The sequence below is a fragment of the Actinia tenebrosa genome, unplaced genomic scaffold (assembly GCF_029948245.1).
Source record: "Actinia tenebrosa isolate PJP-AT-01 unplaced genomic scaffold, QUT_ActTen_1.0 PGA_scaffold5__44_contigs__length_20552954, whole genome shotgun sequence".
Classification (NCBI taxonomy): domain Eukaryota; kingdom Metazoa; phylum Cnidaria; class Anthozoa; order Actiniaria; family Actiniidae; genus Actinia; species Actinia tenebrosa.
Window position 1 is genome coordinate 18,052,910 of NW_028292582.1, and position 57,764 is coordinate 18,110,673.

At 37.1% G+C, this 57,764-nt stretch overlaps 5 protein-coding genes and 1 long non-coding RNA gene across 7 annotated transcripts; 3 read left to right on the plus strand and 3 right to left on the minus strand.

Moving 5' to 3' along the window:
- Positions 1 to 422: 422 nt before the first annotated feature.
- LOC148906778 (uncharacterized) lies at positions 423 to 19,507 on the minus strand. Its single transcript, XM_089037568.1, has 19 exons — positions 19,266 to 19,507; positions 16,195 to 16,375; positions 15,474 to 15,820; positions 14,191 to 14,699; positions 13,052 to 13,235; positions 12,781 to 12,888; positions 11,525 to 11,613; positions 10,992 to 11,138; positions 10,034 to 10,145; positions 9,523 to 9,659; positions 8,946 to 9,061; positions 7,704 to 7,984; positions 6,856 to 7,155; positions 5,460 to 5,590; positions 4,566 to 4,773; positions 4,060 to 4,221; positions 3,240 to 3,308; positions 2,533 to 2,700; positions 423 to 1,978 (listed from the first exon to the last, which is right to left on the minus strand). Exons 1-19 carry the CDS (start codon positions 19,419 to 19,421, stop codon positions 1,769 to 1,771), a joined length of 3,615 nt encoding a protein of 1,204 aa, XP_088893694.1. The 5' UTR covers positions 19,422 to 19,507; the 3' UTR covers positions 423 to 1,768.
- A 3,156-nt stretch (positions 19,508 to 22,663) lies between these two features.
- On the minus strand, positions 22,664 to 23,293 carry LOC148906779 (uncharacterized). Its single transcript, XM_089038124.1, has one exon. It carries the CDS (start codon positions 23,291 to 23,293, stop codon positions 22,664 to 22,666), a length of 630 nt encoding a protein of 209 aa, XP_088894250.1.
- A 62-nt stretch (positions 23,294 to 23,355) lies between these two features.
- Positions 23,356 to 36,989, plus strand: LOC148906780 (uncharacterized). The gene is made up of 2 exons (XM_089037567.1): positions 23,356 to 23,488; positions 31,617 to 36,989. Exon 2 carries the CDS (start codon positions 31,617 to 31,619, stop codon positions 35,526 to 35,528), a length of 3,912 nt encoding a protein of 1,303 aa, XP_088893693.1. The 5' UTR covers positions 23,356 to 23,488; the 3' UTR covers positions 35,529 to 36,989.
- LOC148906781 (uncharacterized) lies at positions 23,789 to 28,372 on the plus strand. Of its 2 annotated transcripts, none has more exons than XM_089037584.1 (4): positions 23,789 to 23,850; positions 24,320 to 24,669; positions 25,009 to 25,706; positions 26,244 to 28,372. In XM_089037584.1, exons 3-4 carry the CDS (start codon positions 25,613 to 25,615, stop codon positions 26,516 to 26,518), a joined length of 369 nt encoding a protein of 122 aa, XP_088893710.1. In that variant the 5' UTR covers positions 23,789 to 23,850; positions 24,320 to 24,669; positions 25,009 to 25,612; the 3' UTR covers positions 26,519 to 28,372. Both variants share the same exon structure in this region, with proteins under 2 accessions (XP_088893710.1, XP_088893711.1).
- Positions 36,990 to 41,417: 4,428 nt separating the features above from the next.
- On the plus strand, positions 41,418 to 44,637 carry LOC148906782 (uncharacterized). Its single transcript, XM_089037570.1, has 2 exons — positions 41,418 to 41,545; positions 42,104 to 44,637. The coding sequence occupies exon 2, from the start codon at positions 42,115 to 42,117 to the stop codon at positions 43,906 to 43,908; it is 1,794 nt and encodes a 597-aa protein (XP_088893696.1). The 5' UTR covers positions 41,418 to 41,545; positions 42,104 to 42,114; the 3' UTR covers positions 43,909 to 44,637.
- Positions 44,638 to 47,347: 2,710 nt separating this feature from the next.
- On the minus strand, positions 47,348 to 49,635 carry LOC148906783 (uncharacterized). The gene is made up of 2 exons (XR_016121272.1): positions 49,487 to 49,635; positions 47,348 to 48,151 (listed from the first exon to the last, which is right to left on the minus strand). It is a non-coding gene; the product is annotated as an uncharacterized LOC148906783 (long non-coding RNA).
- Between the last annotated feature and the right edge of the window lie 8,129 nt (positions 49,636 to 57,764).

The window sequence follows — 57,764 nt, forward strand, 5'->3', positions numbered from 1 at the left end:
AAACTGGACTAAACTGAAATATACGAATGAAAACAGTACATAAAATAAAGCTAGGTACAAAACAAAACTAAGTAAAAGACAAGAAATAAAACAAGACAAGACAAGACAAGACAAGACAAGACAAGACAAGACAAGACAAGACAAGACAAGACAAGACAAGACAAGAAAAACCACAACCAAGGCAATTTTTTCTCTCGAAGATATTAGTTCTTTGAGCTACCCTGTAAATTCGAATATAAATAAAGTTCATGTATGTGTGTGTGTGTTGCAACAAATTTATAACGAAAGAAAGCGGTCCAGGATGACTAATGCCCAACCAATCCTTCTTTAAACCTGATGTCACCCTCTGGAATACAAAAGATCTTTTTTAGATCACCGTTCGAAACAGCTCAACTATCATTAAAGAAAATTAAAACTACGCCTTTTTCAAGAATACATATTTTTTAATGTATAAACAAATTTTTAGTTCATTTTTTTCAGCAAAATGTGACGTTCAGCTGAGTCAAATTTCACTTGTTCGAGAGTGACCTGCACATATTCCTCGGGCATACGTATATATATTTGCATTAGTAATATCAGCGTGGGTTATACAACTTACAACTGTGCGTACTGATAGATATGATTTGTAGTCAATGGTTAGCTATTAAATACTTTGAACATTGGATTTGATGCCTAATGTAGACAAAAATTACGACTGGAAAACATACCGTATTGAAATGTCGGGCTTTGAAGTTTTCAAAGATGCGATATATCGTTATTACGTATATCCTCTACTGAATAAGGCCTGTTTTTTTCTTTCTTCTTTTAATGGCAAACCATTGCATATATACAAAGTTCCTCTGTGCTGTCTACTTAAATAAACGATATAACAATCTTAGTAACAATTGTGGCGTAGGCTTACTTCTAGATTGGGAACCCTTAGCTCTTTACCTACAGCTGGGCTTCCTGTGCACATATTACAAGTTTAGTTTAGTTTTGTTGCTGCCAGTAGTTTCTTGGTGTTGTATAAACAGCTATAAACAGCTATATATGTGAAAAAATGCCATTTCGTGAAGGCTAAGAAAAGTCGAGTTTGACTTATTCCATGTGAAAACATTCACATATTTGGATGCTTTGTCGAACCTCGTTCTAGGAGTCCGCGCTCCTTTTGGTCTCCGCTAAGTAGCGAAGGGCTATTTTATCGACTTGCCGTTTTATTCGCCAAATATGGCAGTTGTATTCGCCCAAAGCACTTCGTTAGGCCGCGCAAACCAAAAGGAACACGAGATTTGGTAACGAGAACAATACCAGACATTTGATTTTGCGGGTGCACTTATGTAACCTAGTCCGGAGGGATCCCTACGGTACCATGGACTGTGCTCACAATTAGACGCCATTACGGTTTTTTTATACTCAAATGCAGGTTTACCTTCAGGAGCAGAAGACGACCGGGTCTACTCCTCCTGAAAATTTAAAGGTTTATGTCAAACTTTACCTCCTTTTTCCTGACTTGTCAAGCTGAGTAAAAATGTTCCAAATTTCATTAATCCGGCGCCTAAATCAGCTTATTAAGTATTTTATGTACCAGAAAAAGCGCTGAAAATCTTCAAAAGTATAAAGAAAAATCTTCGAAACTCGCAAAACAAAGAAAAGACTCTTTTAAGCAGTGGCAATCATTCTTTTGTTATCAAAAAATCATGTTAAAAGCACATTGGATTTGACGCCGTAAAAAAATAAATCAGATGTCTATCGTGAATAACTCTTATTGGGATACCAGTGTCTGAAGACATTATTTAAATACATTATGAAGGAACAGAGATTCTTCTTCGAATTCATCAGGAGCGTCGTCTTCCAATGTAATCTCAAGCTTCTGAACCACAGCATTCAACATGTTTTGTAGCTGTTCTTGGGCCAGCTGCATTTCCTTTAGTCTCGCCTTGACAGTTTTTACACTCTTCCCAATAACCTCATTCTGTTCCTCTAGTTTTTGGATTGGCGACTGAAATATAAAACGAAAATTAATTGAAGAAGTTGGGAGACTAGAAATGCGATATTTTTGGTTTGCACGTTACGTCATAACCGCCATGTTGGTGGTATAAAGATTCCTCATAAAATGTTCTTAATTATTTCCACCAACATGGCTGACAAGTCTTTGGCTTTTGACTGCCTTGGAAATAGTTACAAACCATCAATCAGCGCCAAGGTAAAGAAAATGTACTATCAGTTTTCTACCTCGTTTGTCCTTATTTTGAGACTGAAGCGAGATGACGTTTTACCCCCGACTCTATACCATAATAGTTTTCAAAATTCTTTCATATTAAAATTTTTGATGCCTTAGAGAATACGGGAACAATAGTTATAATTAAAGAACAAAAGCAGTGTGAAAAGTATTATGGTCTAAAGACGGGGGTAAAACGTCATCTCGCTTAAGGCTTGTTGCATATTACATTGCTTATTCAATTGACTCATTACGGCCCCCTTTTCCGCTTCTTAGAAAATAGGTGGCTCTTAAATCCCATTCCCCCTGCATTTGTTTTGACCCAGAACACCAACCTTTTCGAGTTCAAGGGCTTCTCTCATTTCCTGTGGTGTTAATGGCGGCTGACTCAAAAATCTCAAAAATCCTTTATTTTGGTTCGGGAAAAAACTCTCTTTGCGTTCGAGAAGCCTTTTACGCATCTTACGAGGAAACGCTTTCTCGACATCAAGAGCTAAATCAACCTAGAGAAAATAAATTGGAACATCAGGGCGAGAGGAAGAGGAGGGGTCTTAATAGTGTATAGTAATCAGTCCAGAATATTATCGATATTATTCATACTTTCTTTTCCAAAATGGCGTAACCCGGACAGCTAGTTTAGTAAATTTAAGACCAACATTTTGACTATTTTCTGCATGTCGGACCACGTGACCTGCCGTTCCCTTGAAAGGAAGTCCTTCATTTGTTAACGCTTGAGGATCAACGTTAAGAAAAATCTCAAGACTTGTTGAGTGTTTTGCCTTCACTTATTCTTTCCGAGCAAAACCACAATGTAGGGCTTAAAATGACCACCCGCAAAATATTGGTGATAATCGATAACAATTCCTCTAGCAAAAACAAATATTTCTTTAAATAGCGTAACGTACTATTATTACCAGAATTCTTTGCACCCTCATTAGCACCAACTGAATTGGAAAGCAAATTCGCGAAGCATCATGGTAACTGCATATTGTTGTATAGTATTTGACAACTGTTCATGGAGTAAAGCTTTGCCAGTCCTTACCAACATTGCTTGACGTTTAAGTGTAGCCTGGTCCTGTACGCCTTTGATGTCGTCTACGGCCAAACCAATCTATTATATATATTTAATAAAGGTACTTTGATGAATACAGTTTAATAAGAAAACTAGTTGTAAAAGACAATAGAGAGTTTTAGATTTACGTTCACGGCAAACGTGAAACGTCAGTTGACCAGTAAAAAATTCTTTCAAATTACTGAAAAAGAATCGCAAAAAAGTCCTAGTAGAAAAACAAATTATTTTTCAGAAGTATTTGAGCTTGGTGAGAAGGTTTGTAAAAGGTAAAGTAAAATACAGGAAAACTTTGAAAACGCGGTCACGTTTGCCGTTTGCGGGGAGAAAAAAAATTCAATCTAAAACTCTCTAATGTTTCGATGTCATCCCGAGATGACCGCGAAACGTTGTCTTTTACAACTAGTTTTCTTATTAAACTATTATATATAATGTTGAAAATATTTTAGCATAGGTATTTCACGAGTTTTGGAATATAAATAAATCACTACTAATAAATAAATAATGCTCGACTTGACGACTAACGCCAAGCAATCTCGTCTCTAGAGCCTGCGTTCACCGTGGTCAGCAGTGATCAAAAACTAAGTGCTGACCAAGATTAACGCAGACATTGAAAAAGAGAATAACTTTACATCATTTATCATTCACGGCTAATAAAAAAGCTACGCTCTGAAAAGGTTTACGTTTTTTAAAGTGTGACATTTACACACATTTTTTCACTGGCTCATAAAGAGAAAAATAAAGAATTTTTTTCTACAACATGAATAATTTTACGCATGCGCATTGTACTTACCAGCAGGTTCATCAGAATAAGAGTCATAACAATGAGGAAGATGACAAATAAAGCCCAGCTCAATGTAGGCACACCAGGCCCAAAGAGATCGTCGAATTCAAATTCACCAATCATCATGACTCCTGTCTTGACCAAAGACCGACCGACACCCTGAAATGAGTCCTAGAAAAAAAATGTTCAGTTACATTGAGATTTCTGAAAATGACGCTTTGCCTTGTGTGTGTGTGTTTTTTTTAAAGTAACTATTAAAAATCGTTTCCATTTAAAAAAATAAGAATGTCAAAATCATCTAGTCTTTTCAAATCATTTGTACTAATTTAATTTGTTCAAAAGTAGAAGACGCCGACTAACCATTTGGTACTGAATGATATACCCACTATATAGTGGTGGAAATGGGAAATGCTAATCAAATTACAAGGTCGAATCCTCATTTCTGATTGGTTGACCTTGAGTTCGTTCTGAGCATTTCCTTACGTTAAACATGTTAATCTTCTTTAGACACTTACAGTGTTAGAAAACAGCATGAAGAACGAAAGAGCAAAGGCGACGATGAACAGGAAAAAAATCAAGGAGAATTTGGTGAATGTGTAAAAGATGTCAGTGAACATGACAATGTAGATGCCAAGTTTGGGGAACTTCCTGATGAACAGAAGAAGGCTCGTCCAAGAACTGAAGACGGACACAGCTCCAACGCTTTGATGCCACTCACTGCACCTGAAACGACGAAAAACTAAAATATATAATCTTTTAAAAACATCTGAAGATTTTTAAAATGTACTGCCTCATTGCAATAGACCTCTATAGTACACTACGTAGGCTACTCCAAGGAAAATTCTGGTGTACTGATTACAAGGGACTAGGGTGTAATCTATTCTCCGCCGTAGGGCATGCGATTCTTGCTTTGATCACTAAAAACACGTCAAGAGCGAGCGCGCGCAAGTTGATGACGCACGGAAGAAGGGTAAGGTAAGGGTAAGGTAAAGGTACTGCATCTGGTAACTAAAAATAGCCAAATCGGGAATATACATGGCGCGCGCGTTATTAAGAAGTTTCCCTCCCTTATTTATGCTCTCTTGATAAGAAACAATCCAAATCCCAAACGAAAAGCAAAGGAATTTTATTGTTCTTTCATCTAACCACAAGCAGCCCAAGATGGTATCATTGGCGAGCGCAGGTAATGGTGCAAAACCTCTATAGCGATTCCTGTGGTATGGCGATGTAAAGCCTGAGGGTAATCCAGTCTGCTAGTACGACGCCTGCTCCGTAGTTAGACCAGTCTCTCTTACAAACGGGAATCACGGGAATCCTGTGGTGTGGTGATGTACAGTATACGCAGGAACCCCACCCTGACATTTTCATTATATAAACTTATTACTTCGTGCATGCTTATGCCTGCTTACTTTGAAAGTCCAAAGGAATCTGAGCCTTTGAATTCAGTTGCAACGTATACAATAGACGAAACGTATGTACACCATTCCAAGAGATTCTCCCAGGCTAGATAATGTTGGAGTTGATAAAACATCTGGAACAACTACAAATACAGAAAAACCGTAAACAACGTTTAGTATAAACAAACTTTCGGACTGTTGCAAATCGTGATATTTGATTGAAGTCTTTCAAGGATTCCAGACAATTTTTGGTGTGAAAAATGCAATCTGTTTCTGTACAGTAGTGTGTAGTCTCCTTTGCAGTCTTTCTTCGCGTCGGTCCGAAACTGAGGAAAGCGTGTCGGACCGATGTGTGTGGTGTGGTGAGATATAGAAAGTTGTGTTGTGGTATGCTGTGGTCTGGTGTGATATGGTACGATGTATGTGTGGTCTGGTGTGATATGGTGTTTTTGATGTGGTATTCCGTGATATGGTATGATATAGTGAGGAGAGTGTGTTGTAGTGTAATGTTGTGGTGTGGTGTGGTAATGAGTTGTAATAGAAATATGAAGTTAAGATTTCGAGTTGATAAAAATGATAGCAACGATGATAAGATATGATTAATGAAAACTATTGTGGAATATATATTTTAGTAGTTTGGAATGTGTGTTGAAATATAGTATGTGTAGTATAAATAAATGGATAAATAAACAAACAAAGAAACAAAGAAACAAATAAATAAATAAATAAATAGATAAATAAATAAATAAATAAGTAAATAAATAATTAAGTAAGTAAGTAAGTAAATGAAAAAATAAATAAGTAAAGAAAGAAAGAAAGAAAGAAAGAAAGAAAGAAAGAAAGAAAGAAAGAAAGAAAGAAAGAAAGAAAGAAAGAAAGAAAGAAACAAACAAACAAACAAAGAAAGAATTAAGTGATATGTTAAGATATGTCGTGAGTTGGGTGTCGTGTGGTTGGACATGGTGAATTGGGTGTGTGTATATTGTGTTATGCTGGTGGGGTATATTTGAGGTAGTATGGAATGTGTGGTGTGGTATGGTGTGTCGTGTGGTGTGGCGTGTTGGTTGTGATATGGAATGGTATGATGTGGTAAGGTGGGTGTTGTATGGTGTGACATGGTGACGTGAGTGGGTGTATATTGTGCTATGCTGGTGGGATATATTTAAGGTAGTATGGAATGTGTGGTGTGATATGGTGTGTCGTGTGGTGTGGCGTGTTGGTTGTGATATGGAATGGTGTGATGTGGTAAGGTGGGTGTTGTATGGTCTGACATGGTGACGTTTGTGTGTGTATATTGTGCTATGCGGGTGGGATATATTTGAGGTAGTATGGAATGTGTGGTGTGATATGGTGTGTCCTGTGGTGTGTTAAGATGTGATATGGTAAGGAGTTGGTACTAGATTTTTACCTCCATTAGTATATGCCAACTTGCAAGAACCACGATGACTACGGATCCAACTTCGACAAAAAAAATGTAGGTTTTTGTTTTAATGTTGACCGCTGGACACGTCTTTCCTATGGTGTCATTACCAACTGTCTTGGCTGGATTTTCAGTCGTTATAACCGAGTAACCAGTAAGAAAGAACAAGAACGCAACATAAATTAACAACTTAAGGTAGTAAACAAAGCGACCGTATTTACGCCATTTGTTATGCAAGAGAAACGAAACCAAGGGGTGGCTGGCCAGTGTTTCACGTTTTCTTTTGATCTGGAAACAACAAGACAAAATATTTAGAAATCAATTACTGAGTTATCTTTCTGACCATCAATCTTGACCGACCACCTCTTAAGACTGAACATCTCCTGACTGACTACCTCTCCTGACTGACCACTTCTCTAAACCGACCACCTCACCTGACTGGCCATCTCTCTGCTCTCTTGACTGGCCACCTCTCTTCTCTCTTGACTTATCACCTCTCTATCTTGACCGACAATCTCCTGACTGACTACCTCTCCTGACTGACCACTTCTCTAAACCGACCACCTCACCTGACTGGCCATCTCTCTGCTCTCTTGACTGGCCACTTCTCTTCTCTCTTGACTTACCACCTCTGTTGACTGACCACCTATCTTGACCGACCATCTCCTGACTGACTACTTCTACAGACTGACCACCTGTCTTTACTAACCACCTTTTATCACTGACAACCTGTTGGACAATGACCACCTTTCCTAATAGGTTATTTACTGAAAACCAAATCAGCACACTCACTTACTTGTGTAAACAATATTGAGATGAGAACCATACTGACTTACCATAATCATGAGGGGATGGCTGCTTTTCTTTTCTAGTTGTTTAGTTGCCTCTTCTTTCATCGTTTCATCATCGATCATTTGGAAGCCAAACTCGGACTTCTCTAGTTGAACACTAGCTAAACTGCTCGTATCAGATCCCATGCTACTGCCGCCAGTGGTCGCGAACCAATCAGCGTACACATCCTCTAGGAATTCGTAATTCAAATCAACTTGATAGTCATGGTGATAGACTGGTAGGCCGTTGTCTGTTACACACTGGTTAAGGACAATCTCTGCAACATCTGGTTGTAAGAAAAATATGAAGTTAATATCTTGTGTTGATAGATAATGATTATTATTTCAATAGAATGATTAATGATAACGAGTAACGTCGCATCCGCTAAGAAGAGCTGTCGAGAATGGCCAAAAAAAACCCAATAATTTTCATAGTCGCCTCAATTCTATTGTTTTGTTTCTAAAGTTTCTCTTTCTATTGTATTCATCCAATAGACGATTTGCACTAACTGGTCACGTGACCCTGCCTCCCTAAAAACGAGCAGTTGTGTGAAAACGAACTTTAAAAAATGAAAAGAGAAGCGCAATAAAAGTAAGATGGCGAAGTGTCAGCTCGTGATGTTGACTATAGGATAAATGGCATTAAATATGACATGGAGTATTTATAAGGATTTGTATGGGAAAATGTGCTGGATGGCAAAGCTTTCCTGTTTCGCTTGTCATAAGCTAAAACTCCGCCACCCTACTAATATCGAGGTGCTCTTTTAATTTCTGTTCTTCATTTTAGCGCAGCTGCTCGTTTTGAGGTAAGTAGGGTCACGTGACCTGTTAGTTTAAGCCGTCTATTGGGTTCAGTGGATCTTCTTAGAGCTGCGGCATAACCATGGCAGATATGGGGGCGATGAAATTGATAATGGTGATGATAATGGTGATGATAAATTCCAAATGGATTCTATAGAATAAGAGCTGCTTTCCACAAATCTCCATTGATGATAATGATAGTGATGCTACTACTGCCGGTAATGATTGCTACTGCTGGCGATGATGATGATAGTATACTGTTGATGCTGATGATACTGATGCTGATGATGTTGATGCTGATGATGTTGATGCTGATGATGTTGATGCTGATGATGCTGCTGCCTGATGATGATGGTGATGATGATCACGATAATGATGATGATGGTGATACATAGAAGATGAAGCTGTTTAACAAAGAGTAAAAACTTAATAACAATGCAGCCTCACCAGGTAACTTCAAAATCAGTTTTCTCATAGGAGTAGTAACTTTTCCTTGTTCTAGAGTCTTGTTCCTCATGGCTTCCAACCAGTTTTTGGCTTTAACAATAGCAGCTGCCACTTCCCTGGAATCGAGTGCAAACACATCAACACTGGAAACACGGAGAGGGGAGGGGCTTGAGGTCTATAGCCTCAAAAAAATGTTGCTACTATAACAAACCCTACATTCGCAAGTCTAAGCCCCCTCGACTTTTAGTCATATATTAGTTTATTATTATTTTTTATTATAAGATATTAATTTCGAGGGTCGTCCGAGATCCTTCTATTAGACTGAATCAATCCTTGAGTACTAGTTTGGCTAGTGGCATGCATGAGTTGAAGAGCCATTTATACGAGCGTGTCTAACTTAAAATACAGAAATACTGCAACTTTAGCACGATATAGAATCTCAACTATTCACGCAAAACATACAGGGCAACAATGTTGCGTGACAGGATGTAAGATTTTGCAAGATAACAAGAAGCATCGACAAATGTAACCGGTAGTAATGTGTTATTTAAAGTATGAATAAGAAATATCCACTCACTTGTGTCCATGATCGATGGCCATGTCCAGGCAGTTTCTTCCTGTGTGATCAGTCATTGCGATGTCCGCGTTGCGTGACAAGAGTAGCACCACCATCTCCATGTGACCTGCACGGGCAGCCAAATGGAGAGGAGTAGTCTGTTGAAGCGTTAAGAAGAAAGTTTTAAGCTTGGTCTCCATAAAATCAATCAACTCTATTACATTACAAATCCCTTGTGATCGTCTCGATAAACCCGAGCTCTATCCGAAGGATCCGGGACAAAGTGCCAAATACATTTATGTGTTGGACTACACAAAAGGTTTCTGATTGGAATTGCTGGGTTTCAATCAGCCAATAAAAGTCTTTGAATCTCATTATCTGCTCCAAATGATGGTCAAACACTGACCACCATGTGCTGTCAGCCAGAAAGAATTGTATTGAAAATTTGTGATTCAACTGAAAAACATTCCGCATGAGACAGGAAATGACGTCAGGTGAAACCCAACAATTTTAAAAAGAACATGTGTTATACCCTGGTTTTGTCTTTAGGGTCGACAGGAGAATCGTAATCCAAGAGAATCGCTGCTGTTTTTACATGTCCTTTGTCTGCAGCACAATCCAAGGGCGTCCAGAGATATGAATTTCTGAGGAGAGATGGAATTCAATGTGATCAAATGGTTTTTTAAGAGAGTCAGCAGTTTGATAAAGGTACTTTTAGGAATACAATTTAATAAGAATACTAGTTGTAAAATACAACGTTCGAGATGACAGCGAAACGTTGTCTTTCACAACTAGTATTCTTATTAAAAAGTCAGCAGTTTCTCTCTTTAATGACAAATATAGTGCAGCGTCATTGGCAAGTAACTACAATACATCTGTTTCGCATTCGATGCATACCGCTAGTTTTTAAAGACCACAGACTCATTTACACAGGCTTAGCCTCGCTTAGAATGACTGACTCGGTGTGAATGACGACTGACTTAAGTATTTACTGAATGAGAAAAGGGACTATTATTGCCAAAAGTCTTTACACATTGACGTTTTTTTATACAAAGATTTTTCATACAAAGATGCAGCATTGAATCATGAGAACACGACCCCCCCCCCCCCCCCTCGTCTCTTTTGAAACGTTTTGGAGTGCTAGGGGGGTAGGGGACAGGACAACCTAACCACACCTCAACATTGATTTGGGGGGGGGGGGGTTTAGTAATGTTAAAGTGGATTTTTGGGACGGGAATAATTATTGTTAAATATCCTCAGTGAGTTAACACATTTTGGCAGAGATTGTAGTTTCAGTTTTCCTCTCAAGCAGTTTATCAAGTGGGTCAGCGGTTTATCCATTTAATTAGTTGATTGACATATTAAGTATGACGTTAATTGCAATTTTCTAATTTGATTTTTCCTCTTTCGCAGTTGATCAAGCGTATCAGCTGCGGTTTATCCATTTCATTATTTGATTGAAAAAAAGTTTGACTTTTCTATAATTTTACCTGGCGTCGACAGGAGATCCATTCTCTAGAAGTTCACGAACACACTTCCAGTGTCCTTCCATGGCAGCCAAATGTAGTGGGGTGTTGGACGACTCGTCCTCATCGTTGATGATAGACGAATCTCTCTTTAGCAAAGCAATGACCGTCCTGGAAGCATAGGAATCAAGTTACGACAGGTAAATAGGTAAACGTACGACTAGAGCTACAATTCTTTCGCGTGAGAGGTTTTTTCAACGGCTTAAATTCATTTGATTAACGCTCATAGTTAGTGAGTCAGTCAGACCGACAGTCATCTAGACAGACTGACAGTCAGACCGACCGACCGTCATACCCTAGACAGACCGACAGTTAGATAGACAGACCAACAGTCAGACAGACAGTAAGTCCTTATCAAGTAGATAAGTCAATGCTGTTATCAATAAAATCAATTCACTAGATAAGATTTATCCGTCGGATAGCGGTAACCAGCAATCGTACAACCGGCGCAGGCCGACATTCAAGATTTATCAGACTGTCATGTCACAACAACATACCTTGTCCTGCCATATTTAGCTGCAAGATGTAACGGTGTGTACTCCTCCTCGTTAATTGGATCAATCTTTGCTCCATTATTCAGTAACAACTATTCGAAGAAGAAAAAAAGAGAAAGGAATGAGTACTAAGAAAATTGATTCATGCTGTAACTTCGAGGCTCCGTTCTCTCTTCAAGAAATTCTTCGAGAATTTTCGGATTGCATTTTGCGTCTCAAAATACCGTATTTAGCGTTGTGAACAAAGTAACCAAGAACCATGCAATTCATTTGAACCACACCAGTGGCGGATCTAGGGGTGGGTTTTGGAGGTTGCAACCCCCCATATGAGAGCCATCGTGATTTATTATTATCATCATCATCATCATCATCATCATTATTATTATTATTCATGACAACACCAACAGCATCGCGAGTTTTATTAAAACAGGAGTGTGGGACTATACGCCGTGTGTGGGACCTGAAACAACCATGCTCGCCTGCAGCAAATAATCATTATCATAAGACCTACTTCCGTTTGGGAACCCTGTGCTACTTTCCCGCCAAACAAGTACCTCAATCAATGCTACAACCCCCACTTTGAAAAAATCCTGGATCCGCCCCTGCACACCTCTCTGTAACCAATTGTGACATAACATTTTCGATAACGAAAATTAGCATATACCAACTTGTGTACTTCCTAAGAACGCGCGCTCATTGGTTAATTGCAGGTGAATATTGTACGATATTCACCTCTGAATCTCGGAATATTGAGTCGGCAACAAAACGGCATCTGCCGGCAATCGTTTTGCTACAATTTCCGATGAGGAAATTGAAAAAAATGAAAGTAAATGCCATTACTATCAATACTAAAAAGGCAACGAAGTATGGCCTAAAAGTTTTGCTAAAAGTTTTGTTTTTATTGAATTATTATATATAAAAATAAGTTACTCTGTACACAAGTTGGTATATGCTAAAACAATTATTCGCCTCAGGTTCAGTGAATATGGACAATATTTACCTCGCCGCTCGAAGACTCGCGTCTCGGTAAATATTTCCCGATATTCACTTCGCCTTCGGCGAATAATTGCTAACTATAAAAAATTACTACTTTGAAGTTGGTACTCGGGCTTTGTTTGGGAGAGATCATTAGAAAAAAGGCTGTTACGTTTTAAATTTGGATGGCTTATTTTTTGTTGGGCTTCAAGTTAGGGTAGGGGGACTTATTTTTGGAGGCTTACGGTAATCAAGCATATCAGTATAATAACTAGATAGTCTACCTCTGCGACTACGACAAAACCTTTCTGTGCAGCAACATGCAGTGGTGTGTTTCCATAGATATCACTCTCGTTGATGAGACTATTTGATGTTGACTGATTCAGTAATTCCTGTAGGTAAACCAGATGTAGAATATTATAAAATAACTGTTAGAAATGTCGCGTTCTGATTGGTTGAGAGCGCGTGCTTTATGAATCGCACGCACGCGCAAGCGTTTTTCTCTAGTGCAAGTTACGACAAAATGTCACGTTGTCACGCAATACTGACTCTTACCTTTAACGTTTCTACACAATTCTCCTCAGCAGCCATAAATATCGCAGTTTTGTTGTGAATGTTTTTCGCATTCAGATTGGCTCCTCGTTTCAGGAGCCCAGTCACAACCAATGTATGTCCTTCACAAGCAGCTGACAGTAAAGGAGTAAAGTTGTTCTTGTCACAACTCTCGATATTTGCACCTCTGTTGGAATAAAGTAAAAGTTAGTTGGGAAATTAAAGTTGTTCTTGTCACAACTCTCGATATTTAAACCTCTGTTAAAATAAAGTAAAAGTTAGTTAGGAAATGAGTTAAAATCAAACAATCAAACTTAGTTGCGATGATGCATCACGTCGGTCGTGTCCAATCTAGGTTAAAGGATAGTTAACTATAATGAAAGCAGAGAGATCATAAGGGAATTCAAGAGAAAACCTTAAAGCAAACAAGGAGATAATAAAGAAAGATGTCCAAACTATTGAAAATTAATGAAAGATGTAACGAAAAATGCATTTATATCTCTCGCTAAAAGGTGGCTTTTGGCTGTAAAAAATAAGCTGAGGACCAAGTTTCGATTTATGAAGCGAGGTGGATATTAGCTATTCCAAGATTGCGGAAAAATTCTGGGTCAAGTTTTCATTTCAGTGCATTGTGATGCTGTTTTAGGGAACGAAACATGCGCCACCTTGGGAATATGTCCTCTAAAACAGTCCCACAACGCCCTGAAATGCCAACATAAACCATTTTCTTAAACCTTACAAAGGCTAATATTCTTCGTTTGCAATAGACGTCATAGCCGCCATGTTGAAAGAATTTGACAAAAGATTTTTCAGTGAATTCTTTTGTTATATCTTCCAACATGGCGGACACCCCTTTTGTTATTGTGCTTTCTTGGGATTGATTACAAACCAAGAATAGTGACTGATGCTGCCGTTTAGACGGTACCAGACGAATTTTAAAACGGTGGTCAAATAAGTTGTAAGTTTAAGGGTTCCGTTCACACGGGACTGAGCTATCCGAACAAAAATTCGTTGCATAGCCGTGCACATTTGGAACAGTTAAAGGGACGTTAAAACGATATGTACAGGTCAAATTTTTGATCGGTTTAAAATTCGCCCAGTACCGTGTAAACGCAGCCTAGATCTCTTCTTCTTGTACTTACTTATCAATCAAAAAATGAACGAACGAATGCCTGTTAAAGGCAGCTGCTCGATGTAATGGTGTTTCGTGATTAGCATTTCTGGCTTCAATGTTTGCTCCATGCTGAATTAGAAGCTTTGCAATATGGATCTCACCACTAATAGCAGCCAAATGAAGAGGTTGTGTGTTGTTATTACGCACGTCTCGTACATTAGCTCCTTTGTTAATGAGTAGTTCTACTATGTCCAAGAAGCTACCGTCTGTTGCCACATGCAAGGCACACTCCTTCTCAGAGTTCCTATCCGCCAACATGGCGCTTACATATTCTTCCCCGTGCTGTTTTTCTCCCATCGCCAGAAGAAGTTGAACAACATTTAAGTGTCCTTCAGAGCAGGCGAAGTGGAGGGGCGTGGAATTCTCGTAATCTTTGGCTCTGATGTCGGCTCCATTGTCTATGAGAGCTTTGACGATTAATTCGGCTCCAACGGTGGCCGCTGCATGCAGAGGGGTACCACTGCTACTGTCGCGTTCCTGGGTGATACCAAACGCGATTATAAAGAAGAAAAAGAAGAAAATGGACGACTTGCATTGAAGGTCAAGTGACCCTATCTCCTTAAAACAAGCAGTTGTGACCATTTCTCCCAATGTTAACATAATAACCTGAAACTACGCCCTCTTACTAATGTCGAGGTGCTCTTTTCATTTCAATGTCCATTTTGGCTGAACTGCTTGTTTAAGGAAGGTTGGGTCATGTGATGACCTGCTAGTGCATGTTGTCCATAGAGAGAAAGAAGCAGGATGGAAGGAAAGAAAAAAAGGAACAAACAAGAAGGAAAGAAAGAAGAAACAATGAAGGAAGGAATGACTAAAGAAGGAAAGAAGGGAGAAAGAAACAACAGAACAAAAAACGAAAGAAAGAAAAAACAGAGGAAAGATAGAGGGAGACAAAAAGAGAGAATGGAAGAAAGAAAGGAAGGAAGGAAGGAAGGTAGGAAGGAAGAAAATAAGATGTAAATTCCTACAGTGTAGGTACTCAACCCCATCACAGTGCTTAAATAAACATGTAATGGTTTTGTATCATGCAATACACTAAAAACAATAATGGCTGCCACTTCATTATTATAATTACGAATTACATTAAAATTATAGATAAGAATGATATCAACTAAGTTAAAAAGTTTGCTTGCATGCTCTTTATGATAGCGGTGTTAATTTTTAAGGATGTAGTTTTTATTTCTGCTAATCAATGGCTGCCATTATTGCATTCAGTCTATAGTTTTATGCTTATATTGTTCATGTACTTACATCGACTCCTACACCACTGTGTTGCAATAGCTTTTTTGCACCTGCAACATTATTCTTGTTGGCTGCATAATGCAGTGGTGTTTGCCCATAACTATCTCTATTGTTAATATCACAATCGAGAGACAGTAGATAGTCTATTATGGACTCTCCATCATCACCTGATAGACTTATCGCATCCTCTGAAAAGGCACGCGTGGGTCTTAGTTCATTTTCAGATAGAAGGTTATCTACGTTATCTTCTACGCTTGCACTAATGGCTGATTGGTGTCTTGCTTTGGACGTGACAGAGTGGAACCTGGCTGCATAATGCAATGGTATTGCACCATCTAGACCCTCTATGTTGATATCTAAAGTAGACACAAAATAAGAGGGCTTGTCAACAAAATTCATGAAGAAAAAAGTGTCAATCAAAGTTTACACAAGGTGGTTATGGTTGTCATGGTGATAGCAGTGATAATGATGATGATGTTTATGATAATGATGATAGCATGTAGTAGTGATTAAGATTATGGTGGTGGTTGTAATAATGATGGTGGAGGTAGCAATGACAATAATAGTATGTGGAATGATGATAATGATGTGACAGAGTGGAACATAGCTGGCAAGGGTTTCACATGGTGAACCAATAAAACAAACAGATACCCAAATGATTGACCATCCTAGTATGTCTTCCAAACATATGTTATGCATTTGAGAAAAATATGTACTATACTTAACTTACCAGCACCATTATCTACAAGCAATTTGACAATATTCAGATGGCCATATCTGACGGCATAATGAAGTGGAGAAATTCTATCATCATCTAACTTGTTTATGGCATTATAACGACAAGCTGATGATGCACGACCAAGTTTAAATATTTGATGGTTGATAACATCTACTCTCCCATCACGAGCAGCCTGGATGAAAAAATAATATATTTATTATTAATTTCATCATTAATGTTTAGGACTTGAGTGATTTTTTCTGGATATATATTAAGGAATATAAAATGTTCACATATCTCGATCTGTACTGTGATATAAACATGTTGGGAGCTGTAAAGCATGATCAACAAAAGCAAGCTTAGGAGCTACAGCTCCCAAAGTGTTTACATCACAGTACAGAGACATAAGCAGCCAGTTTATATTGTTTTTATAAAATATTTTTGAATGATTTTGCATGAACATGTCTCTGTCCTCTGATATAAACATGGTAGCCAGTCAATTAGTGCATGCTTGATATCTCAAATAATTTATAATTAAGGAATATGAATTAAAAGTGTGTGCATGCATATCTATGGACGGTCATATGAACATATGCTGGGAGCTGTAAAGCAAGAGAGATTAGTTAAGCAGGCTATTATAGGAACACAAGGTATAGCCAAGTGTTTTTCTTGATTTTCGAGTGCTCTACAGCTCTCAGAGTGTTTATACAACAGCACAGAGGCATACTGTAAGCTGGCATTTTATCTTGCTTTTATAAAATATTTTGAGCAATTTTGCACAAGTGTGTCTCTGTACGTTGTCTGATATAAACAGGGTTGCCAGCCAAGCAGCATGTGTGTTATATCTTACATATAAATATTTTTTATAATAATAATTACTAATAAACAAGGCAGTATACCAATAATGAAACTATTGATTTCTTAATCTATTAGCATTAATATTACATAATAATTATTAAACTATGTTTAGGAACTGTATAGGTCAAAACATTAATGACAAAATTAAATATTCAAAACCAAGTAACAAAATTCATTGAAAAGGCTGGGAGTCATGATCTATATTATTTGTCAATGTAGTGTGGATCCATGAGGCATAGCCGATTATTGTCAATAAGAGGACAGACACATGAAAAACTAATGTCAATTTGTTTTTTTACAATAATAAACAGGATAAAAACTTTTTTTTAGTGATTAACAACCAAAGTAAAGATAGCATGATCATTAATGGATGTCAGCTTTTAATTTCCAGCTGTGTGTACTGTTATTGATGATAAAAAATAATCAATAAGCGCACAATAAATTTGTAAGTTATGGTTAAAATATATATAATTTCATTGACAGTTTTAGTGAAAGTATTTTCATTTATTAGAAAACTCATTAATAATTCATGAAGAAAACACAATAGAAATCATGACCATGAAGGTGATTTTATATCTGATAAAGATTCGTCTTCATTTGCATAAACTTTAACTTGGATTTTCTCTATCAAACTTGGTTCATTTCGTAAAAAAATCGGTACACAATGAGAACAAACATCATAAGTTTTCTAAGCCGTTCAATAATCTCGCAGATCTTGTTTTATCGGGTCTAAAACCACCCGGCTGCGCCTCGTGTTTTATACCCGATAAAACACTCCTGCTCGTTTATTAAACATTACTTAGTAGCTGGGGTAAATTTCAAAGTAGTGATCCATCTTAATTCTCCAATTTCAAATTTAATTTTGAATCTTAATCAAAGTAACTTTTCATAAACAATCAAAAATGAAGAAATTGTAAATAAAGATCACTTCAGATTAGATAAATTATATATATATATATATATATATATAACATTTTTCAATATGGAAAGATGGTACATTAGGGGGACATGACACTAGAATTTAGCGGGTGTCTTTAAAATTTTAAAAAGTACAGAAATTTAAACAGATATCATATACACACTCAATTGAAGAATCGTTGTCGGGTTCAGAAACATAGAACATAAAAGCTGAGACAGAAATGGCACACGGGAAATGACATAATTATATCATAATTTTTTCATTTGCGCCATCCATGCAGTTGGTTTAGAATGCCAAACGCATATTAAAAACAGTGGATAATGCCACGGGTCTCAGGTAACAGCATGCATCTAATTAACGTACTTCCTATGTGCCATTTCGGTCTCAGCCTCTGTGTTCTATGTTTCTGAACCCGACAATGATTCTTCAGTTGAGTGTATAAATGATAGGTATGATTCATGCATGACAAACTCTTGTGAATGAATATGTATGTATGTACACCCACACAATGAAGAATGCAGTGTTCTCGTTTATATATGGACCAATGCCTTTTCTACGTCATATACATTTTTGGAATTCAGTGAAAAACAGTTTTGCTCGTTGATACAGGTTTGAAATCCACTATTAGTATTATCTAATGTAGTTAACATTAATGGCACATCTAAGTCTTTTAATTAAAAAAAGCTAAGAATAATTTTCTGAGAGAGGGATATAAGTCATACTATCTTTAGAAATAAAAAGATATAACTAGCTAAAAACTAGTGTGAGCTATCTTTAGAAATGTTTCGAAAGTGTCTATCAGGAGATCATTTTTGAGAAATTTCATCAAATTCAACATGAAACAACGAAGATAGCATTCAACGTAAATGTAAAACTTTATAGTAAAATAGATGAAGCTATAATATAAACTCATAAGTAAACACGCTTGTACACGTAATAAAGTGTTGAAAATAAAATGAATTACAGTACTTTACTAGCAAAGTTTATAGTTCGGTTGTACTTTCGTATTATCATACCGAAAGGTATGTTAACTCTTTAATATTAGCTTTGTCGGAGAAAATCGTAAGTTCTGTATCAAGATCTCGAATATTACTGTCTTGAGAATCGAATGAAACTCGATTAATTAAGTTGCAATTCGATCTCGTAGTACAGTTTACCAAACAAAAAAGTAGAATCTTTGGTTTTATCGATACAAATGCTTTCTAAAAGACTACGAACTTCATTTTTAGTCTTTCAAAAGACTACAATTGTAGCAATGATCCAAGTACAGAAAGAATCAGATTTAGGCTCCCTTCATGTTCAATACCTGATGAAGAGAGATGTGTGAAAATTCACTTGTATCTGTAGCTCCTTTAGGAAGAACAACATCTACTTTTTCTGGTTTGACTGGTTGAACTGGCTCAACTTGGGCCATTTCTGGGTCACTGTCAGTTGGGATAAAGTTTACCAGCTCTATGGACATGATGTAGATAGCTTGGGCCTGCTAGGTAACACCAGCAAAGCTTAAAATATACAGGTTGGAGTGAAAGCGTATGAAGTTATAAATATTGATCGATGATCGCTATAGCAGCGAGACGGACGAGGACTGGAAAAATAATGTATTCAGTCACTCATCAGTCACGCAACGCATCAGAAGCCAATGATTCTTTATCTTGCTGCATTTGCTATTACTAATACAAAAATTGATATATACTAAAAATATTTGGTAAAATTAATACAATAAAAAAATTAGGACAGCCTTTGAGAATAATCATATAAATACTGGTAGGTTCAGTCTAGGGCATTAGTTGGGCTTCCTGTGGTATATCGTTAAATTAAAGAGACCGACTGGAGTCAAAAAGTCTCTCACGGTGTTTTACATTTGCTCATGCGCACTACATTCATAGCTTAAAAACCGGTTTCAAACTGGTTTTGTTCGTCCGCGAAGAATGGCTTACCTTTCAGAATATGATTCCTTCGTCTCTTCCCCTTGTATCTGATCAGCTTTCCATCAAGCTGGAAGATAAAGGTAAGTCTAACTAACATAATAACACAACCCTCAAAATTTCGACAAAATTAAGAGGAATTTTTTTTCAATAATGAGCAATGATGGCAAAAAGCGCCAAAAACTAGACTTTCGTATGAGTTCTGATCCCAATTTTCGTTTTGGGTTAACGCTCAAAGCCTTTTTTAAACAGTTACAAACTGATGTACTATGATAAAATGCCTGTTTGAAGCAGTATTTTCAATTGTACAAAGATGTTTTGTTGCATATGTGCATTTGTTGCATTTGGGAAATATGCAAATGAAGGCTTAAACCTCATTTTTGATTCAAATTTTTGCCTTGGGTTAACACTTTGATTCCACTTTCATCGGTCATCTCCACTTCCAAACAACTAAACTTTCGGAATAACAATATTTTTAGTCTTGTACGACAGCCTTTCTTCAAGAAAACAGTTTTTCTTCAAGAAAACAGTTTTTCTTCAAGAAAACAGTTTTTCTTCAAGAAAACAGTTTTTGGCGCTCACTGCTTGGATACGAAAACAATTCTCTCTTAATTTTCTCATCGACAAATTCAGACTGAAAGAGGAAAAGTGAAAGCGAAAATATTCTTTTCCGCTTGAAAAGACAAAAAAGTGGTATTAAAATGAGATGTTATATCAGACTTACCCTTGATTGAATTCTGTTAAAAAAAAAAGTTTCTTTTTTTTTCTTTGAGGGTCATTTGGAAGTATTGGCTGAAAATAATTTTTCCTTTCTCTCTTTTCTCTTTTTCTTTATTTTTTAAAAGCGCTTGGAAAAGTATTTTGTCAAAAGCGCTTAAGGTGGCTTCACTGGGTTTTATCCGCGCGATACCATGCAACTTCAAATCGCAAATATCTCGGACGCAAACAATCCAATAGTGGAGCCACCTTAAAACAAGTCAAAAATCCGCGATTTTGTTCATACTTTGACGTTAGATACCCTATCATATAATATTAATCCCTGAGCACTTACTTTTTCAAAATTGTTTTTTGTTTGGAAGAAATTTAAATGTTTATGCAAACAGCATATATGCTCTGAAATATATTAAATTGAGATGAATCACCGATCTCGTGTACAAAATACAATCAATATTCGACCTTTCTAACCTAGTAAACTTCAAATATGGTACCTCTTTCCCCGCTAGCAGAGCCTATTTTCCTTTTGTGTTGGTTGAGAGAGAAAAATAGACTCTGACGATGTAGAACGCTATTTCTGTCGCGAATGCGTGGCGTAACTTAGCAACACTGTCATGATTTTGACAGCATTTGACTACATTTCATAGGTTAAAAACCGGTTTTAAAACTGGTTTTGTTCGTCCACCATCGTGGACGGCGGTGTATCAAAGAGAACGCTCTACTCGGCGGAGTCTCCTTCCTCCCCGCATGAAAGAAGGGAGAGAAAGAGAAGAGAGACTCTGCTAGCAGGGAAGGTATCTCTATACGCCTCACAACGATTTTCGGACATGAAGAATTTCTGGAAGAATTAGCTGCAAGACACAGTTTTCTTGAGCTTAAAAGTACCCTCAAAACAAGTGAGAATTTGACCATGGCCGATACTACGGAAACGCGAGGTTTTCACTGCATGTGATGTCAAGATGATATTGTTCAAGATTATGAAAAAAATTCTTAGGTAAATGTGTTTTTAAGCTTCTACGATCGATCAAATATGCCTAAATACGTTGTTTCTGAAAGGATATCGTTTTTGCATAAATTAGCAGGTACAATAAATGACTGCCAAAATTAAAATAATATTTTTCAAATCTTTTATAAGCCGTTTGAGACATCAATACTTAGCAAATTTAAGAGTTTTATTCAGAAGATAGTGCAGCATTTTCTCCGGCTACGGCCATAAACACACTAAACCGCGCAAGTATTAAAGTTTATCGATTTTTATTTAAAATGTTTGGGCAAACACTGACTGATTTGAAGGCTCTAAATTAAACCATTTTAAAAATTTAGAGAGAATGTATCGGTAATTCTTCAAGCCCCTTACATTCCGACTCTGTTAAGTTTTGAAGTTTTCTTTTAAAAAAGCTTGCTTCTCAGTAGGTTTTTATCTACCAACATGCACAATAGTAAAGAATAAGGATCATTTCTTAATTACATTTAAAATTTCATTTGGCTCCAGTCCCTCCCTCAATTCCCGAAAGTAGAATATACATGCTAAGGAGTAGTGTATTAAGCATGGAATTAGCCCCTTTTCTATGCCCCCTTTTCTCGGCCCCCACTGACGTCCACTAATAATGATAATAATAATAATAATAATAATAATAATAATAATAATAATAATAATAATAATAATAATAATAACAATAACAATAACTTTATTTATTTATATAGCCCTATTTCCATAAAAAGCCTAATAGTGCTTAACAATTTAAAACAATAAATGAATAAAAATTTACAATTATGAATCACTAACGAATTTAAATAAATAAATATCTATCTTATAAGTATATTCAAAAATAGTTTATCCAAGTATAAATTATATATATATATATATATATATACATTGACTATATAATTATACTTTAGCAAACGCTTCCTTAAAAAGGTAAGTCTTAATTAAGGACTTAAAACTGGAAACTGAGCCAGCAGTCTTGATATATCATGAGGCAGAGAATTCCATAAATAAGGAGCAGCATAATAAAATGCTCTATATCCATAAAATCGTAAATTATAACTAGTCATGACTAAATTATTACTTGATGACGATCCTAAGAGTACGTCTAGGTTTATAGATATTAACTAGATCAGATATATATCCTGGAGCCTGCCCATTAAGGGCCTTATATGTTAATAGTAATATCTTATATTTAATCCTCTGTTCGACTGGTAGGCAATGTAAATCATATAAAATAGGTCTTATATGTTCATACTTGCAAGTAAGGGTTACTATACGAGCAGCTGAATTCTGAACCTTCTGTAAACGTTCAATAGCATAGTCTGGTAGTCCAAATAAGAGAGAATTGCAAAAATCTAACCTAGATGTAATAAGTGCACGAACTAATGTTTCTGCAGACTTGCGAGTAAGATATTTTCTTATTCTACTAATGTTCCTTAAGTGATAGAAGCATGTTTTGTAAATGTTCGTGACATGTTGGTCCATACACAAAGTTGAATCCATCAGTGCTCCAATGTTACGAACTTCAGCTGCTGTGTGGATCACATCACCACATACTGACAGCGATTTGAGAGGTTGTTGAGGACGATGGCGTGCATTCAATAGTAACAATTCTGTTTTGTCTGTATTAAGCTTTAGGTTGTTCCAAGTCATCCATGCATCGACATCTCGTACACATGTCTCTATCCTAGATCTTGCCACATTCATTTCTTCTGTACAGTTGACTTTAAAGGTGATGTACAGTTGAGTGTCATCAGCATAGAGATGATACTCCAAATCATGACGCCTAATGAGGTCTCCGCTAGAGGCGAAATGTACACTCCCTTGTGGGACCCCAAAAGGAAGAGGTCGTACTGTTGATTCACCATTGGGGACGTTGATTGTCAATGTTCTATCAGAGAGGTAAGATTTAAACCAGTTAAGTGCTTTTCCAGCGATCAGTGCCAAACCTTGTTTTTAGACGTTCCAGCAAGATGTGGTGATCAGCGGGGTCGAATGCAGCTGACAAATCTAATAGCAGAATAATAACACGGAAGTCGATCTGATTGGTCGATACGATCAGCAGGAAATGACGTCAAAGTTTATTTGCATTGCGCCTGAACGTGACGATTCTGATTGGTCGATACGATTAGCAGGAAATGACGGCAAAGTTTATTTGCATTGCGTCTGAACCGTTCGCGCTCCTGATTGGTCTCGTAATAACATCATCCGAGCAAGATCTTGCGGTCGTGGATCGGAGGATGGCCTTAATGTTTCCATATGAGGTAAGTTTTTTTTTTTAATGTGTTATTCTTCGCCGGTTTTCCATAATATATTTGATTTTACTTCTCATAAGCGAATGAACTCAGTGCAAAAAAAAAAAAAACCTACATTTGAATAACTTTAATATTTTAAGTGTAAATAGAGGATATTACATGGGCGCGCGGAGATACGAAATTTATCTTCGAGTGTTGAAAAGATCTCTCACAAGCGAGCGCAGCGAACGAGTGAGAGATTTTCAACACGAGAAGATAAATTTCGTATCTCCAAGCACCAATGTAATATTCTGTTTATTATATAATTATCAATGAAAGTATGTTTTGGCTTTTTCAGGCAATTCTTTCCGTGTATTTTTGAATACCATCGCAATGGTGTTATTTTCACGTGTGAAGATATCAATTTTTCGAAATAGAGAAAAATAGATATTTCATTGGTAATTTTATAATAAAGACACTTTATTTTTTATTTTTACAGAACCGATCTACAACTAAGAGTAGGGGTGGACAGCAAACTGATCAAACCAGCTCCTATCAATGTTCAAAATGCCAGAAAACGTTCACGAATAAAAAGACTTTCAAGCGCCACCAGCGGGAACACGACAAGGAGAAAAGCCACAAGTGTCCACACTGCCTTAAAGGCTTCAAGAGAAATTCAGACCTATCAAAACATCTGAAAACCGTCCACTCGAAGTACAACACGAAAAAAAGAATTCAAATGTGGGAAGTGTAATAAAACCTTCTCGGAGAAAAATACCTTCAATGCACACATAAAAGAACACTCCAATCAAGAAAAGAAGAGAAAGCTGCCAAGCGATGATTCCACAGGTATGTTGATAAATGTTTTGCTATATTTTAAAACATGCATAATCATTATGTTGCGTTATGTGGGAAATATAAAAATATGTCAAAGTTGATCGACTTTTGTAATTATTCACGTTGATAAGCGATTCATGTCCAGTGTGTAAATAATAGTGTCTAGTGTGTAAACAAAAGATGGATTAGCTGTCTCAAAAACTTACGATTATTATGTAATGTCATCAATATATGAAACGTGATCGTTTTACCGATTTGGCATCACCAAGCCGGGCTCCCTGTGATCAAGTTAAATTAATTTTTGGTCCAGTGAACTCGTGAATAATACACTGATTTTTTTTCGTTTGCTAGGTCCCCAACGCAAGAAAACAATAACGGAAAAGCGAATCTAATCGGCCCAGAACGTTTCCTGTGGCTGAAGATCCTATGAATAGTATAGCCGATCTTTCACCAGACCAACAACCTACCAACACCGAATACCATCGACATTGGAACAGAATAAGAACACGATTCTCGCGAGATAACAGATTGGCCAACTGTTACCGCCTTCCTTCACTTAACCCAGACCATCTTATCAGTTACATTCACCAAGATTTCAGAGATCAGTCCACTGTCTTCAAGCTCAATATATCCTTTGGATATATACTACGAACACTATTACTGATCACTATGCATCCAGGAACAATAATAATGTATTTGAAACACCTGTCCAAGTGGTCAACGAAAGCGACCTACAGCCGATTGAAAACGAATTACGAAATCTAGATATCTTAGAATGGGCTCGTCAACAACGACCATCATCCAAGTGGACAGTTGATAGTATCACTAACATCACTTTTTTCACTACAAACATCCCTCGTTATCCCATTGGTCTTGGTAAAATGCCTTCCACATTATATCGTCGAAAACCGCAGTATCGTGCCTCTAGACTGTGAGAAAAAGACTGGTCAATCCTATGCAGACAACCTATGCTTCTTCCGTGCACTTTCGCTTCACAATGGGTGCCATCCAGGAAATTTGGAAAGAGAAGCAAAATGGTATTATCGAAGGTAAGTGATAAACTTTATTTATTTTAAACAGCTGTATGAAAAGTTTGCTTCGAATATACAGTCAATTCAAAAAATGTTGTCGTCGACAAGCTCAAGCCTACGCGACTGGACCGAAAGGAACTCTGGGTAGCAATCATTGAAGCCGAGTTGACTCCATAATTTTATCTGATTAGTTATGCCTGGCCTGGTTTACAGCACGAACCTTCGTAGGCGAGCGGGAAGTGTCGAAGGAGACGTTTTTTTAATGCCTTCATATTTTCGAAATTGTGAACTAAATCATAACTACCTTGTTTTTCTTTCCCTAAACCAGAAGACGTGCATTTGATGGATTGTTTCTCGCCATTATTATCTTTATTCCTAGCGGGAACAATTAATTCAGAATGAATATTTAACCGCTTCAGCGATTTTTACCCATATTCCTTTCGGTCCAGTCGCGTAGGCTTGAGCCGGTCGACGACAACGTTTTTTGAATTGACTGTATGGATGTTTACCTATGTTTTGTATCAAGAGAATATGAACATATTTGATTATTTTCAGGTATCAACAAACCTATCCAGACGATGAGTTCAACACTGGAAAGCCTGCCTGATCTCGTAATCCTTTTTCAATTTAATATCAATGTTTATTTCCTGGTAAAGTCCACCTCTCATGAAGATGACGAAAACGACACAATGAACAAAGAGAGGTCACCGCACAACTCATTCAAAAATCACATCGAAAGCATCCCTCCCTTAAATATAAAAGAGGTCAAGTCAGTACGAAAATTTAAAACGGAAATTGATAGTTTGTACAGTAAGAAAAGTTGTAACTAAGGGCTCCACGGCAAACATGTAAAACAGTAACTAGCTTTTTAATCGTAAATCTTTACTTTTAAATATTTTTAGGCAATCGACTGATGTTTTTACCGTGGCAAAATAAAGAAGCTTCCTTCCTTCCTTCCTTCCTTTCCTCCACGCTCTATCTCAATCTCCACGGGAATCACTTTTCATATATAAAAAATATGAAAGTTTATTCCAAATCGTACTTTTGCTCCCAATGTGGCAAGGTTTGGAAAGATGGCTTTGTGCTTAACCGACATGAAATCACCTGTGAAGGAAAAATAAAACACGTCTTTCCCGGCAGCGCCTACAAGACAGCCAAGACTGTCTTCGAACAACTAGAGGATCTTGGAGTGGTAGTACCTGAGAATCTAGTTACTTTCCCTACCGAGCCGCCTTTGACCTGGAGTGTTACTTTCAAGATAACCACGAACTTAACAATAAACATAAATTAACATGGGAGAAACAACACGAACTGTTAAGTGCTTCTATTTATTCTAACGTTCCAGGATATCATCATCCGTACTGCATTGTTACGGGTGGTGACTCTGAAGCCTTAGTTAAACGATTGGTGGAGTATCTAAGTGAAATCAGTAATACCAGCTATCATCTATTATTACAAAGTTATGAATCCATATTGGAAGCACTTGATGAAGTAGCTAACGAGTTAACACATGAAAACTGTTCAGACTCTGCTGAGGATTACTTGAAAGCACTTCCTGGGTATCATGCAACTCAGGCAGGTACGATATCAACGCTATCAAGAAATACATTTTTCCCTACTTGGTCAAAAACAATCCCCTTAAGTTCACCGTAAAAAAGAACAATAACTTTATGTGTTTAAAAACAGAAGTTCAAGCTTTTTGACATTGCTAATTATTTAGCTCCTAGATTTAGCTCTTCTCAGTCTCTTAGTCTTCTCAGTCTCTTAGTCTTCTCAGTCTCTTAAAGCCTACGAGTGCAAGCAAAAGAAAGGAGTCTTTCCTTATAAATGGATGACTTCTCTTGATAAACTTGATCAACCTGCACTTCCATCTCATCAAGATTTCTATTCTGCATTAAGCAGCTCCAATATATCTGAACAAGAATATGATTATTATCAAAGAGTGTGGGAGGAAGAGCGTATGGAAACATTTAAGGACTTTTTAAGCTGGTATAATAACTTAGACGTAGAGCCCTTCCTTGAAGCTGTAGACAAGATGTGTGACTTTTGGAAACTTCGTCATATTGACATGTTTAAAGACGGACTCAGTGTACCTGGCTTAACCATAAAATATGGTCGAGGAAAAGGTCAGACACTACAAATCAATCACTTCAAAACTTCCTCACCCATGAATATTAAATTTGAAGCTAGTCGAGAGAATCAGAAGGAACCACAAGAGGGGGAGGAGAAACTACCACCACCACCAGAAACGAGATCGGAAGTACAGGATAAAATTGAGCGGGATATTATCAGTGTATTACCAAAGTCCCTTATATAAAAACCGTGACAAGTTGCTCATTGAAAAAATAAGGTAAAAACCAGAAATCATGAAAGGGGGTAGCCGTGAGCAGCTCGTTTTCGAAGACCGACCTCTTCCAGGCACCCATGTAGTTGATTTGATATGAGATTTTAGGAAAGAACGCAAAGGTGTAGATCCAATAGAATAGCAAGTCTTTGGAAGGGGTCTTACTAAGATGAACGCTCCAGAAGATTTGGTCAGAAATGAACGAAGAAGGGAAGCACTGAAAGAATTGAAATCCAGGAACTATTAGAAGTGTAAAACCTAGACGTTGGTTAACGTTTTGATCTTGATTCGCTGTATGCAAGTGTTGTTTGAAAATGAATAAATAAACGAATATACTTCATTCATGTTGATTATTTCATGTTGATTACTTTTTTCTTTGAAGTTTGATGGGATACATGTTTTTTAAGATTATTTTAAATTGGACTAAGATGACTAACACTAAATCGATGCACAAAATTGTCGTTTAACCTCTTATTGTTGCTAAAACGACTTGCAATAGCTTTCTGCAGCGGTTATGTAAATAATAATAATAATAATAATATAATAATAATAATAATAATAATAATAATAATAATAACTTTATTACTGTCTCTATTTCTTCTAGCCGTGCACAAGTGCCCTACTAATCGGGGAGACAAAAAATATATAAATAAATAGATAAATAAATAATTAAGTAAATAAATAAATAAATAAATAGATAAATAAATAATTAAGTAAATAAATAAATAAATAAAATAAATAAATAAATAAGTAAATAAATAAATAAATAAAATAAATAAATAAATAAAATAAATAAATAAATAAAATAACATGAAAAAATAAATAAATAAATAAACACGAAAGAATGAAATAAATAAATATTATATGACTATATATATAATTATAAAAAATAAAATAAAATAAAGAATAAAATAAAATATAAATAAATAAAATAAAATATAAATAAATGAACGAACGAACGAACGAACGAACGAACGAACGAACGAACGAACGAACGAACGAACGAACGAACGAACGAACGAATGAATGAATAAATGAGTGAATGAATAAATAAATAAACTTAAAACAAATCCTCTCACACCCGAAAAATCAAGTATCATTGGATAAACAGGTTGGAGTTGTATACTCTATCCCCTGTAGGGAATGTGACATCAAGTATATTGGCGAAACCAGCAGATCTTTAGGTACAAGAAAGAAAGAACATCAGACGGCAGTTCGCCTTCAAAAAGCGGACAAGTCAGCCTTGGCTGTCCATGTGAATGAGACAGGACATTCCATCGACTGGAACAGCGTAAAAATCCTATCAAAAGAGTCGAAATGGAATCAGCGGAAGTGGTGGGAGGCATGCAGTATAGCAAAGGATAAGAGCACCTTATTTAATCGAGATAGTTGTAGAATTTTACCAGGAAATTATATTTGCTTGCTAGATGATTAATTATTTTTTATTTATTTATTTTATTTTATTTTTATTTATTTATTTATTTACTTACTTACTAACTTACTTAGAAGATAATATAGGTAAGTTGTAGTGCTTGGGAACGAGGTTATTCCGGGCGAAAGCCCTTGGAATTAAATTCGGAAAAATTAATTTCCGACCTCCCAGCGAGGTCGGAAATTAATTTTTCCGAATTTAATTCCAAGGGCTTTCGCCCGGAATAACCTCGTTCCCAAGCACTACAACTTACCTATATTATCTTCTACTATTTCATTAGTGCCACGCGGTCCACATACTCTCATCTTTACTAACTTACTTACTTGCTTGCTTGTTTGTTTGTTTATTTATTTATTTTTAATTAATTAATTAATTTGTTTTATTTATTTTTGTCCTAAGCGCGCGCGAATTCGTTTAATTTAATGCGCGCGCACATATGCCATGGTTTGATCGCGTTTTTCTTTGTCAATATATAACGTTTTTCATTTCCCTGAGGATGGCCGAGTAGGCCGAAAGCTCGGAACATATTTATTAAATCTATGGTTGATAAGACAAATTGTCATGCATAGAGTTATTGTTTCTGGAATGGACGCCCAGTTCCAAGCTGATCTCGTAGATTTGAGTTCCTTGAGTAAATACAATGATGGATGCAAGTACCTGTTGACATGTATCAATATCCTTAGCAAGTACGCCTGAGCTATTCCTCTAAAGACCAAATCGGGGAAAGACATACTGGATGGTCTAATAAAAATCTTCAAGTCTGGGAGAATCCCTAAGACGTTTCAAACCGACAAGGGAACAGAGATCCTTAATCGCCTTGTCCAATCTCAAAATAATGTACACTTTTTTGTCACACATAGTGATAAGAAAGCATCTGTGATAGAACGCTGGAACCGTACATTAAAGACTAAGATGTGGAAATACTTTACCTTCAAAAACATTTGGAGATATATTGACGTACTTCCAGTCCTTTTCGAATCTTACAACAATAGCTTTCACCGCAGTATTCGAATGACACCCGTGGAGGTCAACAAGAAAAATGAACAAGCGGTTTGGCACACCTTGTATGGAAAAACCTTTACAGAACCTATTCGTTACAAATTTCGTGTTGGCGATCAAGTCAGAATCAGTAAGCCTAAGAAGATCTTTGACAAAGGTCATTTACCAAACTGGACTACTGAGATATTTATCATATCGGAAAGACTCCCAAGGCGACCACCAGTTTATCGTCTAAAAGACCTACAAGGAGAAGTCCTAGGGGGTGTTTTTTTTGTGAAGAAGAACTTCAAGGTATTCAAAAAGACGATGATGTTTATGAAATAGAGCGTATCTTGAAAAACCGAGGAGTGAAAAATCGCTTAGCATTTTGTTAAGTGGAAAGGGTATCCAGATAAGTTTAATTCTTGGATCCCAGCTAGTGATGTAAAAGATTTATAACTTTCTGAATATCTAATTGTAACATGTGATATCGCAGGAATAAGGGGTAGAGTAGGAATGATGATTGATCGCTCGTTACAACATATAAAAACTTGGGCTTCTGACGCAAATAAAAAAAAAATCATTTCCTGTCAGTTCGAAACCAATCAGGACCGCGAACGGTTCAGGCACAGTGCAAATAAATTTACACGTCATTTCCTGATTATCGTATCGACCAATCCGAATCGTCACGTTTAGGCGCAATTCAAATAAACTTTGGCGTCATTTCCTGCTGATCGTATCAACCAATCAGATCGACTTCCGCCTTAGGATCTTAGCCACTGATGACGTCAGTGGGGGCCGGGAAAAGGAGGGCCGAGAAAAGGGGCTAATTCCATGCTTAATACACTACTTAAGGCCTTTCCTATCCCATCCGTGGAAATTCCGCAGTAACTATAAATATAATGAGGGCGCCGAATTCGAAGGCATGGTGTAACTTGTAATAATCATTGACATTCGAAGAAAATTATTATGAATTAAGAAATAAGACATATCTTTCATTTATAAGGAAAATGTAAGGTTTTTAGTCAAGTTTTTGGAAAGAAAATCCCACCTTGCTCATGATCCCTTCCTCCCCCTTCAAAATAAAAAACGATCATTTTCTACATTTATCCAAAAATTTTAAAATCATGATGATGTACTATTAAAGTATTCCATTTATATCTTTCGAGTAAAGATGGCGTCAATAAAATATAGTGACGAAGAACTAAACTACTTTCGGGTCTGTAAAGTCACCACACACATCATACCTGATGGACTACGAAAAGTGTTCAAACAAGAGTGGAACACTCAGTACCAGGCTACACACGGCCTGTGGCAAGATACGGCCAAGAATGGCATGGATTTCTACGGAATGGAGTCTCCAAAGAATAAAAAAATTAAATCAAGAGAACTTTCTATCATGAAAAATGGAAATACAAGTGAATGGGATTGCACTTGTCTGTTCCATGGCATTCTTTACTCAGATAGCATTAAACCAACTTTAAATGCTACTGTTAAGAAAAATGTTGACGAGTTCAGGAAGTTTCGCAACGAAGTCTTCGCTCACACAACTGATGGAAAACTCAAGGAAGCCGATTTCAAGACGTCCATCGATAAAGTCATCACTTCATTTACAGACCTGAAACTCGATACAACTGAAATCGAGGAAATCAGGAACCAGACAAGCTTTCCAACAGAGGAACTGGAAGACATCAAGAAACAGTTTGAAAAGGAAAAGAAGCGTAATGAGGAACCACGACCCTTTTGTGTTTTGCCAGCCAAACCATCCCACGAAACTGTCAGTCGACTGAATGAAGTAGACCAAATCAAGAAAGAAATGGAGCGTCTAAGGAACGCGAAGAACAACGAGGTAACTGTAGTGTATCTGTCAGGAAACCCAGGCTGTGGGAAAAGTGAAGTGGCCAGGCAAATTGGAGAACGATTCTTCGATGAAAAGAGCACAGAAATGAATTTTGTGATGACGGTAAATGCATCCACCATTGATACGCTTTTGCAATCGTATGTGGAATTTGCAGATAGAGTTAAATGCGATGAAGATTTCGTAACGAAAATTAAGACATCTGAAGGTCGTTCGACAGAAGAAAAAATTAGTGACCTCAAATGTCGCATCATGCCAAGATTACAAAAGTATTTATCCTGGCTCATTGTTGTAGATAACGTTTCAGATCTCAAGTCAGTTTCCAAGTATTGGCCTCAAGCAGGCGAGAAGACAAGTGGTGTAGGACAGATTCTTGTTACCACCCAAGACAGCTCTTCCATTCCTTCTGACCGTCACACTTACCATTTATCTTTAAAGCAAGGAATGAATGCTGATGATGCTGTACAGGCACTGTGTGATATATCTGGGATGTCTTGTAATAACGATATCACCCTTCAAGTAGCCAAGGCTCTGGACTTTCAGCCGTTGGCTTTGGCAAGTGCTGCTGTTTACATGAAGCGTATAAAAGATACCGACTGCACTAAATGCCTACAAAAGCTTGAAGAAGGTAAGCGAGAGGCAACAGAGAAGGAATACCAAAAGACAAGCTTAACATATCCTAAGACAATGACATCGGCGGTTAGGATGGCTTTGGAGAAAGAAGCAAGTGAAGACAAAGTCATGAGACATGCTTTTGAGTTCCTATCTGTCATAGCACCTGAGCCGATACCCCTCCAGTATGTTGTCCAGTATGTGATGAACTGTTTGCCGAATGAAGATGAAGATCTTGTGGCATCGACTATTCGTTCCTCCTCACTCGTACTGTCCTATGAAGAGGACGACTTGGAAGAGGTTCGTGTACACCAAGTTGTGCGCCTTAGTCTGCAAGTAGTTATGCTAAAAAAGGATACAAAATTGAACGTAGATATTATATGGAATGTAATTTTAGCATTTTCCTGGATTAATGAATTAGATCTCGATTACATACCTGATGTTGTTGCCACCAGGAGGCTTGTGGAACATTTTGCAAACCTATCTTTAGTAATCGAGAGCCACACGGAATTTCTATGCAATGACAAGCTGAATTATATCAACCAGCATGTTGACGTGTCATATTGTTTATGTTTAGGGAAAATCCGAATGATCTGTAATATTTATGGAAGATACGAGGCTGCAGACATTTTTTTTAGAATTTCACACAAAATCTTTATTTTGTATGATAAGCATTTGTATGATGACGAGGAGAAAGATCCCTGTTTTGCTGTTCTGCTAAATGACATAGGGGACAACCTTATTTTCCTTGAAAAATACGAAGAAGCAGAAAAATATCTAACAAGGGCGTTGAATATAGAAGAGCATTCTTCTGATGAACGTCACTTTACAATAATTGCTACTCTAAATAACATTGGCAAAACGCTTTGTGAATTGAGACGGTACGACGAAGCTATGAAGTATGTAGAAAGGGCGTTGTCTATTCATGAACGAATGTATGGAAAGGAACATCCGCTATGGGCTAGAACATTGAGTATTCAAGGATCTATTTTTCAGCATATGGGTGACCTCAAACAAGCAAAACTTTGTTATGAAAAGGCATTAGCTTTTGAAGAATCTGAGCGTGAAAGGAAAAGGCTTACGGGATTGAATTTTACCCAAGGTAACATGGGCTGCCTGCTGCTAGAACTTGGTCGACTGGAAGAGTCCAGACGATATTTGGAGAGAGCCATTGAAAGCACGGAAGGCATTTATGGTGAGAAACATCCATTCTTGGCTATCTTATTAAGAAACTTAGGAGACACTTATTCTGCACAAGGGGAATTCAAAGCTGCTCTAAGCTGTTTTGAAAGAGTCCTGGATATCGAAAAGAGAAAATATGGAGAAGATAAACACCCTAAACAGGCTACCACCTTCAATTCAATTGGAGCTTGTTTTCTTACACTTGGAAAATACGAAGAATCTAAAACGCATTTTGAAAGGGCACTCGCTATAAGTCAAAACGTGCATAGTGATGACGTAAGTCATCCGTCTTTAGTCAAAACCACGAATAACCTTGCATACAGTCTTATCGCTCAGAAACAATACAAAGAAGCCAACATTCTTTTGGAAAGAGAACTAGAAAAACAGGAATGTTCATTTGAAGAGAAGGACCCAAATGATGCTGTTACACTTTATAACAACTTGACCACAACGCTATACCAGATGCAACAGTACCAAGAGTCTAAGAAGTACTTGGATAAAGCATTAGCAGTACAAGAAAGATGTAACAACTTACCTCCAGAAACGCTTGCAATTACGTTCAATAACTTGGGAAAGCAGGAATGCAAGTTTGGACGATACGCCAAAGCTGATGAGTACTATCAGTGGGCAGTGGCTTTGATGGAAAATATTTGTCCTTCTCATCCAGACTTGGGAATAATGTTATCAAACAGGGGAGAAGCTCTCTCTTTGCTTGGGAAGTATAAAGAAGCCCACGCCTGTCTAAAGAGAGCTCTGAGTATATTAGAAAGTGTTTATGACAAACAAAATCCTGAACAGGTGGACATTCTCCAAATACTAGGAAGCAATAGCATCCGTATGCAAAATTACGAAGAAGCTGAAGCGTATTTTAAGAAGGCAGTTTCTATCAATGAGGGTTACTATGGTAAACAGCATCCAAAAGTAGCCAATACTCTTCTAAAGTTGGGGAATACTCTTTTTCACCTGAAGCAGTATGAAAAGTGTGCGACGTATTATGAGAGGGCACTGTCCATTAAAGATAGTGACAATGCTAAGGAACAGACAAAGAATGCAACTATTCTACATAGCTTAGGAGCCAGTCACGTAGAGCGGAAACAGTACGAACAAGCAGTAGTGTTCTTAGAGAAGTCTTACGATACTGCAAGTAGTTTTCCTGAAGGAGAATATCCGCTACTAGCAAATACCGTCTACTGCCTAGGGATCAGTAATCTTGAACTGAAGCGGTACAAAGAGGCCAAAATATATCTTGAAAAGACACTGGTAATGATAAAAAATGGTCTTGGTGGAGAGACTAGTCGACTGGTTGCTGATATACAAGATAAACTTGCTATCGCCTTCCGTGAAGAGAAGAAACAGAAAAGAGAGCAAAGACAACGAGAGAAAGAACAGCGAAGAGACCAGCACAAGAAAAAGTACGTCAACAAAAGAAAATAACAGCAGTACTCAAACTTTGATGTGTGAACATTATTAACGTAACAGAGCTCGATAACTTTCACATCATCATGTCTAGTCTTCTCGGGAGTCATGGCGACAGCTTGCCACGATGATCTGTCTCATACACGCCAAGATCTCAATTGCTGACTGCAACACAGTGTCACGCCTAAGCTGGTGCATAAATTTAGCTTTTGATATCCACGAGAAGATTTTTCCGATTTAGCGGCTTAGGCACTAATAGTATTACACACTAATTAGCATCAGCGTGAGTAGCCTCAGCATTTACACTTGGAATTGCATATACTTACAGCAGCAGCTGATTTACTTTTGCAAAAAGGGTGGGAAAGCTAGCTATTTTCAGTCTTCAGTGAGAAAGTAATTTACAAAAAGTGAATTGAAATAGAGGGAAGCAATGAAAACGTGGTCATATGACTCCTTGTTTACACGGTGCAGCGTAAAGTTTTCTCTGTTTATTCAATTCTATCAATGCTGCTAAAAACGGCTGTTTCTTAAAGACTACGTTTTAAACGAATAAACTATAAACATTGATAAAAACGTTGAGTAATAGGTTGCTGTAGATTTAATTTGCTTAGAAAAGATAAAAAATAGACAGTCTACGACCGCATTTATCAGTCTACGGGCCGGGTTAGAGAGTTTAAAGTGGTAGTATAGAACAGCATATTCAATCAGTCAATCAATCAATCAATCAATCAATCAATCAATCAATCAATCATTATTCCATCCAAGAGATTACATATTGAGAAAATTGAGTATATATAAAGAGGAATATGAAAGATAATAACAATACATTTATAATACAATGGATATGAATTTTGTGTAATCTTTCTCAAGGATGGTAGGCAGCTTAAAAGAGAAAACGAAGGTTTACATTTTTGGGCTGCCTGTATGTATAGCTAAAGTAAAATTAATGTAGATTATGGTAATTACAATGAACAACAGAAGCACAAAGGAAAATATTCTTAGACATATTTTGATATAGATTAACAATAATCATATAAATTAAATTACAAGAATGTATAGATTGAGTAGCTATTTATAGAGAGCATATATTGAAAATGGTAATTATGATAATTATCAAAATGATAAGTATGATTATAAAATTATCATTATTAAGGCATTTTTTTGAGTTTAATTAGAGCTAAGCTATCCTTTTGGAGTAAAATTTAAATGTTGTATAAAGTGAAGGAAGTGGGAGTCGAATAAATGCCAAGTGGGAGTCGAATAAATGACTGTAAAAAGTGGGGACAAATCTCGAGGAAATTCACTTTAGTTCGACTATAAAACGAAGTTGTTCGTAGAAATAAGTTGAAAAGTTTCGAAAGACTGTGCTCGTGCTACTAATGTACAATGAAAGCCGTTTTGGACAAAACATTTTCCATAACCAAAAGAAAGCACAACCAAAAAATAAAATAAAATTTAAAATAAAAAAGGTAACCAAAAGAAAGCAGAACCAAAAAAAAAAAAAAAAAAAAAAAAAAGGAGATGGATGAGCGGGCCTTAAGCTTTTATTGGGGGTGTACGTTGGGGGGTGTACGTGCACCCTGTGCTCCCCCCCCCTAGTTACGGCCCTGGGCAGGGTTGTTCAAAGCTGGATTAGCGCTAATCCAGGATTAATTCTATAGGTCTTATTAAGAGTTAACCCAGGATTAGCACTAATCGGGCTTTGAACAACTGGGCCCTGGAAGAGACCAGCACAAGAAAAAGTACGTGAACAAAAGAAAATAACAGCAGTACTTAAACTTTGATGGGTGAACATTACCAAGTACATATCACCCTTTTTGAAAAAAAAAAAACAAAAACAAAAACAATAATTAAACAAATATAGAGAAACAAGGTAAATCGCAGGAAACCAGGCTCCAGTCCGGAGATAGCGTGACTGTCGATAACAATGTTCTTTTTGATATGGGTTGTCTGTGCCTTTATTGGGTGAAGAGTAGTATAGCAGGATCAAATAAGTCACAATCATCCTGTAACCAGATAGCGTATTAAGATTAACGTAACGCACTCAGTTTATTAGGGTGGACCATTCAGATAACTGGGAGAAATTTGTCTTCACGATAATTAATTATTCGTAGCAACCACTGCCTAGTGCACGCAATGTTTTTGTGTATTTTTCCTTGATTTTCTTTTTTTTTTTTTCCCTAAAAAAAAAAAAACGGCGCGATCTTTTCTTTTATATAGATAAAGTGCTTTTGTTATTTTTTGGAGGATTTGCGCAACCTTTCCCCCCCTCCTAAATTATCTTATGGTCCGTCCCTTAGAAGCAGTCCAAAATTTGACTGCTACTAAAAAGTGCGTTATTCAGAGATATTAATTTCCTGTCTGGTTACAAAATGATTGTAGGATCAGTGCTAATACATGGTCTTGTTGACGTACAAGATCGATGACGACAGAAGAAAGAAATATTATTATACACTGTATTATAGTTTCCTTAACAGTTACTCTACAATATTGAATAAATTATGATAACTAACATCAAAACGAGACACGGGTGAGTCATGTTTACAAACAGGCTAACCTGAACAGAAAAGTTGAAAAGGAAAACAGAAAGCACTCCATAACATCCTCCAAGACGATAGAAGGCACTGTGATGTCTTAAAAATCACAGAATGAGAAACAGCTAACTGTTCGTCTCGTATTCAGTATGGCAGAGGAACATCAAAGGAGATGTTTTGCACCATCACATGACGTCAGCTTAAGGTCCCTTGGGGATGGATGCTGGATGGCAATCAAACTTTGTATCTTGAAATCGAAAGTATCTTATAAGGGGAAAAATCTATTGTAAAAAGGCCTATTACCAAAAAGTACAAGGGATTTTATTGTTCTTCCATCTAATCACAGGTAACCCAAGCTTATTATGGGCGTGATGGTGTAAATCCTCTAAGCTTCAGTTGACTCACGCTCTGAAGACGGTTTCGCTGAGGGTAAACCAAATGTTTTAAGCTAAGAAAAACTATAAGGGAAGCACCTGGCGATCTCGATGTCATATGTGAGTAGAGTTGTTTGCTGGTTCTCTCCTGTGCTTCGAGGGTTTTACGGGTTCTCCGGTTTTCCTCCCTCCTCAAAAATCAACTGCTAAATTCTAATTAGATCTCTGGGCTTTCACTTAGTTTGGAGCCTAGCTCTGTTGTGATTGTCTTAAAGCTTCGATTAAAGGTTAAAGCTTCGTAGATTTAGAAATTACACCAGCCATAAGTCTAAATTAAGTACCGAGCACTTTCAAATAGTTTTATTAACAGGTTGCATTTTAATTATAATTTAGTCAAGTACATATGAGGTCCATGTATATTTTAATAGGATTTAAAACACTCATTAATAATGTATAAGCTTATGGTCCAATTGGAGCCACCATACACGTCACGTGCATGAACCTTTATGACCGATAAAGTCCTCTTCATTAGTATTCAAGTGATTTTATGTAAAGACACATGTGTCTTTATATAAAGACACGTGATCTTTATATAAAGACCACTCGAATACTATGAGGATGACTTCATCAGAGACGAAGTATGCATCCAAGTTTAGATGAAGACATAGAGCTTCATCAAGGTCATAGTCAACCCTAATGATCTTTGACTAACCTGCCTGTCTTTGCCTTGGCACGCAATATCCAACGCGTGGGAGCTTCTATTGAATCTGGTTGCGCATGCCCTTGACGTCAAATCTCTATCGAAGTATAAAAATCCATGTTCGTGACGTGTATGGCAGCTCCAGTTGAACCAAAATCTTATAAATTGTTCATGAGTGTTTTAAGCAGTTCAAAAAACTCGTAAATCGTGTTTTATCTGGTATAAAAGCACTCGGCTACGCCTCGCGCTTTTATACCTGGTAAAGCACTCCTACTCGTTTTTTAAACACTAATTATAGAAAATTTCATTTGCGAATTACAGTATTATACTTAGTTTCTATATTTTTATATTTGTTGTTATGTCTTTCTTGTTTTTCTTTTCAGGAAAATTAGGAAACCAAAATTATACACTTTTTATATATATGAGCGAAAAAATTTGGAAAAGGTTCAGAAATATAGAGAAATTTAATCTTCTATATTCATCTTGTGCTTGGCAGTTATTGTCTAAAAATAAGAATCAGCCGTTCGCCACGGAGGAAAATGTACACTCTTTTTCTATGACTTTAATACCTATAGGTAAAATGAGATTCAAATCAAGAAAAAACAAGAAAAACAAGAAACATATTTTCAACTTTCTATTTTCAATTAATCATGTATTTCTCTTCGGAAAATATTTTCAATATTTTATTCGTGTTACACGAAACCAGTAGCCAGCCCATTATGATTATTTTAGTGGAGAGTCGGGATGGCGTAGTGGTACAACTACTACAGCCTTATTAAAGGTTGGCCACACGTGCACACGTCAGGCGCAGCATTGCATGCAACAAACTGGAATCGGGGTGACACACGTTGCAACAAAATCACGCAACAACTCTTGTGTCAGCCTGCTATGCTAAGGGATTTGGTTAAGCGGTTATAAATGTGGTGCAAGCTGATTGGCTGGAAATGTACGTGTCAAAATGTTGCACGCAGTGTTGCAGCCATGTTCACACGATGAAATTTGTTGCGCGCAATGTTGCAAAAATATAGCGCGATCCAACTTCAGATTTGTTGCATGCAACGTTGCAACACGCGCGGATTTGCGGTCCGTGGTATCACTATACTGTACGTTTCATACCTAAACTACCACAATCCCTTTCAAAACTCTTTCTTTGTCCAAATGCTAAATCTAGTACTCCTTTGAGAATACCAAGACAATAGTGAACGTAAGCAAAACAAAAAAAGGTATCGAAAAGGATCGTGGTATGAGTGTAGGTATAAAACGCCATCATGTTTGAGGTCTATGCGTACGGAAAAAAAGAAAATAAAAACGAGATAGCTCAAATTAACAAAGGGAGAATAGGAAAACTATAGTGTGTAAGTTGACATATAGAGTAGACATAGGGGAGGGGGGGGGGGGGTAGTTAAGAATGCGTTAGGATTGCTTGAGGATCAGAGATTCGTCAAACCTTTCCCTGTAGTTCTGAATACTGAGAATGTACATGTTTAAAAGTATAGACTCTCGGAAGAAAAAAAAACGATAAAACTATGTGACTCTGAAGTCATAGTTTAGTAGAGAAATTATTGTTGTTATCATGATATAAAATCTTTGTTTAATACTATATATATATATATATATAAATGTTAAATTTACATTGTAATACTTAAATAGAAGCTGGTATACGTACCTGACCTCGCTGTTGATTTTCCGACTATGTTTATAGAAATTCATCATCTGACCCGGGTCATATCAAGCTTTACTTACGTTAGTGTCGAAGTTGAAGTAAAGAAATCTCACTCCATATATGGTATGATCAATTCCGTATTTGAATTGTGCGGAAAAGCGGCAAACAAAAAGGCCGTCGTTTTATAACGAATTCGATATGAAAATTTTTGAAGAAGAAAAGAAAAAAAATAAAAAACAAGTCAAAAAAGAAAAACTTTGGAAAATCGAGGAAGGATACGGAGACGATGTTAACGCGTGGGTCTTCCTCGCAGACAACAAACACAGGGAAATACGACACTCTATGTTTGATATGCTAGAGTCTTCCTGTCGTACGTACTTTCTATATCCCTAAGCTGAGCTTCAATGGGCAGAGCATCGTGTAACTATGTGTTATTCATTTCGTCACTAGTTTCATAATTGCCCAAAAAGAAAAAATAATTGAATAGATGAACGTTTATATTAGTTAAGAATGGATTTCGGTTTCCGTGTGAATGTTTAACAAACTATCGGGTTAATGCTAAAGGCCAAGCCGAAAACTAATAGAAACCAACAAATTGACCTGGCAAAGATTACTAAAAGAGATAATATCCGGAAACGCGATTATGCTTGGTGAAACTATCCGAGCATATATGCTCAGACATATTACTTTACTGAGACATTAGGAGCCATCGATCGCAGTACTTGCTTGCGACTGTGCTAAGGGTTGGACTTACAAAACTGAAGGTAATATTTTATATTTTTCATTTTAAGCTTCAATGTTTTCAATGTTCAATGTTTTCAATCTTTTCAATGTTTGCATGCGCTAACTATCAGTTTCTGCAGTTCGTTTTAGTCCATGTTTTTTCTTTTCTTTCTTTCTTTTCTTTCTTTCTTTCTTTTTCTTTTTTTCTGTAATAGAACAATATCAAAAGCTAATACATTAAAGAAAAATCGACGTGGAGACTCAAAATTGACCGGGAAAAACAAACCTAGAGTGTTTCGCCTGTTTAAAACAGACTACAATTTTGAATTTTGAATTTTGAATACCTATGTAGTCATGTCACCAACGTTAGAAATACAGTGGCGCTTACGAAACTTATTAGAATTACCAATCATAGATTTGAAGTAGAAATGGGGCTGTATAGAAGGACTTTCCAAGTGTCCAACTCAGGCATACCTAATGAATGACTTTTCCTAATTTGATAACTTCCCTAGGATTACACAATTCTATGGTCGTCCATTTGCGGAGAAAAAAATTTTTTTTTTTCTAATTATATTTTATATATATAAATTTCAAACTAGATTCAGAAATTATGCTGATGTCTAGCATTCAATACATAATTATTTGGCTGGTCTTTCTGCTGGTGCATCTGGACCTTGAAAGGATTCATTGTGCTTCACTTGCCACAAAAACGTGTCCACCAAGTCTTTCTTTAAAATGTTCACCAGAAGTAAGTCATTCTTGCAGTGATGATCAGGATTGTGAAGCACGTTATCCCGGTAAAGGTTTGACGTGCTGCGATGATTGTGGAAGGAGATGCGTGACCCTTGGCACTTCTGTAGTTAAAATAAAACCAACGTCAACAGAAAAGATAAATGGCACAAACCTCGTTGCAAAATGCCCCACCAATCCTCCCTCGATCGAGTTTCCTCCAGGACCAGACCAAGAATGCCAAAACGATGCCAGTTGTGATGCCAAATACCCTGGACGAAGCTTGAAATGCTGTAGTGACGGATGCGATTTTAGGTGCGTTCCTCCTATCATGGGATCAAATACCCAGACATATGATGTACAGGGTACATGTCCTAACTCATCTGAAATTGCTGAATGTCAACGACCAGCAGACGATGAATGCCATGACGACACAAGATGCCGTGAACTTTACCCTGGACTAGAACTAAAATGCTGCAAGGATGGATGTGATTTCAGATGCGTTCCTCCTCTTCCTGTAATAGATACGAAAACAACTAAATCTGGGAGTAAAGCCAAACAACAGACAACACTTTCTGCAACAGCAAAACCAGTTACAAAACCTACGAATATTGAAAAACAACATACAACATCTTCACCAACAACAAAACCAGTCACCACCAACCCTGAGACTACCGTCACACAACAGACGACATCTTCATCAAAAACTAGAATATACCAATGCCCAAATTTTCCTACGCCTGCTGAATGTCCACCAGAACCAGACAATGAATGTAATGATGACCGAAAATGCAGCGAGTTGCACCCTGGATTAGGACTGATGTGCTGTATAGATGGATGTGATCTCAGATGTGTTCCTCCCCTTCTTGTAATAGATACAAAAACAGACAAACCTGAGAGTAACGTAACAGCATCACCAAAATCTAAAATATTGCAATGCCCAATCTTCCCTCTTCCTGATGAATGTCCACTAGAGTCAGATGATGAATGTAATGACGACCAGAAATGCAGTGAGTTGCACCCTGGATTAGGATTCAAATGCTGTAAGGATGGATGTGATTACAGATGCGTTCCTCCTCTTCCTGTAATAGATACGAAAACAGATAAATCAGGGAGTAAAGCCAAACAACAGACAACACTTTCTGCAACAACAAAACCAGTCACCAAACCTACGAGTATTGAAAAACAACTTACAGCATCTTCATCTTCACCAACAACAAAATCAGTCGCAACTAACCCTGAGACTACCGTCACACAACAGATGACACCTTCATCAAAAACTAGAATATACGAATGCCCAATTTTTCCTACGCCTGAAGAATGTCCACTAGAGCCAGATGATGAATGTAATGAAGACCAGAAGTGCAGTGAGTTGCACCCTGGATTAGGACTGATGTGCTGTAAGGATGGATGTGATTACAGATGTGTCCCTTCACTTCCTGTAATAGATACCAAAACAGATAAACCTGAGAGTAACGTAACAGCATCACCAAAATTTAAAATATACGAATGCCCAAAATTTCCTACGCCTGCTGAATGTCCACCAGAGCCAGATGATGAATGTAATGAAGACCAGAAATGCAGCGAGTTGCACCCTGGAATAACACTGAAGTGCTGTAAAGATGGATGTGATTACAGATGTATACCGCCTATTGTGTATGAAGTAGATAAGTGAATGACAAAGAACAACAACACAAGTTGAGGATAGTCAGTCAATATCTTCTTTTAGAGCGATGGAAACATAAAAATCAAAAACGCATGGTACTAATTTAACTTTAAGATTTAGAACTAAAAAACAGACCATTCCCGAAGTCGCCAGACAGTAGCTCTAAGTTGAGGTTGTTATCAATGATGGGCCCCATTGTTTGAGTTCACTAAGGTAATTTTGAATACATTATCAAGTACCAATATTCTAATATTGATTCCATTAATCTGCGGATGGTTGATAATTACTGTAAGGGTCCCCATAAAGCCAACTTAGGCCGTACTGTGGGGGTCCCCCAAAAGCCAATGTAGGGCGTACTGTGGGGTAAAGCTTAAGAACTCGGCTCTCACGTACATTTTTACCTATATAGGGTGTAGTATAGAAATATAATATTCATTTTTAATTCTTTTACTTTTTACCTAAGGTATACGTAAGGTAATTTAAAGTTTCCAACGAAGTAAATTCATTTTATTTACAGAAGTTATCTAAAACTGAAATTAAGGGAAGTCAATTTAGTGCTCGATGATGTAAACAAACTTTGCCGGCATTTCACTCCATGTCAGTTATCACGAAAGAAAAAAAATCAAACTTATTTTCAACACCAAAAATATCGTATCAGGGGCGTATCCAGGCAATTTTCAAGGCAGTGACTATTACATTGGTTTTACCAGGAATTTTAGGAAAGGGGGGGGGGGGGGGGGGGGGGGGGGGGGCTGTTACTAACGATATACTGAGAAATTTCTTCCCCTGGATCCGTCCCTGCATACTCTTTTCTACTTTACCCTGAATATTTCCAAAGTGAATTTTGTTTTCAGAATTTTGTCTATCTGAAACTGCATTTAAGCTAAGATAATCATTTTGGTGGTTTATACATTGATTTATACATTAATTTTACTGCCTATTTATCGAGTACAACCTCGACTTGGAGCTCTTGTTTCGTGGTCACTACGGTCGGGAAGATCATCAATAAGGTAATGAATGATCTCACTAGCATTTTCCAAGGATAACTTTACAATTATACATCGTGGGATTGAAATGCGGACAAGCCAAGCCCAGCACCCATGCTAATATGCTCCTACAATGTTTTGTCAGTCTTCTTGCTTCCAATTTATGGTTTCTCGACTGTTGGTATTCTTCGTTTCCACGTAATCGAAACATTTGATCGTTTGCACGTTTGACCGAATTACGATCCCACAAGGCTTTATTATATCTATTTTTAGTGACCGTGAAAATGCTATTGCAAAAATAATGTCTTTGCATGCATCAATGTGTAGTCAGATTGCTATCTTATTTTATTTTTTATACTTACTTTCTTTGAAGCAAATGTTTAGATCTATTGATCAACATAATAGTCAGTAGACTTAGCATAAGGTGTAATGTAAGGTGACGAATCTTGAATTATGGAGGCAAACGTAGAAAATTTATAATGCATAGAGAAACGGGGTTACGTATAATTTGAAGTCTTGGTGTTTCGCATATTGTTCTATCTACGCAACAGCAAATCCAGTTGCTTTATAGACGTACCTCAATTGAAAAGAGTAAAGTTATATGAAGACACCCTGACAGCTGTGCAGTCTATAAATTTTCCAATAGTTGCCCCCTCGGCATCCCATAATGTCTTGATTACAAAACAATAGAATTCAAGATGGTCGCCGTATCGGTAAAAAGGTCTATCTTTCTTTTACTTCGTATGATATCCTATTGTATCCTGATTCATATTAAATATTTGATTGATCGAATATTTTCTTAACTAATATTGCGCAGTACTGCTTAACAAATCAGCAACAGGCACAATTACAAATAAACACTGACTGATCACGCTCAACAATGATTACAATCATAATTAAGCATCTCAATATATTTTATTAAAAGCCCTAGGAAGGTTTTCTAGCAGCCATGTTGTACGAATAGGATCAAATAAAAAAAAAGAAAAAGAAAAGACAAGAAAGAAAAGAAAGAAAAGAAAGAAAAGAAAAGAAAGAAACAAGAAAAGAAAAATTCGCCAATCCCATAAGTCTCTTACCCAAATAGTCAATTCCTTTAACAAGACCCAAAAGAACAAAGACACCAGCGACTTCACTCCAACTCACCAACGTCCATTCCTTCCCACGTCCCGCCCTCCTAAGGCACACTGCAATCACCTCCCAAGAAAGAAGAAAGGGAAGAAAGAAAAATACTTTTTGACCAACCTCAGAAAAACAGAAAAACAGCCAAGACACGAGATAGAAAAAAAAAACAAAGAAAAGCGAAAGAAAAGAAAAGGGAAGGAAGAAAAAAGGAAAGAAAAAGGAAAGGAAAGGAAAAAAAGGAAAGGAAAGGAAAGGAAAGGAAAGAAAAGGAAAGAAAAGGAAGAAAAGAAGAAAGAAAAGGAAAAGGAAAAAAAGAAAAGAAAAGAAAAAAGAAGAAAAGAAAAACGAAAACGAAATGAAACAAAACAAAAACAAACGAATACTGCAACAAAAGTATAGGAAGAAGGTAGGAGTCTAGTAAATGAGAACAGCGGGGAGGGAAAAGGAAGAGTATTCCATGGGCGGGGAAGATAAGAGTAGAGGAAGGGAAGAAGAAGGAGAATGGGGTTGGGGGAGGGATGAATAGAGGACAGATAGGGGAAGGAAAAGGCCCAGAGAAGGGAAATAATAAGAGTGAAGGTGGAGGAGGAGGGAGTGGATGGAGAGGGAGGGAGGAGAAGGAGAAGAGAGGAAAGTGAGAGCGGTGCTGCCCACTAAGAGAAAAGACCTCTGTTTAGTTGTCTGCGGGGAACTGACATTTTCGGAGCAGGGTGATGAGTCAACCTAACGAAACACAAGAGTGCCAGACGAAGACAAAGAGCTTTAGCACACCGGTTTATCGTTTACGCGCTAACCGCTAGGGGATCACTTAGACTTGCCCCAAGTGGACTCTCTTTATTTTCCCGGCGTTTTTTAATTCGAGCCGCGTTTTTTAATTCGAGCGACGAAGTCGCGAGAGGTCGACTTGTCGACTTGCAGGATATTCATTTGCGTTTCCCGCCATTTCCGAATTTGATACAGGAGTATCGGGTTTCGGGGGCGGAGCTAAAGGATTGTGGTTTTCATTTATTTGTTTCTTCATGTTATATCCGGAGCAGCAAAACATGGTTTATCAATAATAATGGTTGATGCTATAACTCCAACGTGCGCCCAGTAAAAAAAAAAAGAAAAAAGCGGGCGGCGGACTTTGCGAAAGTCTAGGGATCACGTAACTAGACCCTGGAGTCACGTTTGACGTGGGTTCATGACGTTTTCAACGGCAGAAGGTAGGTTTTCACGTTTCTTATTTGCCTCAGCATTTCATTGCCTGAATATTGTGTTAATTATGCATTTTACTAGTACACAGAATAAATCGTGTTCTTTCATTGTCTTTTTTTAAATAAATTAGTTTAATAATAATATAATAATAATAAACTCTTTATTTACTGAGGGTAGCACTAAATAGCAATATGCTAACAAACCTGTGGCCCTTTCATACTTTTATACTGACAGAAATAGTACCACTAAAAGCGAGCATAACTAAGCATCCAAGAAAGTCAATATCGCCGCTTTTCCAACAACAACTTCGTTAATATATGTGTACTCCAAAGTTTAACGAAAAACGCTTGACCTCAAACTGTAAGTAGATCAAGGTTTGCGGTACCTAGCAAGAACTTAGAGCAAAAGGTCTCTAATGGCAAAATAATTAAACCGTGGATAATTTGTCTTATTAAAAGAACGCCGTTCTTTGAAATATATGGAGAAGCAGGTCCACTTCAGAAAGGAGCTTAACTTACTCGCTTAAGCCTATTGCTTGTTCGTTTAGATTCAAAACACGGCAATTGAATCCATCAATTCTGCTGAGTAAACTATACGTTCATACTTACAAATGTTGACTCTTTTATCTTAATCTGCTTTGAAAAAGTTAACAAACAAAATTTTTCAAATTAGTGCAACGTTTTGTAGGTCTATGGTCTACTGAGGTGTACTGAGCTTACTAATTTGGGCAAGTTCATTAATTTACGTTTTTCACGGCTATATGGTGTGCACTATACTAAACTAACCTATTAACAACAAACGTTTAATTCTGTTTCTTGAGGTGAATTTTCATCCTCCAGCTGTAAGTATGTTCGATTCGAAGGGGGTAGTGTAGGGACAGATTTGCTGTTGTAGAACACAAGTCCAGTAATCACCAGGGAGAATGCAGCAAAATAAAGTGGTGAAAACTGAAAAGGAAAACAGAAAAGTACAAATCGTAGTTATCCAATAAGAATACCAAAAAAATATGTACCCGATTACACGGAGCAATTTTCTCTTGCAACTAGTCTCGCAACAGTTTTCAAATTGCGCTGTAAGTTAGACGCTGCAATCCTCCAGTTAAGAGTTCTCTGTTGCTCAGGGTTAGCCTCGATTTTGTGCAGAATATTCACGTGTTTCAGTCAAGATCCGTGGAATTTCAAAGTGTTTGTATTGTTGAAGTTGTGCATTCTTTACTTTACCGTTGGTATTTGTGAATATTTAGACACAGATTCGAGGCTAAGACTGAGTAAATGAGTCTGTAATCAAGGAAGATAGCGGTAATTTGGAACTCGAAAATGGTCTCCATGCAACTTGTGACGCAACGCCAAATGCTCCGTGTAATCGCGCCTTCAATATAAGCCCTACTAAAGATAAGGACGATAAATTTGAAACCTTCATTCTAAGCACTCCTAAACATAATTGAGCCCATAGTCTCCACGATCAGCGGTTGTACTAAAGATGGATAGACGTGTAAATCTTATCCATGCTAAATTCATTGGATAACAGTATCGACTTATCCACTGGATAAGGATGTATCCGTTGGATAGCGCTATCTACCCTTCGTACAACCGGGCCCTACTGCTTTTTGCCATGCTGAGTCCATGGGGTCCATGGGAATATACCTATAAACTATAATATATCAAACAAAAGCTAAGATGTATACTGTTGCCAAGTTTTACAATTTTGTGATTTCATATATAGCTCTTTTAGTTGTTATTAGTTCGCCGACAATATTATGTCACAACTAAATAAAGCCTGAAGGCCTTATGTGACTCATGACGAATAAAGCTTGTTCCCGCTTGTTTAAGAGAGACGCAAGGTCCAGAAAACAGTTGCCATTGAGTTCACTAACGCTAAATACGGTATTTATGATACGCAAAAAGGTACATTGAGCTTGCGCAAACAAGCCGCTCTGGCTTATTTTCGTAGGTTTACGGTATTTTAAGAGTTCTAAGCTTCATGCCCTATAAAACAGCCTTAGGAATGAGTATAGGATTAAAAGTAATTAACTATATTTTCAGAGAGTACCATTGAAAAGTAGGCTTTTTTAGCTTACGCGTATTGTTTTTCCATTCCGGTCCATGAGTCATTGCCGTTGGAATAATATTCTTTGTTTGAGTTGGATCAATATGCATGTGCCCTCTCATGTGCAACCGTTAAACAAAGAAATGGTGCTCAAGGAAATGACATGTGGTCTAACGTGTGAAAACATTACTCCCAAGCCGAGGAAATCTTTAACCAGTTGAATGTGATAGCCCTACCTTGTACTTGAAGAGTACAAGCCGATTAATAGCGTGTAAAGTCAGCAGTCAGAAGCGACAGGTTCACCACCATTGCACTACTGATCTTCAACGCTATTGGCATGAGTGTGTACAAGAGAAAAAGACACACAAGCAAATCCAAGGAAATAAAATGCTAGAGAAACAAAGAAATAAGAATTAATTATAAAGACCATGGTCACATCAAAGGGAGCCCAATTTAGATTAAGAAGTGAATGTTAAATAATTAATGATTTTTAAATTCGAGATCAAGATATGTCCTCCGTAATGCGAAAGAGTAAAATAAAAAAAAGGCCAATTAAAAGGCACTAGAAAATTGTTTTCGCGGTTGCCTTTGTTTTCCTATATCATAATTCCTATGGTATCTTGTGATCGTATGTATATATACTCTGACGGTAGAGATATATATTACATAGATCGACATCAAGATCCCCATAGGGAATTATATTAGAAAACAAAGGCCACGCAGCGAAAAAAATGTTCTAGTGCATTTTTTCATTAATTTTTTGGCTCTTCGCTTAGGAGAGGACATTATCTTGATCTCGAATTTAAAAAATTAATTCATTATTTACATTCACCCTTTCTTTTAATCTAACTTGGGTCCCTGTGGAATCAGTGTAGGGGGTATGAACTCGCCTCTCACCTTATGAGTGTTATTTCTTGTAGTTGAGGGTTTTTCCACGGGATCTCCAGTCTTGTCTCAGCACAAAACCAAACACTCGCAATTCTAATTCGATCCGTGAGATAGCTGTGCCCTGGATAAGATCAGCCCGAGGGTTGTCAGGGTTCGATAAAATTAAAGCTTTTAAGGTATCAGAGAGCTATTCTACATTTTCCCAGGAATTTCTGGCCAATAGGGTACATTCCGTCAAAAAAGTAAACGTTCCTGGACATTCAACTTGACACCAACAAGATTATCTTACCGCCATCCATAATTCATTTAATTGAAGAAAGCTCATTCTTTTCAACACAGCCCTTGGAAAAAAAAAATAAATTTGTTCAAGTGAAAATCCAAAATAATAAGTCAGAATAATAATACATTAGCCAGGGGGAAAAATAATAATTGTGTTTATAAATTTGATATTGCTCTGGAAATGTCTTGTTTGTGTGATTTTATTGTATTGATAGGGTTCAAATATTTGTGCTTAGCAAATGCAGGAACTCAAGAGGAACAACAAAAAAAACAACAAACATAGCTATTTTAGAACATTTTAAAAAAAAACTTTCTATGTTTGCGCATCATACTGATGAACCCAAATGGAGCAACTTTTCCTTCTCTGTGCAATTGTTAATGTCCATATGACATGGGGAATAAATCAGCCAAACAAACCTGAAGAACAATAGCGTTCAAAAACCATTCCCAACTCATTAACTGCTAACAGATTCAACTGGAACTCTATGTGTTTTACATAAAACACATTAGGGTGAGAGGTGATTGCAAACCCTATATACACAACATTGACTCCCATAAATTGAGGTCTTATCTTAAAACACAGCGACTCCCAAAAGAGTTGTGAAGGAGAAAAAACTATGTTCAGGCATTTCAAAAAGAATCCTATACAAGAAGAAATCCGACACATTTGTATTTCCAGAACCAACAGATACAGATAAACCAATCATGGCTCAGGAATTCTCATTTCGACTGAAGGTTTTTTGTGACCAAGAAGTCTTGGACACATTAGAAAGACCATACAAAATACTTTTCCACACAAGACCAATGCACACCAAGAATCTATTGGGAACTACAAAATCCAATTAATTATTAGTAAAGCAGTTTTGAGGTAATCTACTGTCCTGCCAATGACAATGTGGAAATACCTTTCTCCTTGTCTAAAACTTGTTTCAAAAGTTACTCCACAAACTTTGTGCAAAACAATTTTCATACTGACTAGTATGGTTTCCTTGGGCATCACATTCTGACCCTAGAGCCCTGGATTCTACTTACCGCCAGTGATCTCAATGATGAAATGTCAAAGAAGAGCAACTAAGGCGAAAACTCTAGAATTTCAAGAGCTGTGCTTTGGTTGAATATCTCTTGTGATAACTTAATGGAAAAACCATGCTTAGAATAGCGATTCCAGTCCAGTCAGTCAGTCAGTCAGCAGCTCAGTCCGGCAGTCAGTCAGTCAGTAGTCAGTCATCAAGTCAGTCAGTCAGTCGTCAGTAAGTCAGCAGTATGTCAGTCCAGTCAGCTGTCAGTCCTTCAGTCAGTCAGTCAGTCAGGCAGTTCAGGCAGGCGGTGCGGTTGAGCTGGAGGGGCAGGCGGGGGGCAGGCCGGCAGGGAGTAACATCAGCCAATCATGTTAGTCAGCGCACCAGCCTGTCTGTCTACCTGTCACTCAGTTAGTGGCATCAGTTTTTCATTAAAAATCACACTCTACGAATCATAATTACTCTACCACTGGTAGGCCCCAAAAGCCATCACCCGAATAGTTTTTTCAACATTAGTCATTACTTCATAATATGGAAAGGATTATCTAACTGACCTGGTCCATATCTCTAGCGCATAATAATCAGCAGTACCAGACAGCTATTCCAACGAGGACACCACCCACACTAATGAATGTACTAATTTTATACCGCGATCTTTTAAAAAAAATATTAAGGATAGAACTAATACTGTTGGTAAGGAAAAACAAATCAAAGGACCTTGAAAAGACAAGGCAAGACACAATTATTATTATTATTTCCTTAAAAAGGTAAGGGTAATGATGAATGCCAATGGTAGTGATAATGACAATAATCATGACAAGGATAATACTGTATTTGCTACTTTAACCGTTGTTATAGATGAAACCTACGAAGCTAAGTGCATGGAAAAGAAAGAAGAAATTGTAACGCCAAAATCTGAGTTTGTCTTGGCTATTTTTTATTGTTTCACATATTGGCAAGCACTTCCTTATTTTTCATTGCGTCATTGTGTTGAGTAGCATTGCGCTGGAATCTATTCAGCTGGTCAAAAGCTTATCAATAATTGTTGCGTAAAAGTAATGTAAATAAATAGGGACTGACGAGCAAATTCAAAACCCCGTACAGTATATAACTAGTGCTTGGATCTTTAATTAGGATTATAAAGTTCAAAACTACCAAAAGAATTATTATGATTTATTAGTGAATTTCACAAGTTTGTGTTGATGCTGCCATAGAATCACTCGTGCCACATACATAATGACGGTGTTGTGATGATGATCGATTGAGTTTGGTCTTGCAGTTTAATTGCTTGCAATCAACATATTCATGCAAGCAAGTTGGTTCTAAAGCTAAATTCTAATTTGATTTGTGGATTGCTGACTTATAGACCGGATTTTGGTAGATTGTTTGATTAAATAAAAAAATGAATCATTATGTGATCTACATGTACACTGTAACTGCAGTGATAATGGTTCTGGTGACTATGCTGGTTACCATAGCGGTGGTAGTGATAGTGAGTTTTTAGTTTTGTTGATATTGATGAGGAAGACAAGACATATGATTTTTTAGTTCTTGACACTTGGTGAACTAGGACCCCTTAGAATTTTTCCTGAGCTTTTTTCATAAACTATCATGATGAAACAGCACTTTCCATAGAAACAATTTTAGTGTGAATCAAGCAGCTTTTGTATGTGCACCAACCATGGTTTTTCCAATATAATTGCAGAAAAATCTTGAAATGTTACTTAGCTGCACTCATGGGCCCAATTTTTTTTTTTACTACTACATATTGGGCAACAACTACTATAAGCGCAAACATTTAATTATTTACAGACTAAAACAAAAATATTATTTTATTGATGAAGTACCAAGTAGCAGTTATTCCAAAAGAACACGGATACACTGTTATATTAGAATTTTTTACAGTATTATTTTTTAAAAAATATTACAACAAACGGAATGACACAAGAAACTCTGGTTCGTGGGAAAAATTGAGCATCATATGGAATCTGGCTTCTGACTGAAAGATTCAAAAATGTTTTTTTTAAAAACCTTCCACAAATGTTCACGACATGGTCGATCAATGTCTGTCACGCTAAAAAGAGAAAAAAGAGGAGGAACCAGAATATACTGTAATAGTGTTCGCAAGAATACTGTACCTGGATACTTGAAGGTTTGTATACTGGTATTGCTTTACCACCAGTAGTTAGCCTCCACATCAAATTTCAAACCAAGAACCAAGTACTTTCCAGCTCTTTCCCTTTAATTACTTCCAGAAATCCCCTCGGTTAAAACAGGGACTCATAAATAATATCCGTAAAGTAATAAATACATTAATTAAGAAAACTTTGTGTGGTTGGTGTGTTTGATGTGGTGATCGTTAAGTAGTTGACTAAATATTCCTTGTTACACCACAAACATTAAGGAGAGCATTTGTCCAAGAACAGGATACCAAGATTTCGTCTAAAAATTGAAAGAACATACACAGATTATTTGAAAGCAATTGTTAGAAGAGAATGTGGCACATGATACTACAAACATAGCTAGATTAGAATATCTGTTGTCTCCACCAATAGAGGGTAATCAAGTTACATTCACAGCAAAGTTGTTTCCTCTTTATTTCTCAAAACTTCGCATGGAGAGCAAGTTTTTGCAATAGAAGTTCAATGAGCAATAAAAATGGGATTCATGATCTTGCTGCGGAGGACTTTGCATTTATTGTCCCATAGGAATGAAGAGAATAGATTGCAATGGGGGAAGGGGGGAGAAGGGGGTGCGGATGGGGGGGGGGGAGGGGGGGGGCAGGGGGGGGAGGGGGAGGGGAGGGGGAGGGCAGGGAATCTGGGGGTGGGGTTCTGGGGAGAAAAGTCCCTCAAAATTTGTAATTGTAATTGTAAAATATAATATCATAAAATGTGCCAATTAGTAAAATATTAAATTTAATAAAACTATTCTTGGTTCAATTATATGTATGACTGAGGCAAGGAAAATTTTACGTTTGTGTCCAAGATGATATTATAAGAAAATTAATTTTTCACTGCCACAATTTAAGTGTCAATAGCAAACATATTATTGCATTAACGTCAAGTTGAAAGCTTTAGCTGCCTTCCCATAACAGAAAATCATACTGGGCCAAAAAAATGGGTTCGCACGGTACAAGCCGCAGCAGCTCACCGTTCCTGCTACAAAAAAAAACCGCATGGGTCAACCTTTTTAACCTGAATCTATTCCTCCGACTATAACAATAGGAAAGAAGCTGATATTAAGAGAAGATTGAACCAAAAAGTTCATGCATTTATTTTTATCACAGAGTCGTTTAGCAAAAACAACAGACCTTCTCCCCATGCTCACCTGGCTTCCACGTTGAGTAGGAATATTACAAACTTTTTTACAATCTTACAGTCTCACATTACACACAAGAAAACGTCATACAAGGATACAGATGTAATCTTACTACCTGCTAAAGATAGTTCGACATCTTGAGATATAGAGATATTTTCAGTAGATTGTGTGTTGTTTACAACACTTCTTTCTTCGTCGCGCCATATGAAAGTCAGAACCCAGGCCTCGAGGAGTTGGTGCTCGATCAAAAGAGGATCCGTGGACTGGCGCTATGTTTGTCTGTTTTTCATTTCCGCGGATTTAAGTTCTTTCTTGAACTTTTTTCACGGTTTTTTTTGTGTTGTGTGGGTCCAGTATCTGCTTCTTTTCTGGAAATTTGTGTCAGGTTCCTTTCTGTTCTACCCTTATGTTCTTTTTTTCAATGTTATTCTTTTTTTTTTCTGTATTTAAGAACAAATGGATTTTTTAAGATATTTGATTCCACAAAAATTGGCTTCATCTTAATGTGAAAAGAGTTTTTGCTTCGTAAACTTAAGATCCCCGTTTACATACAGAAATATTAAAAAATCATAATAGAACAAAACTAATAGGAATCCATAGGAAATAAGATTATCTAAATGCGGGCTTAACTATTTTTTTAATATTTTATTGGACTGATTGGATTTCATCAATTCCAGTGAGTTTCGAGAATTCAAATGTAGAAAAAGCATTTTTTCTAATTAATTTACTAACAGTGGTCTTTTTTCAATTTAATTTTGCATGATAAATATAATTGCATCTAGTGTATTTATTAGTTTTCCCCCACTGTTTTCTCCTTCAAAGTCCTGATATACGCAGGGGGAGGGGCGGGACAGGGACAGTATAGCACCAAACCCTCATGATACATTCATTAATCAGCGAAGCAATACCTGTCTTAACTAAGTCAGTCTTACCAAATATAAACCTTGCAATCGTGTTATGATTTCTGTATTATTTACTCGAAGGCCCCATTTGCTTGGTGACAAGATACTCAAAGGTATGGTAAGATCAGATGAGCTTAAAACCCACTATTTTTCTCCTTTTCATAGCGTAAATAATAATCGGACAGGAAATCTTAGTGAGTTCTCATTCGACAGAAATGTTTTCGTCGTTGTTATTACGACTCGGATCGCGTTGCCCGCACAAGTAATTTATATCCAAATTGAAAAACTCACAACTACACGGTCAATCGAAACGTCTATAAATTTAATATGTTTTTATTGTATTGTAGGTGATCTTCTCTAGCTCCTTGAGACCAGAAGGGATCAAAACACGGTGTGGCTTAGATCAGTTAACTAGAGGCCTACACCGACCTCGAAACACTCGATCAAGAGGCGCGAATCTCACGATCAAAAACGAGTTAAAACATCGTTTTTCTGACAAGAAAAACATGTCGAAGCGATGCGCTTATACTAGATTCGAGACATGGAACGCTTAGGCTTTAAACATAAGTATTCTATCAATTTAGGATCATTTGATTGGAGATAGTAGTACCGTTGGAAAGTCTCATGCTTCGGCAATTACTGAGGGACAGTTTTTCGAGAACTTGATCCGACTGTGGTGTGGACTTTTCACGATCGGGTCATCGAACTTAAAGGTATTAAAAACCTATTTTTCTAGTTTGGGAGTTGGTTATCATATCCTATTCGATCATCCGTTATATATAGGATCTGTCTAAAATTTGATCAAAAAGTTATGTAAACAGGTAATAATGACTACATAACTTCAGCTTACGTACATTTACTCTATGTGATACCGTATTCTCGAAAATGCCACGAAGTATAAAGTTTATATGTAAGTTTTTCTTTATAGAAATGAAAACAGACATATTCCTTTCTTTATACTAATCAACCCCCAAACACGTGGTTTTTTTCTCTGACGATGGGGGGAATATCAGGCTTACAGTTCGCACGATCGCCACCAACACTTAATGTTAAACGATGTTGAAGCTTAAGACATACTTTAATATTACCATTATATGTCGTTGAGCAAGAACAAGGATAACTCCCTTATTAACAACTTTTCAACCCCGCTGAACTTCATAACTTATTTTTAAAAGCTTTTCGTTACTATTTTAAGTTGTTTTATGTTCTTGATTGTTATAATATTTTTACGTAAACTTACGGCAACAAAGCTATAATCTTCATATCTCTTGTTTTTAAAAAAAGCCTTAACGATTTACGAAATTGTCGATAACTAATAATCGACATCGAAAAAAAAAAATACTTTACAATAGTTGCTTTTGTAAGAGTTTTATTGTACTTTCAAAAATAAGAGTCAGTGTGTGACTATCAACTTAATTTTTGTTAAATATTTGCATGGCATTTGCAACAAGAAGTTTTTCATAGTGTTAAACCTCACACCTCATTCCAATATGGCTAAAACATGATACATTTTTATACATTTTAGTGGCATTTGCTTCTTTGACCCCAAAAAAACTCGTATCAAGTTGCTTGCCGTCTCAAGAAGCAAAACTGTTTAACTGGTGTTCCTTTCCGATCATTTCATTGCCTAATGCGTAAGGCCCCGCTAAACACTACAGTAGGTATTACCATCCCGGTCCTTAGTTTTTTATCCCGTTAATTATTCCTTAGAGCTCTGTCGTTTGGCACAAACCAATTAAAGGGAGGGGGGAGCGACTGTAATGAGATGTGCCAGATTGCTATCCAACCACGTTTCACCCATGCCTTAATTACCAAAGATTTACGGCTGTCTAAAATAACTGCCTGCCTGATATTTTCCCTCTCAGGGATTGTCAAGAACTTCTCTCAGCAGCAGACGAGGCAATACAATATACCCCTGACCCTTTCGCAATACGTCTCTCCCTCGCCCCCTTTCATGCCCCAACAATTACACGATTCGTCGCTTTGTGATTGATTTTTCCAGTCTGCTACTCTGGCTCCTTGTGATGCGTGACTTAATAGCCCATCATGATCGTGATATCCTAGAGGCTCGCCTTGTGCATAACTGTGGGATGTCCCACTCACAT

Bases quoted from the DNA above. Each gene is read 5' to 3' on its own strand.
- LOC148906778 (XM_089037568.1), bottom strand. From the start codon at position 19,421: ATGTCCATAGAGCTGGTAAACTTTATCCCAACTGACAGTGACCCAGAA. The intron at 15,821-16,194 runs GTAAGTTAAGTA...TGTCTACTTTAG, and splicing joins GCTTGTAGATAATGGTGCTG to ATATCAACATAGAGGGTCTA. The intron at 3,309-4,059 runs GTAAGTACAATG...TATATATAATAG, and splicing joins TTATTCTGATGAACCTGCTG to ATTGGTTTGGCCGTAGACGA.
- LOC148906779 (XM_089038124.1), bottom strand. From the start codon at position 23,293: ATGAATGTGGCAAGATCTAGGATAGAGACATGTGTACGAGATGTCGAT.
- LOC148906781 (XM_089037584.1), top strand. From the start codon at position 25,613: ATGCAGACAACCTATGCTTCTTCCGTGCACTTTCGCTTCACAATGGGT. The intron at 25,707-26,243 runs GTAAGTGATAAA...GATTATTTTCAG, and splicing joins GCAAAATGGTATTATCGAAG to GTATCAACAAACCTATCCAG.
- LOC148906780 (XM_089037567.1), top strand. From the start codon at position 31,617: ATGGCGTCAATAAAATATAGTGACGAAGAACTAAACTACTTTCGGGTC.
- LOC148906782 (XM_089037570.1), top strand. From the start codon at position 42,115: ATGCTGATGTCTAGCATTCAATACATAATTATTTGGCTGGTCTTTCTG.